The sequence below is a fragment of the Pristiophorus japonicus genome, unplaced genomic scaffold (genome assembly GCF_044704955.1).
Source record: "Pristiophorus japonicus isolate sPriJap1 unplaced genomic scaffold, sPriJap1.hap1 HAP1_SCAFFOLD_141, whole genome shotgun sequence".
Lineage (NCBI taxonomy): Eukaryota > Metazoa > Chordata > Chondrichthyes > Pristiophoridae > Pristiophorus > Pristiophorus japonicus.
Window position 1 is genome coordinate 1,565,045 of NW_027251082.1, and position 72,089 is coordinate 1,637,133.

At 50.1% G+C, this 72,089-nt stretch overlaps 1 protein-coding gene across 1 annotated transcript; it reads right to left on the bottom strand.

Moving 5' to 3' along the window:
* Positions 1-10,437: 10,437 nt before the first annotated feature.
* LOC139242650 (probable G-protein coupled receptor 139) lies at positions 10,438-51,600 on the bottom strand. Its single transcript, XM_070870454.1, has 3 exons — positions 51,527-51,600; positions 46,380-47,255; positions 10,438-10,718 (listed from the first exon to the last, which is right to left on the bottom strand). Exons 1-3 carry the CDS (start codon positions 51,594-51,596, stop codon positions 10,438-10,440), a joined length of 1,227 nt encoding a protein of 408 aa, XP_070726555.1. The 5' UTR covers positions 51,597-51,600.
* Positions 51,601-72,089: the final 20,489 nt, after the last annotated feature.

The window sequence follows — 72,089 nt, forward strand, 5'->3', positions numbered from 1 at the left end:
CATGCAAAGGGCGCTCAAAACAAGGCCCTCTCTCGTCCACCCTGATCTCCAGGATCATGTCGAGGGCAGGCGGTATCAACAAAGCATGTACCATGATCGCGCAAATTTGTCACGTGATACTGAAGTCAATGACCCTGTATTTGTATTCAACTATGGACATGGTCCCAAATGGCTTGCTGGCACTGTCGTAGCCAAAGAAGGGAGTAGGGTGTTTGATGTCAAACTTGTAAATGGACTAACTTGCAGAAAGCATTTGGACCGAACCAAACTGCGATTCACAGACAGCCACGAGCAACCTGAAGAGGACACCACCAATTTCGACCCTCCGACACACACACAAGTGGCAAGCGACATCACGGTTGACCATGAAGCTGAACTCATCATCCCCAGCAGCCCAGCGAAGACCAGCTGCACAGCAGCCCAGCGAAGGCCCAACCAACTCACCTGCATCTGTGTTTGTACCGAGACGATCGACTAGGGAGCGAAAGGCCCAGATCGTCTCACCCTGTAAATAAGTGTACTATTGACTTTGCGGGGGGACTAATGTTATGTATGCAACACTTTGTAACCAGCATTCTACCGCCACCAGAGGGCGCATCTGTTGGAGTCCCAAGGGATCCCAGCATCCCTTGGGAGCACTGTATATAAGCCGACCTCCCATGCTGTGCCGGCACTCTGGAGTCAGAATAAAGAGACTAAGGTCACACTTACTCAAGTCTACAGTACTCAATCACATTGCTTTATTTGAGACATAACAGGCAGCATATTCTGCAATCTCCTGGCCCTCAGGTCTGCGGCGAGTGTAGAACCTGTGCCTGGCCGTGAGGATGCTCTGCTTTGGTTTTAGTTGTAAGTTAGTTCAGTCAGCTCATCGTATGTCTTATCCTTGGCCTTCGTGGGTGCCAGCAAGTCCCTGATGAGGTGATAGACCTCGGGCCCACAACTGGTCAGCAGTAATGCCTTGTGCTTCTCCGCCAATGTGTCCATCTCCCCTGCCAGGGCGTTTGCCACAAAATATTGCTCCAGTCTTTCCGTGTAGGCATCTCAATCATCACCCTCTGTAAAGTCTTTTAGTGTACCAAAGGTAACCATAATCGCATGAAAGTCCGTATTCTCGTCGCCAGTTGTTATGTGTGTAATGCATTTATGAAAGACTCCACGAGGCAACGTGTTGTACACAAACTGTAGTGATCTTGGTCCTTTATTCATAACTCCAGAGTGAAGCACAAGCATGGTGGGCAGCCTTTTATACTGGGCCCTGCACACCTATACAGGTGACCCTCAGATCTCCCACCACAGTGCCCTCTGGTGGACAGCCTCTGCCTCAGGGGCAGGAAACCCCGGCCTCCACTAGTTGCACCCTCTAGTGGTGCCAGCATAGTATATACACAGTGTAAACCATAACTGATAGTACATCAGGTAACAAGTCTCCATCTTATGTAACTATACAGTCACTACACAGAGAGTATATCTATAGTCTGCATATATAACAGGTAACAAACCTATCGTGATGTCAGTGATCACGTGATGCACAGGGTAGGGGCAGGCTTGCCCTGTGATGTCACGGTTTGTCCCGTCCAGTGAAAGGTCCTCACCTTGATGTAACTGTGTTTGGCCAGAATCCCCTGGGCTTTCGATTACAAAGACTAGATGCACTAGAATACAATAACAGCTTTACACTTGGTTATGACCCAGAGAAGAGGGTGCTCGGGCGATGGACAATGATAAACTTGTTTGCCTTCTCCGTGCCCACATCTCTGGGTGGAGGATGACTCTAACACTCCAATGTCCTTCTGAAACAGCGTTTGTGTTTCTTGGGTTTGGAGTGCTGGATGCTCAGATCAACGGTGGTGCAGCAGTCATAAGAACATAAGATCATAAGAAATAGGAGCAGGAGTAGGCCATTCGGCCCCTCGAGCCTGCTCCGCCATTTAATACGATCATTGCTGATCCGATCATGGACTCAGCTCCATTTCCCTGCCCGCTCCCCATTACCCCTTAATCCCTTATCAGTTAAGAAACGGTCTATCTCTGTCTTAAATCCATTCAATGTCCCAGCATCCAAAGACTCTGAGGCAGTGAATTCCACAGATTTACAACCCTCTGAGAGAAAAAATTCCTCCTCATCTCAGTTTTAAATGGGTGGCCCCTTATTCTAAGATTATGCCCCTAGTTCTAGCTGGAATAAACAAACCTTCCACAGCAACACCCTTCCGACTGTCAGCTGGTTAGTGATGATTCCATTGTTCACGCTCCCTTCACCAGGTCTTCTAGCCGGCCACATTCACCCCTAGAGAGATCAGCCAGTTAGTCACAGTCAGTACAGCTCCCTTTCCTTCACTGAAACTGCTTGTGCAGCCTCTCTGCCTCATGTTGCCCCTGTTTACAAACCTATCGTGATGTCAGTGATCATGTGATGCTCAGGGTAGGGTCAGGCTTGCCCTGTGATGTCACAGTTTGACCCGTCCAGTGAAAGGGCCTCACCTTGATGCAATGGCCTTGGGCCTTAGACTGGATGTGCTGGAATACAATTACAGCTTTGCACTTGGTTATGACCCAGAGAGTCGGGTGTGTGGGCAATGGGCAGTGATGGGATTGTTTGCCTTCTCCGTGCCCCCTTCTCTCAGTGGGGCCCAGTTACATGTGTGACTGTTGCTCACCCTGCAGACTGTCCCCAGCAATGCCCCGGGAGATCTACCAATGATAAGTAGTTGTCTACATTTACAGAACACGGAGTGAGCACCAAACTCAAGGGCTGGGAGGGTCTGGTCAGTGAGGGAGCTGAGAGTGGGACTCAGTAACCATCTGCGAGCAGGCTGCAGGCTCCAGACTAACTATTAACAACCCCAAAGTAGATCGAATAACAACAAAATGAACTGTTCCAACAAGCTACTGTGCACCAGTATTACTGTATCTATTAAACTCATTATGTTGCTCATTCTGACTTTCACAAATGATGATACAAGATCAATAGGTTAATACCAACCTTTCAAAGCTCACAAACTTCTCTCTAATCTGCTGGTTGATGATGTTTTCATCGTGTTCTCTTCATAAAGCAAAGATGGTGAGATATTGTATCCGGCCACAGTCACTGCTGGAGAGATCAGCCAGTTAGTCCCAGTCAGTGCTTTCCTTCACTGAAACTGCTTGTGTCTCAGGTAGCCCCAGGTTACAAACCTATTGTGATGCCTGATCTCACTGTGATGCACAGGGTAGGGGCAGGCTTGCCCTGTGATGTCACGGTTTGTCCCGTCCAGTGAAAGGGCCTCACCTTGATGTAACTGTGTTTGGCCAGAATCCCCTGGGCTTTCGATTACAAAGACTAGATGCACTAGAATACAATAACAGCTTTACACTTGGTTATGACCCAGAGAAGAGGGTGCTCGGGCGATGGACAATGATAAACTTGTTTGCCTTCTCCGTGGCCACATCTCTGGGTGGAGGATGACTCTAACACTCCAATGTCCTTCTGAAACAGCGTTTGTGTTTCTTGGGTTTGGAGTGCTGGATGCTCAGATCAACGGTGGTGCAGCAGTCATAAGAACATAAGATCATAAGAAATAGGAGCAGGAGTAGGCCATTCGGCCCCTCGAGCCTGCTCCGCCATTTAATACGATCATTGCTGATCCGATCATGGACTCAGCTCCATTTCCCTGCCCGTTCCCCATTACCCCTTAATCCCTTATCAGTTAAGAAACGGTCTATCTCTGTCTTAAATCCATTCAATGTCCCAGCATCCAAAGACTCTGAGGCAGTGAATTCCACAGATTTACAACCCTCTGAGAGAAAAAATTCCTCCTCATCTCAGTTTTAAATGGGTGGCCCCTTATTCTAAGATTATGCCCCTAGTTCTAGCTGGAATAAACAAACCTTCCACAGCAACACCCTTCCGACTGTCAGCTGGTTAGTGATGATTCCATTGTTCACGCTCCCTTCACCAGGTCTTCTAGCCGGCCACATTCACCCCTAGAGAGATCAGCCAGTTAGTCACAGTCAGTACAGCTCCCTTTCCTTCACTGAAACTGCTTGTGCAGCCTCTCTGCCTCATGTTGCCCCTGTTTACAAACCTATCGTGATGTCAGTGATCATGTGATGCTCAGGGTAGGGTCAGGCTTGCCCTGTGATGTCACAGTTTGACCCGTCCAGTGAAAGGGCCTCACCTTGATGCAATGGCCTTGGGCCTTAGACTGGATGTGCTGGAATACAATAACAGCTTTGCACTTGGTTATGACCCAGAGAGTCGGGTGTGTGGGCAATGGGCAGTGATGGGATTGTTTGCCTTCTCCGTGCCCCCTTCTCTCAGTGGGGCCCAGTTACATGTGTGACTGTTGCTCACCCTGCAGACTGTCCCCAGCAATGCCCCGGGAGATCTACCAATGATAAGTAGTTGTCTACATTTACAGAACACGGAGTGAGCACCAAACTCAAGGGCTGGGAGGGTCTGGTCAGTGAGGGAGCTGAGAGTGGGACTCAGTAACCATCTGCGAGCAGGCTGCAGGCTCCAGACTAACTATTAACAACCCCAAAGTAGATCGAATAACAACAAAATGAACTGTTCCAACAAGCTACTGTGCACCAGTATTACTGTATCTATTAAACTCATTATGTTGCTCATTCTGACTTTCACAAATGATGATACAAGATCAATAGGTTAATACCAACCTTTCAAAGCTCACAACCTTCTCTCTAATCTGCTGGTTGATGATGTTTTCATCGTGTTCTCTTCATAAAGCAAAGATGGTGAGATATTGTATCCGGCCACAGTCACTGCTGGAGAGATCAGCCAGTTAGTCCCAGTCAGTGCTTTCCTTCACTGAAACTGCTTGTGTCTCAGGTAGCCCCAGGTTACAAACCTATTGTGATGCCTGATCTCACTGTGATGCACAGGGTAGGGGCAGGCTTGCCCTGTGATGTCACGGTTTGTCCCGTCCAGTGAAAGGGCCTCACCTTGATGTAACTGTGTTTGGCCAGAATCCCCTGGGCTTTAGATTACAAAGACTAGATGTGCTAGAATACAATAACAGCTTTACACTTGGTTATGATCCAGAGAAGAGGGTGCTCGGGCGATGGACAATGATAAACTTGTTTGCCTTCTCCGTGCCCACATCTCTGGGTGGAGGATGACTCTAACACTCCAATGTCCTTCTGAAACAGCGTTTGTGTTTCTTGGGTTTGGAGTGCTGGATGCTCAGATCAACGGTGGTGCAGCAGTCATAAGAACATAAGATCATAAGAAATAGGAGCAGGAGTAGGCCATTCGGCCCCTCGAGCCTGCTCCGCCATTTAATACGATCATTGCTGATCCGATCATGGACTCAGCTCCATTTCCCTGCCCGCTCCCCATTACCCCTTAATCCCTTATCAGTTAAGAAATGGTCTATCTCTGTCTTAAATCCATTCAATGTCCCAGCATCCAAAGACTCTGAGGCAGTGAATTCCACAGATTTACAACCCTCTGAGAGAAGAAATTCCTCCTCATCTCAGTTTTAAATGGGTGGCCCCTTATTCTAAGATTATGCCCCTAGTTCTAGCTGGAATAAACAAACCTTCCACAACAACACCCTTCCGACTGTCAGCTGGTTAGTGATGATTCCATTGTTCACGCTCCCTTCACCAGGTCTTCTAGCCGGCCACATTCACCCCTAGAGAGATCAGCCAGTTAGTCACAGTCAGTACAGCTCCCTTTCCTTCACTGAAACTGCTTGTGCAGCCTCTCTGCCTCATGTTGCCCCTATTTACAAACCTATCGTGATGTCAGTGATCATGTGATGCTCAGGGTAGGGTCAGGCTTGCCCTGTGATGTCACAGTTTGACCCGTCCAGTGAAAGGGCCTCACCTTGATGCAATGGCCTTGGGCCTTAGACTGGATGTGCTGGAATACAATTACAGCTTTGCACTTGGTTATGACCCAGAGAGTCGGGTGTGTGGGCAATGGGCAGTGATGGGATTGTTTGCCTTCTCCGTGCCCCCTTCTCTCAGTGGGGCCCAGTTACATGTGTGACTGTTGCTCACCCTGCAGACTGTCCCCAGCAATGCCCCGGGAGATCTACCAATGATAAGTAGTTGTCTACATTTACAGAACACGGAGTGAGCACCAAACTCAAGGGCTGGGAGGGTCTGGTCAGTGAGGGAGCTGAGAGTGGGACTCAGTAACCATCTGCGAGCAGGCTGCAGGCTCCAGACTAACTATTAACAACCCCAAAGTAGATCGAATAACAACAAAATGAACTGTTCCAACAAGCTACTGTGCACCAGTATTACTGTATCTATTAAACTCATTATGTTGCTCATTCTGACTTTCACAAATGATGATACAAGATCAATAGGTTAATACCAACCTTTCAAAGCTCACAACCTTCTCTCTAATCTGCTGGTTGATGATGTTTTCATCGTGTTCTCTTCATAAAGCAAAGATGGTGAGATATTGTATCCGGCCACAGTCACTGCTGGAGAGATCAGCCAGTTAGTCCCAGTCAGTGCTTTCCTTCACTGAAACTGCTTGTGTCTCAGGTAGCCCCAGGTTACAAACCTATTGTGATGCCTGATCTCACTGTGATGCACAGGGTAGGGGCAGGCTTGCCCTGTGATGTCACGGTTTGTCCCGTCCAGTGAAAGGGCCTCACCTTGATGTAACTGTGTTTGGCCAGAATCCCCTGGGCTTTAGATTACAAAGACTAGATGTGCTAGAATACAATAACAGCTTTACACTTGGTTATGACCCAGAGAAGAGGGTGCTCGGGCGATGGACAATGATAAACTTGTTTGCCTTCTCCGTGCCCACATCTCTGGGTGGAGGATGACTCTAACACTCCAATGTCCTTCTGAAACAGCGTTTGTGTTTCTTGGGTTTGGAGTGCTGGATGCTCAGATCAACGGTGGTGCAGCAGTCATAAGAACATAAGAACATAAGAAATAGGAGCAGGAGTAGGCCATTCGGCCCCTCGAGCCTGCTCCGCCATTCAATACAATCATTGCTGATCCGATCATGGACTCAGGTCCACTTCCCTGCCCGCTCCCTTAATCCCTTATCAGTTAAGAGACTGTCTATTTCTGTCTTAAATTTATTCAATGTCCCAGCCTCCATAGCTCTCTGCGGCAGTGAATTCCACAGATTTACAACCCTCTGAGAGAAGAAATTCCTCCTCATCTCAGTTTTAAATGGGCGGCCCCTTATTCTAAGACCATGCCCCCTAGTTCTAGTCTCCCCCATCAGTGGAAACATCCTCTCTGCATCCACCTTGTCAAGCCCCCTCATAATCTTAAACGCTTTGATAAGATCCCCTCTCATTCTTCTCAATTCCAATGAGTAGATGCCCAACATACTCAACCTTTCCTCATAAGTCAACTCCCTCATCCCCAGAATCAACCGAGTGAACCTTCTCTGAACTGCCTCCAAAGCAAGTATATCCTTTCGTAAATATGGAAGCCAAAATGCACGCAGTACTCCAGGTGTGACCTCACCAATACCCTGTATAACTGTAGCAAGACTTTCCTGCTTTTATACTCCATCCCCTTTGCAATAAAGGCCAAGATACCATTGGCCTTCCTGATCACTAGCTGTACCTGCATACTAACCTTTTGTGTTTCATGCACAAGTACCCCCAGGTCCTGCAGCATTTTGCAATCTTTCTCCATTTAAATAATAACTTGCTCTTTGATTTTTTTTCTGCCAAAGTGCATGACCTCACACTTTCCAACATTATACTTCATCGGCCAAATTTTTGCCCACTCACTTAGCCTTTTGCAGATTTTTTGTGTCCTCCTCACACATTGTTTTACCTCTCATCTTTGTATCATAGCAAACTTGGCTACGTTACACTCAGTCCTTTCTTCCAAGTCGTTAATATAGATTGTAAATAGTTGAGGTCCCAGCACTGATCCCTGGGGCACCCCACTAGTTACTGTTTGCCAACCAGAAAACGAACCATTTATCTCGACTCTCTGTTTTCTGTTAGTTAGCCAATCCTCTATCCATGCTAATATATTACCCCAACCCCGTGAACTTTTATCTTGTGCAGTAACCTTTTATGTGGCACCTTGTCAAATGCCTTCTGGAAATCCAAATACACCACATCCACTGGTTCCCCTTTATCCACCCTGTTCATTACATCCTCAAAAAATTCCAGCAAATTTATCAAACGTGACTTCCCCTTCATAAACCCATGCTGACTCTGCCTGACTGCATTATGTTTTTCCAAATGTCCTGCTACTGCTTCTTTAACAACATTTTCCCAACCCTGTCCTTTAACCAATCCTCAATCCATGCTAGTATATTACCCCTAATCCCATCAACCCTCATTTTGTTTAATAATCTCTGGTGTGGCACCTTATCGAATGCCTTCTGAATATCCAAACAGACAACATCCACTGATTCCCCCGATCTATTCTGCTAGTTACCACCTCAAAAAACTCAAAACAGATTTGTCAAACACGTTTTCCCTTTCATAAATCGATGTTGACTCTGCCCAATCCTATTGTTATTTTCTCAGTGCCCTTAATAATAGATTCTAGCATTTTCCCTCCTACTGATGTCAGGCGAACTGGTGTGTAGTTCCCCGTTTTCTCTCTCCCTCCTTTCTTAAATAGAGGCGTAACATTAGCAACATTCCAGTCCACGGGAACCGTTCTAGAATCTATGGGACTAGACTTTCGGCACATCATCAGTAAATGCAATTATCCAGGCAGCATCCATGGTGCGCACATCTTGCGTGAGAGCACTGTCTCTGACCTGTTTAAGAGTCAGCCACAAGGTCACGGTTGGATGCTGGGGGATAAAGGATATGACCTTGCCAGGTGGCTCATGACCCCCCTGCGTAAGCCCCGGACAGAAGCCGAGAAGTGCTACAATGAAAGCCATATAGCGACATGCGATGTCGTTAGAAAGACAATTGGAGTGCTTAAACAGTGCTTCAGATACCTGGACCACTCAGGAGATAACCTACAATACCACCCTGAGCAGGTCGCTGAGTTTATTGTGGTGTGCTGCATGTTGTAGAACCTAGCTATCAGGAGAGGACAACAATTGCAAATGGGATCGCCGGTCCACCTCAGGAGAGAGGGGAATCGGAAGAGGAGGATGAGGAGGAGGATGAGGAGGACCTCGGGGAGGACAATCAGCCTGGCGATGAACCCATGCTCCCCCCACAAGACTGGAAAAGCCCCATGGTAGTTACGTGGCTGTAAAACCCTTGTGTCAACAGCTGATAAATGAAGACTTTGTGTGAGCTTACATTGGTGACAGTTACAGTTGTGTTGTGTTCCATCCTTGCCCGGCCTGGGCTGACCATGGCCATTGTGTCCAACCCTTGTCCTGATGTTTCACCGTACGTTATTAGAAGGCACGTCAGGACAATTGTATAGTTAAATAAAAATATTTAATAGTTAAATTCACATCTGAGAATTTTTACAACAAACATATATAACACCCCCTCACCCCCACCCCAAACATTCAACAATATTTTTAACACAACAATAACATAACAGTGAACATTTAACAAAAATGTATTTTGAACAAGAAGTAGCAACAATATACAACACCCCTCCTCCCTACCTGCGGCCACTCTTCCCTCCTGAACCTTGACCCCCCCCTTCTAATAAGCCCCCGTTTCAATCCCCGAGTAACGGGACCAATACGTCTTGCAGCAGGGGACCTCAAGGCCTGCTGCTGTGGGGGGCAGTGGCTGGAGGAGAAGACGTTTTGGAAGAAACATTTTCCGGGTCAGAAGGAAGATCTGCCCGTCGCAGTGCGTGCCCAGCTCGCTGACCCAACCTCCGTGGGGTTGGCCTGGGCACTATACACCTTGGAGTGGCCTGCTGTAAGCCGCTTGGCCCGCTACTTCATCCACCCATGAAGACCGCAGGTACAACAGATGGCAATTGGTCATCTTCCTCCTCCTCAGTAGTCCCCTCTGGACCCGTGGTGATGACCACCTGCAATGGCACAGGTGTCCGTGGAGGGGCCTCCCTTCACACCTCGGGAGTCTCGGGACCTGCAAATCATCATTGAGGTTATTAGAACAGAAGGGTAGACAGGAGAATGCTTGCACTGTGCTGGTATATGTACGAGGAGCAACATTACTGCAATAAATGTGAACGAGAGACGTTAAATATGATTACATCATATGGTTGTAAGCGATGGAATTCTCTGCCCCAGAGAGCTGTGGAGGCTGGGTCATTGAATATAGTTAAGGTGGAGATAGACAGATTTTTGAGTGATAAGGGAGTAAAGGGTTATGGGGAGCGGGCAGGGAAGTGGAGCTGAGTCCGTGATCGGATCGAGGGGTGTATGGCCTACTCCTGCTCCTATTTCTTCTGTTCTTATGTTCTTGACCTGATAGTATTACAGAAGCTGCATGCATAACACGGCACCATTATTATATTATAATGAAATGCCATTAGATGACTTTAAATGACTCTGGTTTACCACTGCTTTACACATTAGTCACACGGTACAACAACGGGACCTGCACCACCGCCGGTGGCAGAGCGACTGTGACTGCCCACTGGTGCTACAGCACATTGTGCCAAGTCAGTCAGGGTCTGTATATCAGCAGGGCCTCCTCCGGTGTGCCTCTGGTCCGCCTGATTCTTGGATATCTTCCTCTGCAAACGTGACAAGAGCATGGCATAAATTAATTGACTCGGTACTATTACAGAAAGGCAACGGACGTTGTATGCTAATACGGTTTGTATCCACAATGGATGCATGGTTATAACATCTACGTTCAGAGAAAATATTTGGACTTTCAAAAGGCTTTTGACAAGGTCCCACACAAGAGATTGGTGCAAAATTAAAGCACATGGTATTGGGGGTAATGTACTGACGTGGATAGAGAACTGGTTGGCAGACAGGAAGCAGAGAGTCGGATAAACGGGTCCTTTTCAGAATGGCAGGCAGTGACCAGTGGGGTGAAAGGTCAAAATTCACTGGAACCCCACCTCACCCGCAACCTCCCCCCCCCGCCCCCCGCTCCCCCCACCTCACCCGCAACCCCCCCCAACCCCCGCCCCCCCCACCCCGCCAGTGTTTGGGCTCAGTGGAAAGGACATTTAATTTGGGACTATCTACCGGAAAGTTTGAAATCCTAAAGTACTTAAGGAAGAAACTACGAACTTTAATTGAATTTTTGACTTTTACAGGACAAATTCAAGTCTGTGGGTGGGCCTAAAGGAACTGCAGGAGCCAACGTGATTATTGGAACTGTCTGGGTGTTGGGGCTAAGGTAAAGTGTCTGGAGAAATGGATATTTGAAAACCCTTCTCCACAAGAGACATTAATATTACAACATTAACTCAGAGATGGCCAGCCATCCAACCGGACCGAGAAAAGCCATCTTCAGCACGAATAAAAACAAAAGGGCCCACTACAGCCTGTATGTAAAAACCAAGCACAAAAGGACATTTCGATTACCAAGCTGATATTTTCCATCAGGAAACAGATTTAGAAGGAGCAACCCACCCAAGACATATTAACTTTTATCGAGCCCGCCAAAATATTACAAAGTAATGTCAAGCCTGCCAAATTTAAACAACGAATTCTGGACTGATTTGGCACAAAGAATAGGACAGCTCAAACCATATAACTGGCCCCTGTTTTAACAGAGGCTAGGTTGCTACTACCTCAGGAGACACTGGGGATGCTATGCTTGTATGCCATACTAGACTATGTATCAAGAAGGGAGAGAGACCAACGCGACAGTTGAAAACTAACTTCTCCAGCCTCGAAGTCCTGAAGTCCTAAAGGGAAGGAAGAAGATCACCATCGTGGCAGCAACTGATCACAGCCAACGTGGTACCACCAAAATCCACCGCCATCGACCAAACTCCAAACAAAACTCCAACGGAAAGAAACCGAAGAATCGAAAGTTTCCAGCCTACAAGCTGTTCCTGAGCTACCAACAGGTAAAACATTACCTAAAGTACTGTAAAAACCTACTTCTAACGAAATAAAACGGGTACTTACCCCACAAATCCAAAACGCGCCTTTCCGCATCAGCGGACTCAACCCAACTGAAGATTGTGCAGTAAGAAGTCCTCTCCGATGTTTAGGGTATGGCAAGCAGAACCTACAGAAGTCAATGAACCCTGAAATCGCGAACTACTGCTAACTGACCAGAAAGGATTGGTGAGCATAGTCCCTACCTGCCCTGGAGTCTAACCTAGCTAGGATTAGGTACTGGGAGGTGGGAGGTGTAACTTTTACTGTAACCCCCTTTGAATGTGTAATGTATTGTTCTTTATTAGAGTGATTATAAGGCTGACCTTGTACTTTCTTGTCTGTAATAAAAACAAAGTTCTTTTGCACCAAACCAGTGTCCTTTGCACTTTGTCACATCCCCCAAATAAACCCAGAGTCCAGAACCCAAGGGAGTGGGAGCCATTCGAACCGCTCAAGTAGGTCAGAGGTGAACCTGAAGCCCGGGACCACCCCTTACAAATGGTGACCGCGGCAGGACTCTGGTCCAAGGGGTGTGATGCGGAGAGTGCTGGTTTGGGGGAAGAGAGGATTTCCTCCGATGTGTACAAGCAAGTGAATGTCACTGAGGAATGGGTGCTTGGTCTGTTGTGCGCTAAGCGTCCAGCCGATGCTGCAGCCCAGTGGACAGCAAGCAAGGGTCACAAAGAATCAGTAGAGAAGGCAATCTGGTCAGTCTGTCTACAGCAACAGGTCCAACTCCTCGACAAAACCAATGAGACACTACAGGCAGAGTTATGGGAATGTGCAGAGACCTATCAGGAAAGGGCTGTGGCAGAAGAAAGATTATCGGGAGAACTCCGTAAGCTAAAACAGGAAAGGACCCAAATAATGGAAAGGTTTAAAAACAGTCAGGACTATTTTCACTGTCAGGTTACCGAGGCCAAAAGTAATGAAAAGTCACTGAGGGAGGAAAGCACTCTCCTCACCCGACAAGTAAAAGAGCTCCAGGAAAGATTAAAAGATATGCAGGCAGTGTATAAAGTAACTAGCACTGATGGGTTTGAATCGGGAGACCACGGTCTCTGCCAGCAACAAATTAAAAGTTTAAACCTTGCTCTGTCCAAGGCAAAAGGCATGTTATGTTTAATAAGCCGGGTACGCCCCAGGTAAACCTGGAAGAGAAGGAAGGAACCACCTGGCCACTACCTGTGGTACCGGTGACTACACCGGTGAAGCAGCAGGAGAGGGGATCGAGTTGTGGTGCGGACAGGGATAGTGAACCACTACCTGTGGTACCGGTGACTACACCGGTGAAGCAGCAGGAGGGGGGATCGAGTTGTGGGACGGACAGGGACAGTGAACCACTACCTGTGGTACCGGTGACTACACCGGTGAAGCAGCAGGAGGGGGGATCGAGTTGTGGGACGGACAGGGATAGTGAACCACTACCTGTGGTACCGGTGACTACACCGGTGAAGCAGCAGGAGGGGGGATCGAGTTGTGGGACGGACAGGGATAGTGAACCACCTGGCCACTACCTGTGGTACCGGTGACTACACCGGTGAAGCAGCAGGAGAGGGGATCGAGTTGTGGGACGGACAGGGATAGTGAACCACTACCTGTGGTACCGGTGACTACACCGGTGAAGCAGCAGGAGGGGGGATCGAGTTGTGGGACGGACAGGGATAGTGAACCACCACTACCTGTGGTACCAAGTTTCAGCTCGGCTTGGCCGCAGGGAGGAGAGGGAGGGGAGCCAGAACAGGGAGAGCCAGAACCAGGGCCAATGTGCCCAGTCCGGCAACAGAGGTTTGGCCCACCCACCAGTGGCGGGGGTCCAGGGCCCCTGGAAAGTCAGTTTGTGGTCCCCCACACTCCCCACCAGCTTAGGGCTATGATAACCCACCTGGGAAAGCTCACTCCAAAGGGAGACCCCCCGGTTCACTTTGTGGAGGTGGAACAGGCCGGGGATATTAATGGGTGCGATGATGCAGAAATGGCAAAGATGCTTCTCCTATCCCTCGACAGCAAACTGTACCAGTCCCTCTCTACTGAGAGCAAAAGAGGACAGAAAACACTTGCTGCCACCCAGACAGACATTTAGAAACTATGGGCTGCAATGACGGAGTCCCTTCTCTAGAGTAAACGGTGCAGCTCACAGGAGAAACCCCACAGGCTTTCTCAGACCGACTGTGGCCTGTGTACCAGAGCGCCTGTAGTGGGGACATAGACAGAGATCACTGAAACCCGGCCGAGTTAGCCCACTGGCTCCGAAGCCTAGTCACTGACAGTTTACCCAGAATAAGAACCAAGGCTGAGGCCTGGTTCGACCCCAGAGAGCCCCAGGCCACAGAACAGGGAGTGTTTAGGCAACTGACCCGAGCTTACAGAAACAGCAGAGGGACAGAAGAGCCCCCACAAAAGGGAAGGGTTCACGAAATCCGACCTAACCAAGACAAGAGGGAATGGCACCATGAGGGGGGTAACCCCCCCAATACAAAACATACCTGCTTCGGGTACGGAAAGAGTGGGCACTGGAGAAAGGATTGTGGAAATCCTTGGGAGAATAGCGCAGGAAAGAATTCTCCAACCCCGGCCCAAAAGACCGGGACAGATAAGCCAGTCCCTCCCCACTCGTTTGAGACCGATTTACCTGCGCTCCGAGCCATGTTAGATGGCCCTGGGAGGGTAGCCACTGCCACCGGTACAGAGATCCCACCTGCCCCCTCCCAACCAAAACCGTGACTGGGACAGGCACAGCCCGTCCACCTGTGTGTCCTCGAGTATGATGTGTGGGGGAGACTGACCGTACAGATGGAAGTGGAAAAGGTGAAAGGGACTTACCTGCTGGACACCGGTACCTCAAGCACCCTTGTCTATACAGCGAACCCCACCACCTCACCTCTGTCTAACGGGGTCCCCTACAGCTTGGTAGGGTTCACAGGCACTGAACAGACTGGCTCATTCTCCGTTCCGCTCTCCATTCATTTCGGTACACTCCACACCAAGTGGACTTGTGTCCTGATGAAGTGGGAGCAGGAAGGGAGAGGGATCCCAGGCCACGGGATCCTAGTGGATTTAAGAAACCACTGTCTTTGGGGGTCAGTCTGTACGGGACAGGAGAGTGAGGTGATGGTTATCCCAGGAAAACAGGGAAAAGGGACAGTGTGCACCATGACACCAAAGGATGGTTACGACCTTGAATCACTGGTCAGTAACACCCCTGTAGAATATCAAGCGTATGTGAGGGAAAACCTTGCAGCTTTTGCTACTCACAAACACGACTGTGGGAGAATAAATGGGGTCGAGGTTAGTATAGATGGGGACCCCATGACCTGACCACAGAAACAGTGCAACTTCCCCAGGGAGGTGGAGACAGACATGGAAACAGCCTTGGGTTCTCTGGTTAAACAGCGGGTATTGAGACCAATAGCTACCCATGTGAACTCTCCATTGTGGCCGGTTAAGAAACCAGACAACTCCTGGAGAGCCACGGTGGACTATCGAGTACTCGACCGTAACATCCCCACCTGTGCACCCACTGTTGCTGCTGTCGCTGACCTCACTGGAAGTATCCCAGCCTCCGCGACCACCTTCACGGTGCTGGATATTTCCAACGGGTTCTGGTCCATACCTTTAAGAAGGGAAGATCAGAACAAGTTTGCTTTTACCTTTAAAGGGCAGCAATACACTTGGAACTGTCTCCCTCGGAGTTTCCACAACAGCCCCAGTGTTTTCCACCAGTGTATGGCCAACTGTTTAAAGGGCTTTAGCAGACCCCAGCAGTTGGTGCAGTATGTGGATGACCTGCTCCTGTTCACCGATCAGGGGGAGGAACATGGCCCACTGCTGGCTGAGCTACTGGAGCTGCTGAAAGAAGAGGGATTTAAAGTAAACCCCAAGAAGGCACAGATCGGCCTGAAGGAAGTCAAATTCCTGGGACTATGAGCGCGCTGGGGAGAGAGCCATTGACAAGGCTAGAAGGGAAGCAGTGCAGAAGTTACCCGCCCCCAACACAGTGACAGGAGTAAGATCTTTTCTCGGGCTAACCGGGTACTGCAGAGATTACATTGAGGATTATCAGCCACTGCAGCCCCTCTGCTCCGAGTCCTACACAAGGGAGTGGAGTGGGAATGGGACAAAGGTTGTGAGGCAGCATTTATCCAACTCAAGAAAGACCTACAGACCGTGCCAGCTCTAGGGGCCATCGATGGGGGTAAAGAGTTTTTCCTGGAGGTAGCAGCCAGTGGGGACAGTCTGAGTGCAGTACTGATCCAAGAGCAGCATGGCCGGCTGAGACCAGTGGTCTACTCCTCCAGGATACTCACGGACATGGAGAAGGGATACTCCAACTGTGAGTGGCACCTCCTAGCCACTCACTGGGCTGTGAAAAGATCACTGATAACATAGAAACATAGAAAATAGGTGCAGGAGTTGGCCATTCGGCCCTTCGAGCCTGCACCACCATTCAATAAGATCATGGCTGATCATTCCCTCAGTACCCCTTTCCTGCTCTCTCTCCATACTCCTTGATCCCTTTAGCCGTAAGGGCCATATCTAACTCCCTCTTGAATATATCCAATGAACTGGCATCAACAACTCTCTGCGGCAGGGAATTCCACAGGTTAACAACTCTCTGAGTGAAGAAGTTTCTCCTCATCTCAGTCCTAAATGGCTTACCCCTTATCCTTAGACTGTGTCTCCTGGTTCTGGACTTCCCCAACATCGGGAACATTCTACACACATCTAACCTGTCCAGTCCCGTCAGAATCTTATACATTTCTATGAGATCCCCTCTCATCCTTCTAAACTCCAGTGTATAAAGACCCAGTTGATCCAGTCTCTCCTCATATGTCAGTCCAGCCATCCCGGGAATCAGTCTGGTGAACCTTCGCTGCACTCCCTCAATAGCAAGAACGTCCTTCTTCAGATTAGGAGACCAAAACTGAACACAATATTCCAGGTGAGGCCTCACTAAGGCCCTGTACAACTGCAGTAAGACCTCCCTGCTCCTATACTCAAATCCCCGAGCTATGAAGGCCAACATGCCATTTGCCTTCTTCACCACCTGCTGTACCTGTATGCCCACTTTCAGTGACTGATGAACCCTGACACCCAGGTCTCGTTGCACCTCCCCTTTTCCTAATCTGTCACCATTCAGATAATATTCTGCCTTCGTGTTTTTGCCCCCAAAGTGGATAACCTCACATTTATCCACATTATACTGCATCTGCCATGTATTTGCCCACTCACCTAACCTGTCCAAGTCACCCTGCAGCCTCTTAGCATCCTCCTCACAGCTCACAGCGCCACCCAGCTTAGTGTCATCTGCAAACTTGAGAGGAGGGTCCCCTATCACACTCCTTACCCACCATACTCCCACCCAAGTGTTCCTGGACGGGAGAATCAAGGACGGGACAGTGAGCAGTGCCCACATTGCTCACTGGACCCTGCTCCTCTCCCAAATGGACCTAAGGGTAAAGGGTCTCTGCGAGCCAAGACTCACAGCCAACATGATTTATCCAGGGACAGCCCACTGGTGTTCTGTAGAAGGGGTATGGGAAATTAACATAGGCTTTCGGGCTGGGTTACACCCCACAGGCCGAGAGATCTATGTGGACAGTTCAAGCACAGTATCTGCAGGTGAGCGACTCACAGGCTGCGGAGTTTATGACCCCGAGGCAGGTATTGCCCTGGTGATTAAACTCCCCAGTACTATGAGCGCCCAGCACGCTGAACTGTCTGTGGTGGTGTATGTAGTCTGTAAGGGGTTTTCACAGGGTTGTTGTACCTTGGGTGTCTCTCTCTGGGCCTCTGCCCTCACAGCTTATGCCTGGCCTGTGAGGTACCCTGAGTGCTGCAAGAGCACCCCTGGAGAGATGTGTCCACAGCTTATGAAGGGGGTTTTGAGACTCGTGCGTCCCCACAGCTTATGCCTAGCCTGTGAGGCACCTGTGAGTGTCAAACACTCCTAACCCCTTCTTCCCTCGCCTGTGACACACAGTTGAGCGTTTTCGAGGCGCTCCTAGCTTCCCTTACACGGTTCTGACATAAGACTCACGATCAGGAGATGTAATACAATAGAACTGAGACAAGGTGATTCCAAGAGGAACTTTAGGCTTCCAATTTATTTGACAAGGTGTAACTCAACAAACAGCAAGACACCAACAAAACAATCCCCCTAAATCCCACTAAACGGACCCAACGAAAATCTTTACACCGTTGAGCAGTACAATGCCCAACCTCCCACCTTTCCTGGCCTAACTGAGTTGGGAGTTCTGGGGACCAGAGGTTATACTCACTACTGTGCCTTCTGCAGTCTGGTGGTTTGTTTCTTCTATCTTCAGTGTCTTCAGACACTGGTTTTCCTTCAGTGTCGAGAGGCTAGTGGTTGTGGTTGTTGAATCACGAGGGCACGGAAAATCATCACTTCTTTTTCACTACGTCAGAAACCCCTTTTTATATCCAGATTATCCAGTCCGCCTCTCCTGCTGAAATCGATTCTTCTCATTGGTGGACTTTTTGATTTTGAAAAATGCAGCAGTTTTAGATTGGTTTTTTTTTCCACTGATCTTAACCTACTCAAGGTTTGAGTGGGTGTTGATTGCATTGGCCTCCTGTAGCCATTGTGCTAGTCTGGCCTGAGCCAGATATTTCTATGCCTGATGAAAAAGGTGTTGGAATATGTATGTGGCATTGTTTAAATGCTAATGTTTTCAAGGGGCAAGTTTCGAGGGTATACAGTTCCCAGACAATTTGATTAGTTCCAATGTTCAAACTGGTCCTTTAGATATTGACCCCACCCCTTTTCTTGCAGACCCAACATACACCTTTTAAAAATCCCAAATTCGATTAAAGTTCGTAGTTTCTTCCATGTGCACTTTAGGATTTCAAACTTTCTGGTAGATAGTTCCAAATGAAATTCCCTTTCCTATGAGTCCAAACACTGCGGGGGGGGGGGGGGGTGTCCATGAATGCACCCCCTTTTATCCCCTGCAGGCCTTGTCTGCTCTTTTAAAATTCATTTGTGTCCCAAAGTTTTCCTTCCATTGGTTTCAATTCACAGCCCAGACTGATCCCACAGCCCTTTTCCTTCTGGGTAAAATGAGGGGTTTTTGTCCTCCCTACATAATCCCCCATCTGACACAGTCAGACACCACTCGAGTGTGTCAAAGTTCAGGGTGGTGAGAAAACCCTCGGTCTCTCAAATTGCCCAACTTTCCCCAGTTTAACTCTAAACTGATCCCGTCGATATATATCATAATTCCTTTTAACGCGGTACTAAACACAGAAATCCAACAGGTTACAATACACGACAGCAACATACATATATGTACTTAAGGTTACAGCAGCAATTGTACATTGAGTCTCATTTCAGTCTTAACCGTAAAACAAAGAAACCTGCCCTGCAAACTCCCCAGGGGCCATGTATGAAAAACGCAGTCATCCCTGGGAATAACAAAACCGCCTAAGTGTCGCGGTCAAGCTTTGTTTACACACCTTGAGTGTTCAGCAACGGCTCTCCTGGCTGTGTAGTAGCCTGAGGAACTGCGTTCTTTTTCTTTTTCTCCTGAGCTTACAGCTTGTAACCAGCAGATAAGCTACAATCAGGAGTTGGCTGATTACTAAGGCATGCGATCCCACCCGGATCCATGCAGGTATGTCTGCCCGTATTCCCAAATCCCACCATGCTGTGGGTTTAATCTGGGCAATCTCCCCTGCTAGAATTTCAGTTTTCTGCTCCATGGTGTAAAACTGTTTTTGAGACAAATCCACTGCCTGGAGGAGGGCTGAAAGTTTCTCAGGTAGTGGGGCAATGGGATAGCCAAACTGGGCGACATATTGTTGTAGGTGGCTGAGGTTGTTTTGTACCGTAAGGTGAATCGTGGAAGGTTCAGGGATGGGTGTGATTCTGGTGTGTGCCACTTGAACCTCTGCCCCGGGTTTAAAGCAAAAGCTGCTGTACAGTATTGGACACCACCTTCCCGGTCCGTGTTCATACCGATGGGCACTTGTGGTGACACAATATGTCCCACCGCCTACATATGCTACCTGTGGAGGCATGTGGTTAGGGGCCATTACCTCCATTGTGCAATTGATAGGCTCTGCCCCAGCGGTGCTGAACCCACATTGTGGCCTTGCAAAAGCGTTCAAGTGCTGGTGGCACAGGATTACCTGTGCTCCCCTGCTCCGACAACCCGAGAGGTCTGTACCTGTCACAGTGTGCTCCCACATTGTGACATAAGGTGGGACCTCTTGGAATCGAACATGCACCCCTCCACGAATGATTCCCACATTCTCCACTCGGTACAGGGGTGCTGGTCGTGGGGACGCCCCCATCTTCACCAGGATTTTTGCAGGCCCCACCGCGGGAGCTGTTCGGCAAGGGAAGGCTTCCACCCACTTGGAAAACACATCCACCAGGACGAGGCAGTATTTATAACCTCCCTGGGCGGCCGGTAGGGGTCCGATGTAATCGATCTGGATCGACTGCCATGGTCCCTCTACCCGCCTGACGTGTCCCATAGACACCTTCCTTTTCTGAGGGTCTGGGTTGTTTGCAGCACAAACCAGACAGCCCGCACAGAAGTCGCGGACGTCTTCCCGGAGACCTGGCCACCACCCTGCCTTTTCTACCCGTTGCCAGGTAGATTCCGGCCCAGGGTGTCCCGCACCTGGACCCTCATGGGCCAGCTGAAGGAATTCCCTCCGGTGTTGTGGGGGCACTACCCATTTGGCCCCTTTAAACAACATGCCTTCCCGCACAGCAATATCTGCAGCACTGTATGGGCCCTCCGCCTTTTCCCCTTTTAATAGCAGCCAAGGCAGCCTTCAGGATCGGATCCTGCATCTGGACTACTTTAAGGTCCGGGCCACAGCTGCCCCTACGCTCCCTTGTGTCCCTGGCTTGCTTCTTGCTGCTGCTATCCTGCCTGCCTCGTATGGGTCCCATGGGCGACCTGTGCGAGCACCTTCCCTTGCCAGCAGGCCTGCCTGCTGGTTACCTTCCCCCCGTGGCTCAGTTTTGGAGTGGGCCTTTACCTTATGGATATATACATCCCCGGTTTCTCCCACTGCAGCCACGATCTTTTCTAGCAGGGGTTTGGTCACAAGGGGCTTCCCATCCACAGAGGTGTACCCCCGGCATGACCAAATCGCCAGATACTCTGTACACCAATTGCAAGTGAACATGCTGTCTGAGCAAACCGTGTATGGGGGAGGGAATTCCTCGGGGTGTGTGACCACATACATCACCGCCGAGAGTTCCGCCTGCTGGGCGCTCAGGGTGCATGGGAGTTTAAGAGCCAAGGCAATCCCTGCCTTGGGATCCCAAACTCCGCAGCCCGTGAGTCTTGTACCCGCGGACACTGAACTGGAGCCACCAACGTAGATCTCGCGGCCTGTGGGGTGTATCCTTGCCCGAAATCCAAAGTTAATGTCCCATACTCCCTCCACAGAGCATCGATGCGGCTGCTCTGGATAGATTAAATTTGCTGAGAGCCTGGGCTCGCAGAGGCCCTTGACCTTTAAAGTCATTTGGGAGAGGAGGAGGGTCCAGCGAGTGATTCTAGCACTGCTCACTGTCCCATCCTTAATCCTCCCGTCCAACAGCATCTGTGTCGGGGTATGATGGGTGAGGAGTGTAATGGGGGATATTCCGGTAAAGATCTGAGCTCTCTTTACTGCCCAGTGGGTGGCAAGCAAGTGCCTCTCACAATTGGAGTATCCCTTTTCTACCTCCGTGAGGACCCTGGAGGAGTACACCACTGGTCTCAGCTGACCGTTTCACCCCTGGAGCAACACTGCACTTAAGCTGTCACCACTGGCTGCCACCTCCAGGAAGAATTCCTCCCCCCCATCAATTGCCCCTAGGGCTGGTGCTACCTGCAGGTCTCTCTTAAGACGGACAAATGCTGCCTCACAGCCCTCGTCCCATTCCCACTCGACCCCCTTATGTAGGGGTCTGAGCAGAGGGGCGGCAGTGGCTGCATAGTCCTCGATGAAGTCCCTACAGTAGCCAGTGATTCCCAGGACAGACCTTACCCCCGACACATCCCTAGGGACAGGGAGTTCCTGCACTGCCTTTCTTCTAGCCTCATCAATGGCCCTTTCTCCTGCCCTTATCGTCAGGCCCAGGAACTTTACCTCTCCTAGACCTATCTGGGCTTTCTTGGGGTTAACTTTAAAACCCCCTTCCTTCAGTAAGACCAGCAGTTCGGCCAGCAGTGGACCGTGTTCCTCACTGCTGTCTGTGAACAACAACAGGTCGTCCACATACTGGACCAGCTGGTGTGGCTGGCTGAACCTGTTAAGCAGTTCGCCATGCATTGGTGAAAGGTGCTGTGACTATTATGAAAGCCCTGTGGGAGGCAGCTCCATGTATACTGCTGTTCCCGGAAGGTGAAGGCAAACTTGTACTGGTCTTCCCTCCATACAGGGATAGACCAGAACCCGTTGGATATGTCCAACACTGAACGTGGTTGTGGATGCAGGGATTTCCCCGATCAGATCCACAACCGCCGCTACTGTGGGGGCACAAGCTGGGATGTTTTTATTGAGCACCCTATAATCCACCGTAGCCCTCCAAGAATTGTCCGGTTTCCTAACCGGCCAAAGCGGGGAGTTAACATGGGTGGCTATGGGTCTCAAAACACCCTGCTCGACAAGCGAGCTTAACGCTGTCTCCAAGTCTGCTTCTGCCTCTCGGGGAAAGCCATACTGCTTTTGCGGGCGGGACATGGGATCCCCATCTATTCTAACCTCCACTCCTGTGACTCTCCCACAGTCGTGTTTATGGGTGGCAAATGCTGCAAGATTTGCTTGTACATAGGCCCGGTACTCGGCCGGGGTGTTACTGACCAGAACCTCCAGGTCGTAACCCCCTTTTGGCTTCATTGTACACAGAGTCCCTTTTCCCTGTTTCTTATCAATAACCATGACTTCTCCCTCTGCTCCCGTGCCCACTGTGCCCCATAGACAGTGATTCCTCAAGTCTACCAGGATCTGGCGAGCGATGATAAAATCAGCCCCCAAAATCCCTTTTCCCACCTGATCCCAGTTCATCAGGACGCACTTCCATTGTGTTTGGAGTGCTCCTAAACGAACTGTGAGCAGGACTGAGAAAAACCCAGCCTTCTCATTACCTGTGAACCCAACTAGTTGATACGGCACCCCGTTTGATAGAGGTGAGGTTGTGGGGTCCTCCGAATGGACTATGGTGCTGGAAGCACCAGTGCCCAAAAGGTAGGTCCCCAATACACCCTCAACCTCCATCTTGACCCAGGGTCGTCCCCAGGGGTCGTATTCTAGTGGACACAGGTATACAGGCTGGGTCTGGGCTAGTCACGGCCTCTGTACTGGCAGGGTTGCTGGTGCTTCCCTGCCTGTTGCCGTGGCTACCTTCCCAGTCCCCTCCAGCACTGTCCTCACTGCAGCTACTATCTGGTCAAGGGATGGTGAGGAGCTCGCTCCACTTCCCCCACTCTGGGCAGCTCCTGAAGGACTTCACCCCCCATATCTCTTTGCTGGGCTCCTGCAATCCCTTTTAAAATGCCCAGCTTTCCCGCACCCGTAGCACACTCCCTCCTCATCAGACGAGCAGCCACCCTCCTGGTCCCATTCCCTTTTGGGAATCGAGTTGGGTTTTACCTCATTTACCCGACCTTTGGAGGTTTTCTCCTCCTCCCCTCCTCCATTCCATTGGACCAGTGCCAGTTGCCTGACCACTGCTCCCTCGGTGAGGTTGGGGTCCCGGGAATCGAACCACAGTTCTGCCCTGGCCTTGAGCCGGGGCAAGCAGTTTGCCCCCAGCATCCTCAGCCAGCGGCCAGTCTGTACCGCGGAAAGATTCGCCCGGTCGAGGAGCTCCCCAAAGGCTGCGTGGTATACCACCCACAGCCTGTTCGCAAACGCCTGCGGGGTTTCCCCTGCGAGCTGCCTTGTCCTTTCGACCCGTTCGAAAGGACTGCCGTCATCGAAGCCCATAGCCTCAAGGACGGCCCTCTGGACCTCAGTAAATGTACGCTGTCCCCTCCGGCATTCTGCCAGTAGGGCCTGGTACAATTTTCTGTCCAGAGAGAAGAGCAGCAGCTTGGCTGTCTCTCCCTCGTCGCACCCATTAATTTCCCCGGCCTGCATCACCTCCATGAAGTGGATAGACGGGTCCCCGCTGCGAGTGAGTTTGGCCAAATGGGCCACCATGGCCCTGAGTGATTGAACTCCATGGGGAATAATAAAGTCTCTCTCCAGCGCTCCCTGACCTTGGCCACCTCCCTGTGGAGGACCGTACTTGTGCTGCCTGACCGGGCACATCCGCCCTGGTTCAGGATCTTTCTGCGCTGGTCCCTCTACCTCCGGCTGTCCCACCATACCCGGTGCAGCAGACAGTGCCTGGTCTCCTGATCCAGCCCTTAACTGAACCTCGGCTGGAGCCTCACATCCCTGCTGCCGAGCGGGACACATTGGTCCTGCCCCCAGCCCTGGGTATGCTACTACCTGCGTGCCCCACTCCTCCTGGTACCCCACCGGACAAACCACCGGTGCCTCAGGAGGTGGTCGGGCGCCTCTTGCCTTTGGGTTCTCCTCTACCCCCCAATACTCTCCTTTGTCCCCTGTGGACCCTCCGGGTCCTATCAGGGCGACCATCCCCTTTGCCTGGGATAGAGTGTGGCTGAGAGTTTTAATCCTCTCCTGGCAGGGACCGTGATCTGCAAACTCACTGCTACTGGCCACTTTATAGGCTGCCTGTACGTCTTTTAATTTATTCTCCAGTTCCCACATTTTCTGGGTGTACCGAGAGTTCTGTTCCCGGAGGGACCCCTCACTACCCTTGGCCTCAGTGACCTGACACTGAAGATAGTCCCGGCTATTTCGGAAGGTCTCCTCCAACTGCCGGTTCCTTTGCTGCTCCCCAGCTAATTCGGTCAGCAGGTTGTCCCCAACCACAGCCCGGATAGCAGAGAGCTCCTCTGATTTCTGAAGACTCTGTTCCAAGTCCTTCACCCGCTGGTCGAGCTTTCGGACTTGGCGGGTGAGGCAGATAAGCCAGATGGCCTTTTCCACCCTGTGGTTGTGGTCCTTCCCTGCTGTCCACTGAGCAGCAGCATCCACTGGGCGCTCTGCCCGAGTGAGGGCTTGTACCCAAGGTTTGGTGAGGTTCACCTTGCCACAAATGTATGAGGAAATTCTCTCCTCCATTTTAGTTTCCTCTCTTATCACCTCATCTGTTATATTAACATCTCCTGTTTGCTTATGTCCTGCCATGGTCGCCATGTTCTGTAAAGGGTTTTCACAGGGTTATTGTGCCTTGGGTGTCTCTCTCTGGCCTTCTGCCCTCACAGCTTATGCCTGGCCTGTGAGGTACCCTGAGTGCTGCAAGAGCACCCCTGGAGAGACTGTGTCCACAGCTTATGCCTGGCCTGTGAGGTACCCTGAGTGCTGCAAGAGCACCCCTGGAGAGACTGTGTCCACAGCTTATGCCTGGCCTGTGAGGCACCTGTGAGTGTCAAACACTCCTAACCCCTTCTTCCCTAGCCTGTGACACACAGTTGAGCGTTTTCGAGGCGCTCCTAGCTTCCCTTACACGGTTCTGACATAAGACTCACGATCAGGAGATGTAATACAATAGAACTGAGACAAGGTGATTCCAAGAGGAACTTTAGGCTTCCAATTTATTTGACAAGGTGTAACTCAACAAACGGAAATACACCAACAAAACAATCCCCCTAAATCCCACTAAACGGACACAACGAAAATCTTTACACCAGTTTAGCAGTACAATGCCCAACCTCCCACCTTTCCTGGCCTAACTGAGTTGGGAGTTCTGGGGACCAGAGGTTATACTCACTACTGTGCCTTCCGCAGTCTGGTGGTTTGTTGCTTCTATCTTCGGTGTCTTCGGACACTGGTTTTCCTTCAGTGTTGAGAGGCTTGTGGTTGTTTTTATAGCCAGATTATCCAGTCCACCTCTCCTGCTGAAATCGATTCTTCCCACTGGTGGGCTTTGTGATTTTGAAAAATGCAGCAGTTTCAGATAATTGCGGGTTTTTTCCACTGATGTTAACCCACTCAAGGTTTGAGTAGGTGTTGATTGCGTTGGCCTCCTGTAGCCATTGTGTAGGCCCTTGGGTTGGTTTGGGTTCCCTGGTTTTCTGAAGGTCTGCATAATTTCCCTCCATAGTGTAAACATGGGGAAGACAATAGTCCGATAATGGCTGTGGGTCAGTCCCACAGTTTGAGCAAGTGCTCTCCCATTGGCTTGAGAGCCCCATGCTTCGGGCTGACTCTGTCTCACCATTGGCCCTCCGGTGTCCTCCCCCGTCAAATCACTGCTCTGCCAAGGTCAAACTGTATCGGTTTCAATCCACAGCACAGACTGATCCCACAGCCCTTTTCCTTCTGGGTAAAATGAGGGGGTTTTTGTCCTCCCCTACAACTGACTCGTGTCTCTCAGTCCCTCTTCCTCAGGGAGATATCTGTACACTGACTGGTGTCTCTCAGTCCCTCTTCCTCAGGGAAATATCTGTACACTGACTGGTGTCTCTCAGTCCCTCTCTCCCTCAGAGAGATATCTGTACACTGACTGGTATCTCTCAGTCCCTCCCCCTCAGGGAGATATCTGTACACTGACTGCTGTCTCTCAGTCCATCTCCCTCAGGGAAATATCTGTACAATGACTGGTGTCTCTCAGTCTCTCTCCCTCAGGGAAATATCTGTACACTGACTGGTGTCTCTCAGTCCATCTCCCTCAGAGAGATATCTGTACACTGACTGGTGTCTCTCAGTTCCTCTCCCTCAGGGAAATATCTGTACACTGACTGGTGTCTCTCAGTCCATCTCCCTCAGGGAAATATCTGTACATTGACTGGTGTCTCTCAGTCCCTCTTCCTCAGGGAGATATCTGTACAATGACAGTTGTCTCTCAGTCCCTCTCCCTCAGGGAAATATCTGCACACTGACTGGTGTCTCTCAGTCCCCTCTCCCTCTGGGAAATATCTGTATACTGACTGGTGTCTCTCAGTCCCCTCTCCCTCAGGGAGATATCTGTACACTGACTGGTGTCTCTCAGTCCCTATCCCTCAGGGAGATATCTGTACACTGACTGGTGTCTCCCAGTCCCTCTCCCTCAGGGAGATATCTGTACACTGACTGGTGCCTTTCAGTCCCTCTCCCTCAGGGAGATATCTGTACACTGACTGATATCTCTCAGTCCCCTCTCCCTCAGGGAGATATCTGTGCACTGACTGGGATCGCTCAGTCCCTCTCCCTCAGGGAGATATCTGTACACTGATTGGTGTCTCTCAGTCTCTCTCCCTCAGGGAGATATCTGTACACTGACTGGTGTCTCTCAGTCCCCTCTCCCTCAGGGAGATATCTGTGCAGTGACACTGTCTCTCAGTCCCTCTCCCTCAGGGAGATATCTGTACACTGACTGGTGTTTCTGAGTCCCCTCTCACTCAGGGAGATATCTGTACACTGACTGGTATCTCTCAGTCCCTCCCCCTCAGGGAGATATCTGTACACTGACTGCTGTCTCTCAGTCCCTCTCTCTCGGGGAGATATCTGTACACTGACTGGTATCTCTCAGTCCCTCTCCCTCAAGGAGATACCTGTACACTGACTGCTGTCTCTCAGTCCCCTCTCCCTCAGGGAGATGTTTGTACACTGACTGGTGTCTCTCAGTCCCTCTCTCTCGGGGAGATATCTGTACACTGACAGGTGTCTCTCAGTCCCTCTCCCTCAGGGAGATACCTGTGCACTGACTGCTGTCTCTCAGTCCCTCTCCCTCAGGGAGATATCTGTACACTGACTGGTGTCTCTCAGTCCCCTCTCCCTCAGGGAGATATCTGTACACTGACTGGTATCTCTCAGTCCCTCTCCCTCAGGGAGATACCTGTACACTGACTGGTGTCTCTCAGTCCCCTCTCCCTCAGGGAGATATCTGTACACTGACTGGTGTCTCTCAGTCCCTCTCCCTCAGGGAGATATCTGGACACTGACTGGTGTCTCTCAGTCCCTCTCCCTCAGCGAGATATCTGTACACTGACCGGTGTCTCTCAGTCCCTCTCACTCAGGGAGATATCTGTACACTGACTGGTGTCTCTCAGTCCCTCTCCCTCACGGTGATATCTGTACACTGACTGGTGTCTCTCAGTCCCTCTCACTCAGGGAGATATCTGTACACTGATAGGTGTCTCTCAGTCCCTCTCACTCAGGGAGATACCTGTACACTGACTGCTGTCTCTCAGTCCCTCTCCCTCGGGGAGATATCTGTACACTGACTGCTGTCTCTCAGTCCCTCTCCCTCAGGGAGATACCTGTACACTGTCTGCTGTCTCTCAGTCCCTCTCTCTCGGGGACATAGAAACATAGAAAATAGGTGCAGGTTTCGGACATTCGGCCCTTCGATCCTGCACCACCATTCAATATGATCATGGCTGATCTTTCATCTTCAGTACCCAATTGCTGCTTTCTCAGCATCCCCCTCGATCCCTTTAGACATTAGGGCCACATTCACCTCCCTTTTGAATCTATCTAATGAACTGACCTCACCAACATTCTGTGGTAGAGAACTTAGTGAAGAAGGGATTTCGGATTACGGAGACGTGGCTCCAGGATGATCAGGGCTGGGAACTCAACATCCATGGGTATTCAACATTCAACATTCAGGAAGGATAGAATATAAGGAAAAGGAGGTGGGGTAGCATTGCTGGTTAAGGAGAAGATCAATGCAATAGTTCGGAAAGACATTAGCTTGGATGATGTGGAATCTATATGGGGAGAGCTGCAGAATACCAAAGGGCAAAAAACGTTAGTAGGAGTTGTGTACAGACCTCCAAACAGTAGTAGGGATGTTGGGGAAGGCATCAAACAGGAAATTAGGGGTGCATGCAATAAAGGTGCAGCAGTTATAATAGATGACTTTAATATGCACATAGATTGGGTTAACCAAACTGGAAGCAATACGGTGGAGGAGGATTTCCTGGAGTGCATAAGGGATGGTTTTCTAGACCAATATGTTGAGGAACCAACTAGGGGGGAGGCCATCTTAGACTGGGTGTTGTCTAATGAGAGAGGATTAATTAGCAATCTCGTTGTGCGAGGCCCCTTGGGGAAGAGTGACCATAATATGGTGGAATTCTGCATTAGGATGGAGAATGAAACAGTTAATTCAGAGACCATGGTCCAGAACTATTAGAAGGGTAACTTTGAAGGTATGAGGTGTGAATTGGCTAGGATAGATTGGCGAATGATACTTAGGGGGTTGACTGTGGATGGGCAATGGCAGACATTTAGAGACCGCATGGATGAATTACAACAATTGTACATCCCTGTCTGGCGTAAAAATAAAAAAGGGAAGGTGGCTCAACCGTGGCTATCAAGGGAAATCAGGGATAGCATTAAAGCCAAGGAAGTGGCATACAAATTGGCCAGAAATAGCAGCGAACCCAGGGACTGGGAGAAATTTAGAACTCAGCAGAGGAGGACAAAGGGTTTGATTAGGGCAGGGAAAATGGAGTACGAGAAGAAGCTTGCAGGGAACATTAAGACGGATTGCAAAAGTTTCTATAGGTATGTAAAGAGAAAAAGGTTAGCAAAGACAAACGTAGGTCCCCTGCAGTCAGAATCAGGGGAAGTCATAACGGGGAATAAAGAAATGGCGGACCAATTGAACAAGTACTTTGGTTCGGTATTCACTAAGGAGGATACAAACAACCTTCCGGATATAAAAGGGGTCAGAGGGTCTAGTAAGGAGGAGGAACTGAGGGAAATCTTTATTAGTCGGGAAATTGTGTTGGGGAAATTGATGGGATTGAAGGCCGATAAATCTCCAGGGCCTGATGGACTGCATCCCAGAGTACTTAAGGAGGTGGCCTTGGAAATAGCGGATGCATTGACAGTCATTTTCCAACATTCCATTTACTCTGGATCAGTTCCTATGGAGTGGAGGGTAGCCAATGTAACCCCACTTTTTAAAAAAGGAGGGAGAGAGAAAACAGGGAATTATAGACCGGTCAGCCTGACCTCAGTAGTGGGTAAAATGATGGAATCAATCATTAAGGATGTCATAGCAGCGCATTTGGAAAATGGTGACATGATAGGTCCAAGTCAGCATGGATTTGTGAAAGGGAAATCATGCTTGACAAATCTTCTGGAATTTTTTGAGGATGTTTCCAGTAAAGTGGACAAAGGAGAACCAGTTGATGTGGTATATTTGGACTTTCAGAAGGCTTTCGACAAGGTCCCACACAAGAGATTAATGTGCAAAGTTAAAGCACATGGGATTGGGGGTAGTGTGCTGACGTGGATTGAGAACTGGTTGTCAGACAGGAATCAAAGAGTAGGAGTAAATGAGTACTTTTCAGAATGGCAGGCAGTGACTAGTGGGGTACCGCAAGGTTCTGTGCTGGGGCCCCAGCTGTTTACACTGTACATTAATGATTTAGACGAGGGGATTAAATGTAGTATCTCCAAATTTGCGGATGACACTAAGTTGGGTGGCAGTGTGAGCTGCGAGGAGGATGCTATGAGGCTGCAGAGTGACTTGGATAGGTTAGGTGAGTGGGCAAATGCGTGGCAGATGAAGTATAATGTGGATAAATGTGAGGTTATCCACTTTGGTGGTAAAAACAGAGAGACAGACTATTATCTGAATGGTGACAGATTAGGAAAAGGGGAGGTGCAACGAGACCTGGGTGTCATGGTACATCAGTCATTGAAGGTTGGCATGCAGGTACAGCAGGCGGTTAAGAAAGCAAATGGCATGTTGGCCTTCATAGTGAGGGGATTTGAGTACAGGGGCAGGGAGGTGTTGCTACAGTTGTACAGGGCCTTGGTGAGGCCACACCTGGAGTATTGTGTACAGTTTTGGTCTCCTATCTTGAGGAAGGACATTCTTGCTATTGAGGGAGTGCAGCGAAGGTTCACCAGACTGATTCCCGGGATGGCGGGACTGACCTATCAAGAAAGACTGGATCAACTGGGCTTGTATTCACTGGAGTTAAGAAGAATGAGAGGGGATCTCAGAGAAATATTTAAAATTCTGACGGGTTTAGACAGGTTAGATACAGGAAGAATGTTCCCAATGTTGGGGAAGTCCAGAACCAGGGGTCACAGTCTAAGGATAAGGGGTAAGCCATTTAGGACCGAGATGAGGAGAAACTTCTTCACCCAGAGAGTGGTGAACCTGTGGAATTCTCTACCACAGAAAGTTGTTGAGGCCAATTCACTAAATATATTCAAAAAGGAGTTAGATATAGTCCTTGCTACTCGGGGGATCAAGGGTTATGACGAGAAAGCAGGAATGGGGTACTGAAGTTGCATGTTCAGCCATGAACTCATTGAATGGTGGTGCAGGCTCGAAGGGCCGAATGGCCTACTCCTGCACCTATTTTCTATGTTTCGATGTTTCGAATAGCAAGCATGTCCTTCCTCAGATTAGGAGAGCAAAGCTGTACACAGTATTCAAGGTGAGGCCTCACCAAGGTTCTGTACAACTGCAGTATGACCGCCCTGATCCTATACTCAAATCCTCTCGCTATGAAGGCCAATATGCCAATAAGCCTTCTTCACAGCCTGCTGTACCTGCATGCCAACTTTCAATGACTGATGTACCATGACACCCAGGTCTCGTTGCACCTCCACTTTTCCTAATCTGTCAACGTGAGATAATATTCTGCCTTCCTGTTTTTGCAACCAAAGTGGATAACCTCACATTTATCCACAAAATAGTGCATCTGTACACTGACTGGTGTCTCGAAGACCCATCTCACTCAGAGTATCTGTGAAACGACAGAGGGCTATGGGGAGAGAGCAGGGCAGTGGGATTAGTTTGGGATTGATACAAGGCTATGGGGAGAGAGTGGGGCAGTGAGATTAGTTTGGGATTAATACAGGGCTATGGGGAGAGAGCGGGGCAGTGGGATTAGTTTGGGATTGATACAGGGCTATGGGGAGAGAGCAGGGCAGTGGGATTATTTTGGGATTGATACAGGGCTATGGGGAAAGAGCAGGGCAGTGGGATTATTTGGGATTGATACAGGGCTATGGGGAGAGAGCAGGGCAGTGGGATTAGTTTGGGATTGATACAGGGCTATGGGGAGAGAGCAGGGCAGTGGGATTAGTTTGGGATTGATACAGGGCTATGGGCAGAGAGCGGGGCAGTGGGATTAGTTTGGGATTGATACAGGGCTATGGGGAGAGAGCAGGGCAGTGGGGTTATTTTGGGATTGATACAGGGCTATGGGGAGAGAGCGGGGCAGTGGGATTAGTTTGGGATTGATACAGGGCTATGGGGAGAGAGTGGGGCAGTGGGATTAGTTTGGGATTGATACAGGGCAATGGGCAGAGAGTGGGGCAGTGGGATTAGTTTGGGATTGATACAGGGCAATGGGGAGAGAGCGGGGCAGTGGGATTAGTTTGGGATTGATACAGGGCTATGGGGAGAGAGCAGGGCAGTGGGGTTATTTTGGGATTGATACAGGGCTATGGGGAGAGAGCAGGGCAGTGGGGTTATTTTGGGATTGATACAGGGCTATGGGGAGAGAGCAGGGCAGTGGGATTAGTTTGGGATTGATACAGGGCTATGGGCAGAGAGCGGGGCAGTGGGATTAGTTTGGGATTGATACAGGGCTATGGGGAGAGAGCAGGGCAGTGGGGTTATTTTGGGATTGATACAGGGCTATGGGGAGAGAGCGGGGCAGTGGGATTAGTTTGGGATTGATACAGGGCGATGGGGAGAGAGTGGGGCAGTGGGATTAGTTTGGGATTGATACAGGGCAATGGGCAGAGAGTGGGGCAGTGGGATTAGTTTGGGATTGATACAGGGCAATGGGGAGAGAGCGGGGCAGTGGGATTAGTTTGGGATTGATACAGGGCTATGGGGAGAGAGCAGGGCAGTGGGGTTATTTTGGGATTGATACAGGGCTATGGGGAGAGAGCAGGGCAGTGGGATTAGTTTGGGATTGATACAGGGCTATGGGGAGAGAGCAGGGCAGTGGGATTAGTTTGGGATTGATACAGGGCTATGGGGAGAGAGTGGGGCAGTGGGATTAGTTTGGGTTTGATACAGGGCAATGGGGAGAGAGCGGGGCAGTGGGATTAGTTTGGGATTGATACAGGGCTATGGAGAGAGGGTGGGGCAGTGGGATTAGTTTGGGATTGATGCAGGGCTATGGGGAGAGAGCAGGGCAGTGGGATTAGTTTGGGATTGATACAGAGTTATGGGGAGAGAGTGGGGCAGTGCGATTCGTTGGGGATTGATACAGGGCTATGGGGAGAGAGCGGAGCAATGGGAATAGTTTGGGATTGATACAGGGCGATGGGGAGAGAGCGGGGCAGTGGGATTAGTTTGGGATTGATACAGGGCTATGGGGAGAGAGTGGGGCAGTGGGATTAGTTTGAGATTGATACAGTGCTATGGGGAGAAAGTGGGGCAGTGGGATTAGTTTGGGATTGATACAGGGCTATGGGGAGAGTGTGGGGCAGTGGGTTTAGTTTGTGATTCATACAGGGCTATGGGGAGAGTGTGGGGCAGTGGAATTAGTTTGGGATTGATACAGGGCTATGGGGAGAGAGTGGGGCAGTGGGATTAGTTTGGGATTGATACAGGGCTATGGGGAGAGTGTGGGGCAGTGGGATTAGTTTGGGATTGATACAGGGCTATGTGGAGAGAGTGGGGCAGTGGGATTAGTTTGGGATTGATACAGGGCTATGTGGAGAGAGCGGGGCAGTGGGATTAGTTTGGGATTGATACAGGGCTATGTGGAGAGAGCGGGGCAGTGGGATGAGGGTTGTACCAGCACCCAGGTCTCGTTGCACCTCCACTTTTCCTAATCTGTCAACGTGAGATAATATTCTGCCTTCCTGTTTTTGCAACCAAAGTGGATAACCTCACATTTATCTACAATATACTGCATCTGTACACTGACTGGTGACTCGAAGACCCATCTCACTCTGAGAGTATCTGTGAAACGACAGAGGGCTATGGGGAGAGAGCAGGGCAGTGGGATTAGTTTGGGATTGATACAAGGCTATGGGGAGAGAGTGGGGCAGTGAGATTAGTTTGGGATTAATACAGGGCTATGGGGAGAGAGCGGGGCAGTGGGATTAGTTTGGGATTGATACAGGGCTATGGGGAGAGAGCAGGGCAGTGGGATTATTTTGGGATTGATACAGGGCTATGGGGAAAGAGCAGGGCAGTGGGATTATTTGGGATTGATACAGGGCTATGGGGAGAGAGCAGGGCAGTGGGATTAGTTTGGGATTGATACAGGGCTATGGGGAGAGAGCAGGGCAGTGGGATTAGTTTGGGATTGATACAGGGCTATGGGCAGAGAGCGGGGCAGTGGGATTAGTTTGGGATTGATACAGGGCTATGGGGAGAGAGCAGGGCAGTGGGGTTATTTTGGGATTGATACAGGGCTATGGGGAGAGAGCGGGGCAGTGGGATTAGTTTGGGATTGATACAGGGCTATGGGGAGAGAGTGGGGCAGTGGGATTAGTTTGGGATTGATACAGGGCAATGGGCAGAGAGTGGGGCAGTGGGATTAGTTTGGGATTGATACAGGGCAATGGGGAGAGAGCGGGGCAGTGGGATTAGTTTGGGATTGATACAGGGCTATGGGGAGAGAGCAGGGCAGTGGGGTTATTTTGGGATTGATACAGGGCTATGGGGAGAGAGCAGGGCAGTGGGATTAGTTTGGGATTGATACAGGGCTATGGGGAGAGAGTGGGGCAGTGGGATTAGTTTGGGTTTGATACAGGGCAATGGGGAGAGAGCGGGGCAGTGGGATTAGTTTGGGATTGATACAGGGCTATGGAGAGAGGGTGGGGCAGTGGGATTAGTTTGGGATTGATGCAGGGCTATGGGGAGAGAGCAGGGCAGTGGGATTAGTTTGGGATTGATACAGAGTTATGGGGAGAGAGTGGGGCAGTGCGATTCGTTGGGGATTGATACAGGGCTATGGGGAGAGAGCGGAGCAATGGGAATAGTTTGGGATTGATACAGGGCAATGGGGAGAGAGCGGGGCAGTGGGATTAGTTTGGGATTGATACAGGGCTATGGGGAGAGAGTGGGGCAGTGGGATTAGTTTGAGATTGATACAGTGCTATGGGGAGAAAGTGGGGCAGTGGGATTAGTTTGGGATTGATACAGGGCTATGGGGAGAGTGTGGGGCAGTGGGTTTAGTTTGGGATTCATACAGGGCTATGGGGAGAGTGTGGGGCAGTGGAATTAGTTTGGGATTGATACAGGGCTATGGGGAGAGAGTGGGGCAGTGGGATTAGTTTGGGATTGATACAGGGCTATGGGGAGAGTGTGGGGCAGTGGGATTAGTTTGGGATTGATACAGGGCTATGTGGAGAGAGTGGGGCAGTGGGATTAGTTTGGGATTGATACAGGGCTATGTGGAGAGAGCGGGGCAGTGGGATTAGTTTGGGATTGATACAGGGCTATGTGGAGAGAGCGGGGCAGTGGGATGAGGGTTGTACCAGCACCCAGGTCTCGTTGCACCTCCACTTTTCCTAATCTGTCAACGTGAGATAATATTCTGCCTTCCTGTTTTTGCAACCAAAGTGGATAACCTCACATTTATCTACAATATACTGCATCTGTACACTGACTGGTGACTCGAAGACCCATCTCACTCTGAGAGTATCTGTGAAACGACAGAGGGCTATGGGGAGAGAGCAGGGCAGTGGGATTAGTTTGGGATTGATACAGGGCTATGGGGAGAGAGTGGGGCAGTGAGATTAGTTTGGGATTGATACAGGGCTATGGGGAGAGAGCAGGGGCAGTGGGATTAGTTTGGGATTGATACAGGGCTATGGGGAGAGAGCGGGGCAGTGGGATGAGGGTTGTACCAGGGGTAAGAGCAAGCATTGGAAAGCGTATTATTTTTAATAGGGACTAGGGAATGAAAGGTGGTGGTGAGGGTCTGGTTGAGCAGATCGGTGACTGCAGAAATGCCATTGTTAAAAGAGGGCGAAAGGTTGGACCGTTTTGAGTTGATAAGTGCAGTTGTAAGAGAGTTTGGGGAGAGTTTTATTCCAGGGGCAGATACAGAAAGGAGTAGGTTTGTCTTGGGGAAAGGGGCATGTGGGTCTAGAGCGATACAAGGAAATGGTCAGAGATGGTCCCATCTGTAATTGACACTGTTGGAGTAACAAGGCAACGAGAGATTGCAAGGACAAGGAGGTGTCTGTGAATATGGGTTGAGGAATTTACATGGAGGGAGTGATTGAGGGAGGACAGGAGGGTCATGAACTCAGAGTGAGTGTGAGCTCATATGGTGAGTGTGGGCTCACTACAGACCTTTAAAAGGGGAAGTTGAAACGTTTCTGAGAGGACATTGCCAGTTACAGGGAGTGAGTGGACACTTTAGATTGTGATGTTACTGGAGCAACAGTGCTCTCCCTGGAGCCTCAGGCAATTGGAGAGCAATTGCCCGGAGGCTTTTCCTGAATTGGCCACGTTTCTTTGTATGTTCCGAGAGATAGTGTTACTGGGAGGTGGGACAGGAACATGCCAGGTTATTCTGTCTGACAGACTTTATCTACTGACAGTCTTTGTGTACATTTGTATGTGCAGACTGGGGATTGTCTCTGGGACCTGCCTGGTGTGTGGCTCAGAGATTTCACCCAGTCAATAGCTGAGTCCAACGGCAATCCCCAGTCAGAAGCTGGCAAGATGGTTCACTTTATTGACTGGATCTGGCGCTGGCTCCCATGGGTAACACTCACTTTGATTAATTTGTCCTGGGAGCCAGAGAGTCTGTTCCCTTGCAGGGTCCACCCTTCTCACCCTAAATTCCATAGCAACATAGAAACATAGAAATTTACAGCACAGAAGGAGGCCATTCCATCCCATCGTGTCCTCACCGGCCGACAAAGAGCCACACGGCCCTCGGTCAGCAGCCCTGAAGGTTATATATAAACCTATGAACAATGACGGAAAGGCAAAGAGCACCCAGCCCAACCAGTCCGCCTCACACAACTGTGACATCTCTTATACTGAAACATTCTACACTCCACCCCAACCGGAGCCATGTGATCTCCTGGGAGAGGCAAAAGCCAGATAAAAACCCAGGCCAATTTAGGGAGAAAAAATCTGGGAAAATTCCTCTCCAACACATCCAGGCGATCGACACTAGTCCAAGAGATCACCCTGGCCGTATTCTATTCCCTGCAGTACTTACCATTATATCTGCACCGTCCAACAAAAGGTCATCCAGTCTAATCCCAATTACCAGCTCTAGGTCCGTAACCCTGCAGGTTACTACACTTTAAGTGCCCATCCAACCATCTCTTAAAAGTGGTGAGGGTTTCTGCATCCACCAATCTTCCAGGCAGCGAGTTCCAGATCCCCACAACCCTCTGCGTAAAGAACCCCCCCTCAAATCCCCTCTAAACCTTCCACCTACCACCTTAAAACTATGCCCCCTTGTAATAGACCCCTCCACCAATGGAAATAGACCCTTACTATCCACTATGTCCAGGCCTCTAAATATTTTGTTGACATCGATGAGGTCTCCCCTTAACCTCCTTGTTCCAATGAGAACAAACCCAGCCTATCCAATCTGTCCTCATAACTAAGATTCTCCATTCCAGGTAGCATCCTAGTAAATCTCCTCTGCACCCTCTCAGGTACAATCAAATCCTTCCTGCAATATGGCAACCAGAACTGCACGCAGTACTCCAGCTGTGGCCTAACCAAAGTACTTTACAATTTAAGCATAACCTCCCTGCTCTTATATTCTATGTCTCGGCCAATAAAGGCAAGCATTCCATATGCCTTCTTAACCACCTTATCCTCCTGGCCTGCTACTTTCAGGGATCTGTGGACAAGCACTCCAAGGTCCCTTTGTTCATCTGCACTATTAAGTGGCCTACCACTTAATGTGTTTACCCTTTCCTTATTAGCATTCACAAAATGCATCAAAAGGGGATAGAAAGGTGTTTCTGCGGTTGCAACCGAGACTCGAGGATGGTATGATGCCTCCCTGGTGCAAGGGTCAAGGATGTCTCGGAGCAGCTGTCGGCATACTGGAGGGGGAGTGTGAACAGCCAGTTGTCGTGGTACATACAGGTACCAACGATAAAGGTAAAAAGTGGGATGAGGTCCTACAAGCTGAATTTAGGGAGCCAGGAGTTAAATTAAAAAGTAGGACCTCAAAGGTGGTAATCTCAGGATTGCTACCAGTGCCACGTGCTAGTCAGAGTAGGAATCGCAGGATAGCTCAGATGAATACGTGGCTTGAGCAGTGGTGCAGCAGGGAGGGATTCAAATTCCTGGGGCATTGGAACCGGTTCTGGGGGAGGTGGGACCAGTACAAACCGGACTGTCTGCACCTGGGCAGGACCGGAACCAATATCCGAGGGGGAGTGTTGGCTGGTGCTGTTGGGGAGGAGTTAAACTAATATGGCAGGGGGATGGGAACCAATGCAGGAAGACAGAGGGAAATAAAATGGGGGCAGAAGCAAAAGATGGAAAGGAGAATAGTAAAAGTGGAGGGCAGAGAAACCCAAGGCAAAAATCTAAAGCGGTGACATTGCAGAAATAGTCTAAAGGGACAAAGGGTGTTAAAAAGACAAGCCTGAAGGCTCTGTGCCTCAATGCGAGGAGTAGTTGTAATAAGGTGGATGAATTAACTGCGCACGCAGCTATTAACGATTATGATATAATTGGGATTACAGAGACATGGCTCCAGGGTGACCAAGGCTGGGAACTCAACATCCAGGGGTATTCAGCATTCAGGAAGGTTAGACAGAAATTAAAAGTAGGCAGGGTAGCGTTGCTGGTTAAAGAGGAAATTAACGCAATAGTAAGAAGGGACATTAGCCTGGATGATGTGGAATCGGTATGGGTGGAGCTGCGGAATACCAAAGGGCAGAAAATGCTCGTGGCAGTTATGTACAGACCACCAAACAATAGTAGTGAGCTTGGGGATGGCATCAAACAGGAAATTAGGGATGCATGCAATAAAGGTACAGCAGTTATCATGCGACTTTAATCTACATCTTGATTGAGCTAACTAAACTGGTAGCAATGCGATGGAGGAGGATTTCCTGGAGTGTATTAGGGATGGTTTTCTAGAACAATATGTCGAGGAACCAACGAGAGAGCTGGCCATCCTAGACTGGGTGATGTGTAATGAGAGAGGATTAATTAGCAATCTTGTTGTGCGAGGCCTCTTGGGGAAGAGTGACCATAATATGGTAGAATTCTTTATTAAGATGGAGAGTGACATAGCTGATTCAGAGACTAGGGTCCTGAACTTAAGGAAAGGTAACTTCGATGATTGGCTTGGATAGACTGGCAAATTATACTTAAAGGGTTGACAGTGGATAGGCAATGCCAGACATTTATAGATTACATGGATGAACTTCAACAATTGCACATCGCTGTCTGGAGTAAAAATAAAACGGGAAAGGTGGATCAACCGTGGCTAACACGGGAAATTAAGGACAGTGTTAAATCTAAGGAAGAGGCATAGAAATTGGCCAGAAAAAGCAGCAAACCTGAGGACTGGGAGAAATTTAGAATTCAGCAGAGGAGGACAAAGGGTTTAATTAAGAGGGATGAAAATAGAGTATGAGAAGAGGCTTGCCGGGAACATAAAATCTGACTGCAAAAGCTTCTATAGATATGTGAAGAGAAAAAGATTAGTGAAGACAAACGTAGGTCCCTTGCGGTCGGAGTCAGGTGAATGTATAATTGCAAGTTGGCTCCAAAATTGGCTTGGAGGTAGGAAGCAAAGGGTAATGATTGATGGATGTTTTTGTGACTGGAAGGATGTTTCCAGCGGGGTTCTGCAGGGCTCAGTACTGGGTCCCTTGCTTTTTGCGGTATATATCAACAATTTAGATTTGAATATAGGGAGGCCGGCTTGAAAGGCGCTGTCCGGACGTGCTTGATCCCATTGCCCGACATAAACTCCTGGAACTCATGGCTGGTAAAACACGGGCCATTGTCGCTGACCAGGATATCCGGCAAACCGTGGGTCGCGAAAACCATACGCAGACTCTCCACGGTGGTGGATGTCGTGCACGAGTTTAATATGATGCACTCGATCCACTTCGAGTACGCATTGACAACGATCAGGAACATTTTCCCCATGAACGGGCCCACATAGTCGATGTGAATACGTGACCATGGGCTGGTGGGTCAGGGCCACGGGCTGAGTGGGGCCTTCCTGGGGGCATTGCCCAGCTGAGCACACGTCGTGCATCTGTGAACTCAGTGTTCCAGGTCTGAGTCAATCCCTGGCCACCATACATGTGACCGGGCAATGGCCTTCATTAACACGATGCCAGGGTGCTCGCTGTGGAGTTCCCTGATGAACGCTTCCCTTCCTTTCTGGGGCATGACTACCCGGCTGCCCCATAACAGGCAGTTGGATTGGATGGAGAGCTCATCCATCCGTCTGTGAAACGGTCTGATCTCCTCGGGGCACACCCTGTGTGCGGGCACCCAGTCCCCAGTCAGGACACATTTCTTTATCATGGATAGGAGGGGGTCCCTGTTGGTCCAGAGTTTGATCTGGCGGGCTGTGATGGGGGAGCCCGCAGTGTGAAAAGCCTCAACGGCCATGACCATCTCAGCGCTCTGCTCCGACGCTCCCTCGGTGGTGGCCAGTGGGAGCCCGCTGAGTGCGTCAGCGCAATTTACGGTGCCTGGCCGGTGACGTATGGTGTAGTCATACGCAGCCAGTGTGAGGGCCCAGCGCTGTATGTGAGCTGATGCATTAGCATTGACAGCCTTACTGTCGGACAACAGGGATGTTAACGGCTTGTGGTCCGTCTCTAGCTCGAACCGTCTACCGAAGAGGTACTGGTGCATCTTTTTCACACCGTACACACACGCGAGTGCCTCCTTCTCAACTGCGCCGTATCCACGCTCTGCCTGGGAGAGCGACCTGGAGGTGTAAGCCACTGGTTGGAGTTGGCCGTCATCGTTACCCTGCAACACACACCCAACCCCGTAGGATGACGCATCGCATGTTAAAACCAGTTTTTTACAGGCGTCATACAAAGTCAACAGTTAGTTGGAACACAGCAGTTCCTCGCCTTATTGAAAGCCCGTTCTTGACAGTCCCCACAAAACCATTCACAACCTTTACGCAGGAACATGTGTAACGGCTCCAACAATGTGCTTCAGTTCGGCAGAAAGTTCCCGAAATAGTTCAAAAGTCCCAGGAATGATCACAGCTCCGACGTGTTTCCAGGCCTGGGTGCCCGGTGAATCACCTCAGTTTTTGATTCAGTGGGCCTGATCCCATGTACAGCAACCCTCCTGCCCAAAAACTCGACCTCTGGGGTCAAAAACACACACTTGGCCTTTTTCAGCCGCAAGCCTACCCGGTCCAATCGGCGTAGCATCTCCTCCAGGTTGTGGAGGTGTTCCTCGGTGTCTCGACCCGTTATGGGAATGTCGTCTTGGAACACAATCGTTCCAGGGATGGACTTGAGCAAACTTTCCATGTTTCTCTGAAAGATAGCTGCTGCCGAACGAATGCCAAACGGACACCTGTTGTAGATAAATAATCCCTTGTGTGTCGTGATGGTCAGAAGCTTGGATTCTTCAGTCTGTTCCTGAGTCATGTCGGCCAAAGTGAGGTCCAGCTTCGTGAACAGCTTACCACCTGCCAGTGTGGCAAAAAGGTCCTCTGCTCTCGGGAGCGGGTATTGGTCTTGCAGCGACACTCGGTTGATGGTGGCTTTGTAGTCGCCACAAATCCTGACCGAGCCGTCTGCTTTAAACACAGGAACGATGGGACTGGCCCAGTCGCTGAATTCAACGGCCGAAATTATGCCCTCTCTGAGCAGCCTGTCCAATTCACAATCAATATTTTTATGCATCACATACGGCACCGCTCTGGCCTTGTGGTGCACTGGTCTGGTGCCCGGAGTGATGTGTATCACTACTTTAGTGCCCTTGAACGTTCCGACACCGGGTTGAAACAGTGACCTGAATTTTTGCAGGACCTGTGAGCATGAATTTCGCTCCACAGATGAAATGACGTGCACATCCCCCCATTTCCATTTCATCCCAGCTAGCCAACTCCTCCCCAAAAGCACGGAGCCATTTCCAGGAACGACCCAGAGTGGCAGCCGGTTCTGTGATCCATTATATGTTACCACCAAGTTTGCACTGCCCAGCACTGGGATGAGCTCTTTGGTGTAAGTCCGTAGCTGCATGTCAATGCGTTCCAGTTTGGGCCTGCTAGCTCTGTGTGGCCATAGTCTCTTAAATTGTTGGGCACTCATGAGTGACTGGCTCACTCCCGTATCCAGCTCCATGTGCACCGGGATGCCATTCAGTAAGACTTGCATCATCATGGGTGACGTTTAGTGTATGAGCTGTGGACGTCAGCCACGTGAACCCGCTGAACTTCAGCATCCATGGCTTTACCCCAGGCATCATCCTGCATTGCAGATCCCTCATCTGGTTCCTCTGTCTCACAGATTAGCCTCGCTACTGCCTTTTTGCACATCCTGGCCAAGTGTCCACTGATATTACAAATCCTACAGGTATATTGCTGGAATCTGCAGCTTCTTGCAGTGTGTCTACCCCCCACATCTCCAGCATGAGCTGAGATTGAGATTGCGGTTAACAAAGGGACTATTACCCAGCATTCCCCTCTGATTGCCCATTTGGCTGTTTCTAAGCACTCTGATGGTGGGTGTTAATGGTCCTATCGCGGGACGCATTGTTCCTCGAGATGGCGTGAATTGCCAATCCCCTCTCCATTGTCCTTGTTGCAGGCCCACCCTAGAGCCTGTTGCTGCCTGGGTGGTTTCGAAATGCCCTTGCCTGCCTGTGGGGTCCCGAGCAGTTTTCACCATGTTAACTCCCTGGTCCATCGCCACGTTGGGACCAGGGTTGCGTGCGTAAATTTGCTTGGTCTCCTCTTCCCCTGCCATAAAGGTCTGAGCTTTCAACGCCGCCCCTTCTAAAGTCAAGTCCTTGGTCTCTATGAGCTTCCTGGAAATGCTGGCATGATTAATGCCCTCGATGGCAAAAGTCCCTTAATATCTCCCGCTGCAGGCATCAGAGAACTTACAGAAACTGGCCAAGCACTGCAGGTCCGCCACGAAGTCCGAGATGTTTTGTCCCTCCCGGTGCCGGTGAGAGTAGAACCGGTGTAGGCCATGTGTACACTACTTGCCGGCTTGAGATGCTCACTGATCAGTTGGCTGAGCTCTTCAAAAGACTTGTCTGCCGGCTTTTGGGGTGCGAGCAGGTCTTTCATCAGCGCATACGTCTGTGGTCCACAGCTGGTCAGTAGGTGCATACGTCTGTGGACCACAGCTGGTCAGTAGATGCATACGTCTGTGGACCACAGCTGGTCAGTAGATGCATATGTCTGTGGACCACAGCTGGTCAGTAGATGCATACGTCTGTGGACCACAGCTGGTCAGTAGATGCATACGTCTGTGGACCACAGCTGGTCAGTAGATGCATACGTCTGTGGACCACAGCTGGTCAGTAGGTGCATACGTCTGTGGACCACAGCTGGTCAGTAGATGCATACGTCTGTGGACCACAGCTGGTCAGTAGATGCATACGTCTGTGAACCACAGCTGGTCAGTAGATGCATACGTCTGTGAACCACAGCTGGTCAGTAGATGCATACGTCTGTGGACCACAGCTGGTCAGTAGATGCATACGTCTGTGGACCACAGCTGGTCAGTAGATGCACCCTCCGCTTGTCAGCCGCTGTCTCTTCCAGCCAGTCCTTTGTGACAAAGCTCTGCTGGAGTCTTTCCACAAAGTCATCCCAGTCCTCACCCACACAGTAACGTTCCTCTGTGCCACCGGTGGCCATCCTCGTGGTTCGGTGATTCCCGTTTCTCGTCCCCAAATGTAGTGTCTCTGCACCTTACTACAAACTCACACGAGGCATGGATATATCAGACACGGTCACTCTGTGACCTTCACCTTTATTGGCAGGACTAAGGAGTACTGACCCTGGGTGGGACCTGCCCTTTTATACCTGGAAACCCAGGTGAGGAGTGTCTCCCGCAAGTTCACCCCCTGTGGTCAGGGTGTGCATTTCTAGGGTACAGGTACAGTGTGCATGAGTTACAGTTACATGACCAAATCATTACAAGATGGTTAAATACATGACACAGGGGACTTGTACGCCTTTAGTCCCATTATTTTACTGAGTACTACTTCATTAGCGATAGTGATTGTATGAAGTTCCAACCTCCCTACAGCCCCTTGCTTATCCACTATTGGGGTGTTTCAGTGGCTTCTACAGTGAAGACGGATACAATATATTTGTTCAATGTCTCGACCATTCCCCAGTCTCATCCTCCAGGGGAGGAACATTTACTTTAGCCACTGTTTTCCTTGTTATGTACCTGTAGAAACTCTTACTGTGTTTTTATATTTCGTGCTTGTTTCCTTTCATACTCTATCTTCCCTCTCTTTGTCAATTTTGTATTTGTTCTTTGCTGGCTTTTAAACGTTTCCCAATCCTCTGGTCTCCCACTGATCTTGGCCCATTGCAGGCCCTTGTTTTCAATGTGATGCCGACCCTTATTTCCTCAGTTAGGCACGGATGGTTATCCGTTCTCTTACAGTCTTTCCATCTCATTGGGATATATTTTAGTTGCGAGTTAAGAAATATCTCCTTAAATGTCTGCCACTGATCATCAACCGTCCCGTACTTTAATCTATTTTCCCAGTCCACTTTAGCCAACTCTGCCCCCATACCTTTGTTTTCTCAATAATTTAAGCTTAGGACACTGGTTTGAGAACTAACTTACTCACCGCCCAACAGAATTTCAAATTGAACCATGTTATGGTCATTCATTTCACTGTACCAGATCTAAGATAGCCTGCTCGCTGGTTGGATCCGCAATATGCTGTTCAAGGAAACCATCCAGGATACACTCTATGAACTCTTCCTCGGGGCTACGCTGGCCAATTTGCTTTGTCCAATCAATATGTAGGTTAAAATCGCCCAGGATTCTTTCGGTGCATTTATTACAAGCCTCCATCTGCCATGATCTTGCATGGCAGAGCAGGCTCGAGGGGCTCAATGGACTAATCGTGCTCCTATTTACTGCAAAAGCTTCCACAGATATGTGAAGAGAAAACGATTAGTGAAGACAGACGTAGGTCTCTTGCAGTCAGATTCAGGCACTGATGGAAAGCCTGGCCGACAGGAGCTGCCATCGTACCTGGTGTTGGACCTCCTCCTTACCATGCTGGGTTGTGGGGATTGGTGCAGGGCCGGGCCGAGTGGCTCCCCCTAGCCACTCACTCACTGCTTTGGTGAACAAACCTCTATCTGCTGCTGACCTCGACTCTCGCTGTAACTCACCTGGCCTCACTTCTGGGAAGGGGAAGGTCAGTGACATCAACCAGCCAATGGGAATAGATCCTGCCACCAGCTTTGTGCTGGGTACCAGAGCTGTATATGCTGTGCCGAGCGCGAGTGAGAACATCCATATGTGAGGCAGGGAGTGGTCCTGAGGAACACTACCCCATTGTCTAGGCAACGGATGTTGCCACCTTAGTGCAGGCGGGAGACCAGCTACTTTAGGTGGTACTTTAGGGGGTGCCATCCTTTTGCAGGTCACTGCTGACCTTGCAGAGGATCCTGACAGATTGTCACTCCCCGCCCAGGGAGCCCTGTGTAGACAGTGTGTGAGTGAGTGTGATAATATTCACCATGAGGGAGAGTGGCTCGGACACAATGGGCCTTAAATTCCGGCCTCACCAGGTCAGGCCCAAGTGTACATGCCCCGGAAACCGGCTTTTCCGATCTGTCAAAGATTTCTCCATATGGATTCTCCAAATCCCGGGGAGAAGACCATTTGTGTGGGTGAGATTGGGTCATTTGCCCAAATCATGCCCAGAGAATGTCCTTCAAACTCTTAAACCAGGTAAAAGCAGGTCGATACATTACTTTTACCAGTGTAAGAGTTCGAAAACATATCAAAAATAAACTTAAATACATATTTTTACAGTAAAAACCCTTTCCACCAAGGATCATTTATTTTAAACCTTATTGAAACATGTTAAAAAAATTCCAAAACATTTTTTTAACAAAACATTTAATTGACTTTAATTTCAATTAATTTTAAATATGTGATGTGTTTTTAATTTATTCTGTTGCTTTTCAATATTGAGGTGTTTATTCACATTGATAATATTGGGAACTCTGAAAAAGCGAGTTGCCATTATTATCACTGAGAATACTGCAGCGTGATTGGTGCTTCAGGCCCATGTGACTCCAGCTTTACTGTACGTATGGGGAAGGCCATTTCCCTAACGCTACACATGGAATGAAGGTCTCGGATGGGAATCGAAGGTTTACATAAAATATCCTCCGGTCGGAGGCATTTGTCCGAAGGAAGCCCCCAACCGGGATTTCCCCCCCATTATCTGGTGGCATTGAGTTCTGAGGCTGTAAAGTCTCTGCTGCTTCTTATCGTTTAATGCATTTTACAATTACAACAAAGGGATATTTCAGCACATTCTTCCACTGCTCCCGGAACTTAGTCTGTGTCACGGCGTAAATCCCAGTGTTTGTACAGCAACTCAGCTGCTGCAGCATGTAACCCAGTTCAGTTACTAACGCAGGTATAAATACAAGATGTGAAATCCAAACAAGCCGGTTTGCCACAAGAACCACCATATACATTGCCCATAGCAGGATGAAATTCCCCGAGATAACAAACAATAAAATCATGGATTTTCTGCGACTCTCCATCTCGGGGTCTCTGGGACTCTCCCCACTGCTGTGACCCCGGAGTCTCCTGCGAGCTCTGCTGGCCAGTAAAATGTGTCTGACAGTGAGAGCATTGAGCAGCAGGATCAGAATAAATGGGACACACGGGGTTAGAATATAATGAAGTAGTTCGAATACTGCCCAGCCCAGTGATGCATAATTAGTGTAACAAAACCAGGGGTTGTTATAAAGCACATACCTACTTGTGAACATAAAATACCAGGGTATGTTCTTTAAACAGCTCAGCACAGTCACTGTTCCCAGAACCACAGCCGCCGTTCTCTCGGTGCAATATTTAGTTTTCAGCTTCTGGCAACAAATGGCCACAAATCGATCGAAGGTGAAAGTGACGGTGAACCAGACAGAACAGTCTGTGGCTGCATAGAGCAGGACGGCGTGGATATTACACAGGGGGATGGAATACACGAAAATAAACTGTTCCTCATAACGAATCGGAATGTGCCTCAGTATCAGATCCAGGATCACCACCAGTAGATCCGTTGTTGCCATGGCCACCAGGTAACGAGTGACACATTTGGAGAGTCCACACTTTCCCCGGGACAGGATCATTATCGTCACTAAGTTCACTGTGAGGAAAGGAAATAACCAGTTAAATTAAACATCAGGCTGGGAGCAAGAGCAGAAGATTGATGGGATTCGGTCTGCAATCTGCAAATCATTAGTGACATGAAATGATATAATCTAATTCTCGTACCTGAGGAAATGAATGCAGGGTTTATTGCAAAAATAATAAGGAATCAATAAATGAAATGGGGATAAAGACAACATGAAATGAACAGATGTTTGATCAATGAGACATTAAATGATAGATCTACCTTTAGCTCAGCAGGCAACAACACTGCCCAAGGTAACAGGGACACACGGGTCAAGAACCTCTCAGGAAGCCTTCGTGTCCCGGGATCAGTCAGCACCGAGAGCGGTGAGATTCACTTCTGTGCCGCTGTGTTGGTGGGAGGGGGCGGTGATAGGGGGAGAGGGAGGGAGACCCTCATTGTATTCTTGCTCCTGCTGAGGATATGGATTCTAATTCGAACTGAAAGTGAGTGTAACAGAAATAAACATCGACTGCAATTGTGGCGTGCAATAATTACAGGTGGTTCTACTTAAAATGTATGAAGCTAATATGACGATGTTAGGTTATTAAATACAAATGTACAGCAGTTAGAAAGATAACTGGGCTGCAGGAAGTGTATTGAACAATGAGCTTTACACCTTTTTGTTGAAATTGTCGCTCATTGAAAGAAAGAATTTCCGAATAACATGGCAAAGAATGGACTCTGAATAAAATAAATGGTTATCATTGACCAGGGAATGTCCAACTAAATTCTTTGTTTTAGCATCGAAATCGGACGACTTATTCCACAGGTAAAGTGCTGCCCAATGTTTCTGTAAAGTATCTGAACACAAATGGATATGAGTTATTCTTGTTTTCTTTCACATGCTGGTTTCCAACTTGTGCATCGTATATTAGATGGAAAAATATCAAAGGATTGTTTGATCATTAATACTTCAGTTACAATCAGCTGACATTCTTTATGCTGAATGAAAGCAGGGTACAATAGAGAATTACTCCGATTCTCACTGAGAGACCCACTGAGCTGTGGCAGACATACATGAGAGGCAATTGTAAACTCAAAACAAAGATTGCAAATAAATGTCTGGAAATCTGACTGAATGAGCATTTAGTGAGAATGAAAATGACCCGGATAAATCTGTTCCAACCATCAGAAGCAGTGGCAGTAATGCAGAACTGGAGAATGTGGAACATGAGGCACTGGCTGGAACTGAATGATTCGAAACATAGAAACATAGAAAATAGGAGAAACATAGAAAATAGGAGATATTTCAGTGATTTAAGAAGGTGTGTATGATCTGTCAGGATTTGTTCTTCGCACTGTGTGTAAGTAAACATGGCGAGCATTCGGTGAACACAACAGTAAAATACTGTGGATGATGAACGTCTGAAATAAAAATAGAAAATCCGAGAGATAATCAACAGGTCAGGCAGCATCAGAGAGAGAGAAACACAGTGACTGTTTCAGGTCAATCACCTGTCGTCATTTGGTGGCAAGTTCCCGAAACTTAGAAAACCTGCTTCTGATCTGATACAAATGTGCAGTGTAGCGAGGATTCTCAAATTCAGGAAATAAAGTGTCTCTTCCAATATCTTTGCTTGAGTTCAATACAGAACATTTGAATCTTGATGGAGCAATATCATTTAAAGAATCAATAGCCGACAGCACGGTGAGGTACCAGATACACTAACAGCGAGGTACCAGATACACTAACAGCGAGGTACCAGATACACTAACAGTGAGGTACCAGATACACTAACAGTGAGGTACCAGATACACTAACAGCGAGGTACCAGATACACTAACAGTGAGGTACCAGATACACTAACAGCGAGGTACCAGATACACTAACAGCGAGGTACCAGATACACTAACAGCGAGGTACCAGATACATTAACAGCGAGGTACCAGATACATTAACAGTGAGGTACCAGATACACGAACAGTGAGGTACCAGATACACTAACAGTGAGGTACCAGATACACTAACAGGGAGGTACCAGATACACGAACAGTGAGGTACCAGATACACTAACAGTGAGGTACCAGATACACTAACAGTGAGGTACCAGATACACTAACATTGAGGTACCAGATACACTAACAGTGAGGTACCAGATACACTAACACTGAGGTACCAGATACACTTACAGCGAAGTAACATATACACTAACAGCGAGGTACCAGATACACTAACAGCGAGGTACCAGATACACTAACAGTGAGGTACCAGATACACTAACAGCGAGGTACCAGATACATTAACAGCGAGGTACCAGATACACTTACAGCGAGGTACCAGATACAGTAACAGTGAGGTACCAGATACACTAACAGCGAGGTACCAGATACACTAACAGCGAGGTACCAGATACACTAACAGTGAGGTACCAGATACACTAACAGTGAGGTACCAGTTACACTAACAGTGAGGTACCAGATACACTAACAGCGAGGTACCAGATACACTAACAGTGAGGTACCAGATACACTAACAGTGAGGTACCAGATACACTAACAGTGAGGTACCAGATACACTAACAGCGAGGTACCAGATACACTAACAGTGAGGTACCAGATACACTAACAGTGAGGTACCAGATACACGAACAGTGAGGTACCAGATACACTAACAGCGAGGTACCAGATACACTAACAGCGAGGTACCAGATACACTAACAGTGAGGTACCAGATACACGAACAGTGAGGTACCAGATACACTAACAGCGAGGTACCAGATACACTAACAGTGAGGTACCAGATACACTAACAGTGAGGTACCAGTTACACTAACAGTGAGGTACCAGATACACTAACAGCGAGGTACCAGATACACTAACAGTGAGGTACCAGATACACGAACAGTGAGGTACCAGATACACTAACAGCGAGGTACCAGATACACTAACAGCGAGGTACCAGATACACTAACAGCGAGGTACCAGATGCACTAACAGCGAGGTACCAGATACACTAACAGCGAGGTACCAGATACACTAACAGCGAGGTACCAGATACACTAACAGTGAGGGACCAGATACACTAACAGTGAGGTACCAGATACACTAACAGTGAGGTACTAGATACACTAACAGTGAGGTACCAGATACACTAACAGTGAGGTACCAGATACACTAACAGTGAGGTACCAGATACACTAACAGTGAGGTACCAGATACACTAACAGTGAGGTACCAGATACACTAATAGTGAGGTACCAGATACACTAACAGCGAGGTACCAGATACACTAACAGCGAGGTACTAGATACACTAACAGCGAGGTACCAGATACACTAACAGCGAGGTACCAAATACACTAACAGTGAGGTACCAGATACACTAACAGTGAGGTACCAGATACACTAACAGTGAGGTACCAGATACACTAACAGTGAGGTCCAGATACACTAGCAGTGAGGTACCAGATACACTAACAGCGAGGTACCAGATACACTAACAGCGAGGTACCAGATACACTAACAGTGAGGTACCAGATACACTAACAGCGAGGTACCAAATACACTAACAGTGAGGTACCAGATACACTAACAGTGACGTACCAGATAAACTAACAGAGAGGTACCAGATACACTAACAGCGAGGTACCAGATACACTAACAGCGAGGTACCAGATACACTAACAGTGAGGTACCAGATACACTAACAGCGAGGTACCAGATACACTAACAGCGAGGTACCAGATACACTAACAGTGAGGTACCAGATACACTAACAGCGAGGTACCAGATACACTAACAGCGAGGTACCAGATACACTAACCGTGAGGTACCAGATACACTAACAGTGAGGTACCAAATACACTAACAGTGAGGTACCAGATACACTAACCGTGAGGTACCAGATACACTAACCGTGAGGTACCAGATACACTAACAGTGAGGTACCAGGGACACTAACAGTGAGGTACCAGGGACACTAACAGTGAGGTACCAGATACACTAACAGTGAGGTACCAGATACACTTACAGCGAGGTACCAGATACACTTACAGCGAGGTACCAGATACACTAACAGTGAGGTACCAGATACACTAACAGCGAGGTACCAGATACACTAACAGCGAGGTACCAGATACACTAACAGCAGTGAGGATGTCCCATTATTTTTAAACAACAACACGTGCATAAACAAAATGCAATAGAATACCATTAATAACTGATTATCCCTTGGTACAGAGCAAGAATGATATTACAGTGAAACATGATTTATATATTTAATAATTGAACATAGATACTTACTCGGAACACCAAAAGCAGCGAGTAGAGGATAGTAAATATGTTGTATGTCGATCAATAATTTTCTTATCATGCCTTCTAGAGCCCATCTATCAAACATGGCTAGAAATTCATCAGACATGGGAGGCGCTGGTGGGATGCGAGACACAACCATGACTTCCCTTCTGTGACTCACTTCTGGTATCTGTGCTGGAGGAGACCTGCTGATTGTGTGAGGTGAAACATTGAAGGGAGCTCCTTACATTGAGCAGAGGGAAATCCCAGATGACATCATTAGGCATCACTGTAACTGACATTAATCACAGACATTGAACAAACAGACTCATTGAACCAATGTCATCACAAAATTTCACTGCAACTTAATCCAGCTCACCGTATTGTACACAGTTTTAAATTAAAAGTGAGATAATGTGCGATTTTTTATACACCTATAAAATACCGAGGACAAAGATAACATAGTTTATATTCCTGTCTTGAATTAAAATTGAGAACAAAAGATGCGAAAGTGACAGAAACAAAGGAGGGATAAAAGATGAAAAGTCAGATTGCAGCAACCTTGTTCTCTGATGCATTGGATCCCAGGCCAGCAGGGTCAAAACATTCCCAATCAATAAATGTTCCCAAACGGCAGTATCTGAGCGATGGTCGCTGTAATGGATCAATCGGACTCGCGTACGTGACACAACTCCAGCCTCAATCCAGGAATTCCATTCCAAGCCCTCTAGATTACAGTCCTTCCACTTCAGTCCAGGAATTCCATTCCAAGCCCTCTAGATTACAGTCCTTCCACTTCAGTCCAGGAATTCCATTCCAAGCCCTCTAGATTATAGTCCTTCCACTTCAGTCCAGGAATTCCATTCCAAGCCTTCTAGATTACAGTCCTTCCACTTCAGTCCAGGAATTCCATTCCAAGCCCTCTAGATTACAGTCCTTCCACTTCAGTCCAGGAATTCCATTCCAAGCCCTCTAGATTACAGTCCTTCCACTTCAGTCCAGGAATTCCATTCCTAGGCCCTCTAGATTACAGTCCTTCCATTTCAGTCCAGGAATTCCATTCCAAGCCCTCTAGATTACAGTCCTTCCACTTCAGTCCAGGAATTCCATTCCTAGCCCTCTAGATTACAGTCCTTCCACTTCAGTCCAGGAATTCCATTCCCGGGACGGTCTATATTATCTGACACTCGAACAGGAACAACAGGTTATTTGTAAAGAATGACCTTACCCAATCAAGCATCTCCTTTATCGAGGGGAGGAATAATAAAAGAAGCAAAGGTTTGATCCCAAGGAACCAAAGGAAATTGCTTAAATATTAACCATTGAGATAAGTACTCTGTAAATATCTCAATACACCATGAAATGCTCTCGAAACATTGAAGTCTTGTATAATCATAATCTTATTCAGAGATCCATCCCTAGCAGTCAACATTGTGGATTCTCCCAACACCATCCCAGTGTTGGTCCACTTCCTCCAGCAGCACAGCCCCAGTGGAGTTGGGGCACATTTGTGTAACAGTCGGAAAGGATTGGCTCTGAGATTCCTAACATTGACTCTCGATCATATGAGTTCTTGTGGAATTAGGTCAAACAGTTAGTACAGGGAAAGCACATGCTGTTTACCAGATATCGCCCGCCCTCAGTTGAGGAACCCTCCATGTTGAACAACACTTGGAAGGAGCATTGAGAGTAGCAACGTCAGAGAATGTACCCTGAGTTGGAGATTTCAATGTCCATCACCAAGAGTGGCTCGGTAGATCCACTACTGACAGAGCCAGCCGAGTCATGAAGGACAAAGCTGCCAGACTGGGCATGTGGCAAATGGTGAGAGAACCAACACCAGGGAAACAGACCTGAACTCGTCCTCCCCAATCTACCTCTCACAGACATTACTGGTAGCAGTGACCACAACACAGTCAATGTGGGGACAAAGTTCTGTCTTCACACGAACAACACCCTCCATCGTGCTGTGTGGCATTACCACTGTGATCAATGGGATAGAGACATAGAAACATAGAAAATAGGTGCAGGTGTAGGCATTCGGCCCTTCGAGCCTGCACCACCATTCAATAAGATCATGGCTGATCATTCCCTCAGTACCCCTTTCCTGCTTTCTCTCCATACCCCTTGATCCCTTTAGCCATAAGGGCCATACCTAACTCCCTCTTGAATATATCTAACGAACTGGCATCAACAACTTTCTGCGGAAGAGAATTCCACAGGTTAACAACTCTCTGAGTTTCTCCTCACCTCAGTCCTAAATGGCCTACCCCTTATCCTTAAACTGTTGTCCCCTGGTTCTGGACTTCCCCAACATCGGGAACATTCATCCTGCATCTAACCTGTCCCGTCCCGTCAGAATTTTATATGTTTCTATGAGATCCCCTCTCATCTTTCTAAACTTCAGTGAATACAAACCCAGTCGATCCAGTCTCTCCTCATATGTCAGTCCTGCCATCCCAGGAATCAGTCTGGTGAACCTTCGCTGTATTCCCTCAATAGCAAAAACATCCTTCCTCAGATGAGGAGACCAAAACTGAACACAATATTCCAGGTGAGGCCTCACCAAGGCCCTGTACAACTGCAGTAAGACCTCCCTGCTCCTATATTCAAATCCCCTCGCTATGAAGGCCAACATACCATTTGCCTTCTTCACCGCCTGCTGTACCTGCATGCCAACTTTCAATGACTCATGTACCATGACACTCAGGTCTCGTTGCACCTCTCCATTTCCTAATTTGCTGCCATTCAGATAATATTCTGCCTTCATGTTTTTGCCAGCAAAGTGGATAGCCTCACATTTATCCACATTATACTGCATCTGCCATGCATTTGCCTACTCACCTAACCTGTCCAAGTCACCCTGCAGCCTCTTAGCGTCCCCCTCACAGCTCACACCGCCACCCAGCTTCATGTTATCTGCAAACTTGGAGATATTACACTCAATTCCTTCATCTAAATCATTGATGTAGATTCAGCACAGAAATAGCCGTTTAAAAGTGGGCATCCATGATGCACCATCAGCAGGAGAGGACAATCTGTAAACTCATGGCCCAGAATACCCCTCACACTCCCATTGCTATCAGAGACTACACAGGGGGAATCACAGAGTGGGTCAGTACTTACAGAGACTACACAGGGGGAGTCACAGACTGGGTCAGTACTTACAGAGGCTACACAGGGGGAGTCACAGAGTGGGTCAGTACTTACAGAGACTACACAGGGGGAATCACAGAGTGGGTCAGTACTTACAGAGACTACACAGGGGAATCACAGAGTGGGTCAGTACTGACAGAGACTACACAGGGGGGAATCACAGAGTGGGTCAGTACTTACAGAGACTACACAGGGGGAGTCACAGAGAGGGTCAGTACTTAGAGACTACACAGAGGGAATCACAGAGTGGGTCAGCACTTCGAGACTACACAGGGAGAGTCAGAGTGGGTCAGTACTTACAGAGACGACACAGGAATCACAGAGTGGGTCAGTACTGACAGAGACTACACAGGGGGAATCACAGAGTGGGTCAGTACTTACAGAGACTACACAGGGGGAATCACAGAGTGGGTCAGTACTTACAGAGACGACATAGGGGGAATCACAGAGTGGGTCAGTACTTACAGAGACTACACAGGGGGAATCACAGAGTGGGTCTGTACTTACAGAGACTACACAGGGGGAGTCACAGAGTGGGTCAGTACTTACAGGGAGTAAACAGGGAGTCACCGAGTGGGTCTGTACTTACAGCGAGTAAACAGGGAGTCACAGAGTGGGTCTGTACTTACAGAGACTACACAGGCGGAGTCACAGATTGGGTCAATACTTACAGAGACGACACAGGGGGAATCACAGAGTGGGTCAGTACTTAAAGAGACTACTCAGCGAGAGTCACACAGTGGGTCAGTACTTACAGGGAGTAAACAGGGAGTTACAGAGTGTGTCTGTACTTACAGCGAGTACAAAGGGGTCACATAAGAACATAACATCAGAATTAGGAACAGGAGTAGGCCATCTAGCCCCTTGAGCCTGCTCCGCCATTCAACAAGATCATGGCTGATCTGGCCGTGGACTCAGCACCACTTACCCGCCCTCTCTCGGTAACCCTTAATTCCCTTATTGGTTAAAAATCTATCTATCTGTGATTTGAATACATTCAATGAGCTAGCCTCAACTGCTTCCTTGGGCAGAGAATTCCACAGATTCACAACCCTCTGGGAGAAGAAATTCCTTCTCAACTCGGTTTTAAATTGGCTCCCCTGTATTTTGAGGCTGTGCCCCCTAGTTCTAGTCTCCCCGACCAGTAGAAACAACCTCTCTGCCTCTATCTTGTCTATCCCTTTTATTATTTTAAATGTTTCGAAAAGATCACCCCTCATCCTTCTGAACTCCAACGAGTAAAGACCCAGTCTACTCAATCTATCATCATAAGGTAACCCCCTCATCTCCGGAATCAGCCTCGTGAATTGTCTCTGTACCCCCTCCAAAGCCAGTATATCCTTCCTTAAGTAAGGTGACCAAAACTGCATGCAGTACTCCAGGTGCGACCTCACCAATACCCTATACAGTTGCAGCAGGACCTCCCTGCTTTTGTACTCCATCCCTCTCGCAATGAAGGCCAACATCCCATTTGCCTTCCTGATTACCTGCTGCACCTGCAAACTAACTTTTTGGGATTTTTAGAGTTTAATTTGTTTTAATTGCCGGTGCTTTTAGTGTCCCCCTCTCCTTTTATAGGGGGCACTTGGAAAAATGTGATTTTAGCGATCAAAAAAAAACAAAGAAAAAAAAAACACAAAAAAAGGAAAAAAAAAGGGACCTTGAAAATGTCTGCTGTGTCACCCAGGCGGGTGGCACGGTTTAATGTTTATGTTTTTCAGGTAAACTCAAAAGAGTTTTCTAAAAGAGTTTCATGCACAAGGACCAATTGTGGAGCAGTGGAGGCGTGTCCTGCTCAGTTGGAGCTGAGCTGCAGTGAGGAGAGGAGCTACCAACCTTAGCTCCTGTTTGGAAGGCCTGGAGTGAGCCCTGAGACCAGCCCAGGAAGAGGAGGAAAGGGCTAGCTTGCTACCCATTCAACATCCGGAGGGAGAGGAGGAGCACAGAAACATTTTAACATTTATTACAACTACAGAGAGTTGGAGAGAGGGGGAAAAAACAACAACCTGTTTGGAAGGAGGGAGAGTCTACAACATTCTACAGGTGGGTGTTGGTGCATTTCCCCGGAAAGACTTTGCTGTATCGGTGGGGGGAGGAAAGAAGACCACTGAGGGCCGGAACATCGCGGGGGGTGTGTGTGGGTGGAAGTGTGTGTGGGGGCCTTGCTTACAACTAGGCCCCACACACAATTGACCCCCCCCCAATTGCCTAGGATAGCTGGAGCTACCAGGCTGAAGATTTTATTTACCACCTCTTTAAACATCGTTAGGAGTGTGTGCCTGGTGGCTCTAGCTGCCCCAGGTGAAGACATCTTCTCCCCTCACCCGAAGACCACCCCAAAGACTATTGTGTGTTTTGACATCTGGGGAGTGCACCCACCCACAGCTGCGAGGGGAGACCTGCCCCCCCCCTTCCCACCCCCCTCTCTCTTTCTCTGTTACTCTCTGTTTCTCCCCTCTCTCTCTGAGAGCCCTTTTTCTCCCAAATTAATTGAGAAAAAACAATTGAGACAACTGAGCAAAGGGAGCAAGGCCCCTCCCCAATTGCCAACTAGGGGAGAGGTGCCTCGTTAAGAGCTCCTCTGCTCAGTCTTACTATAAGAGGCCAATTAAGACCATTAAGGCCTGTGACTTTGCGGTTCGTGTAGCCCTTAAAGGGACCCCGTGATGGCGACCCCATCCACGCCGGTGGCAGGGCCAGCGAAGACATATGCGCAGGTGGCAACCGCTTCCACGGCACCTCCTGCGCCACCCGCTGCCCTGCCACCATTCAGACTTATAACAAAGAAACACGGGGTCAAGAGCTACACTCACCCCACAATGACCATCGAGGAGTGCGTGCGGGCGATGGCTGGGGTAGTCGGCCCCTCGGCCATTGTCGCAGCCTCCAAGATGTCTGGGAAGGCCGTGTTCTTCCTGGGGTCGGAGCGGGCGGTGTCCCTGGCCCTCGAAAGGGGGCTCACGGTGGGCGGGACGTTCCTGCCGGTGGACCCTCTCGAGGCCACCGCGCAGAGGGTCATCATTTCAAACGTCCCGCCCTTTGTTCCCGCTGAGCTCCTCCTCCCTCACCTACACCAACTGGGGGAGGTAAGGTCGGGGATCAACCCCATACCGCTCGGCCTCAGGGAGAGCAGCCTGCGCCACGTGTTCTCCTTCCGCCGCCAGCTCTTTGTCCGGCTGGCGCGGGAGGACACGACGGAGGGGAACTTTAATGTGGTGCACGAGGGGACTGCCTACCGCGTCTTCTGGACGTCGGACGGCGTGCGGTGCCATGCCTGCAGGGAGGTGGGGCACGTTCGTAAGAACTGCCCCGCCTCCAAGGCCGCCAAACCACCGAAGGCGGCCAAGGCTGGCGCCGCCGCCACCCCTCCCCCTAGTTGCGTCCGCGTGCCGGGAGCCGTAGGTGCGCGGGCATCGTCGGGGGCCTTTGTTTTCACGGCCTCCGGCGGGGGGGAGGAAGAGCGTCCGACCGGAAGGAAGGCGCGGAACAAGGAGAAACATCTCGAGGCGGGTCCCCTCAGTGCGCCAGAAAGTTTGACCACCGCGCTCAGCCCAACCCCGTCACCGGCGAGCGCGGGGTGCCCCGAGCCCGTGCCCGAGCCCTTGACCAATACCGCAGAGGGGCCCGGGCGCGGGAAAGGAAAGGAAAAGGGGGGGGCGGAGCGGGAGGCCTCGGCAGACATGGGGGTCTCCCTGCCTCCGCGCGCCCCCAGGAACAAAAGGAGGCGCGGCTCCGATGAGGCGGAGGGGGAACAACATCCCTCCGCGGAGGAGTCGGTGCCCGCCGCGTGTCCCGCGTCCCCCACCAGCGCCCCCAAGCAGCGCCGTAGGCGCGAAGAGTCTGTCCCCGGGGAGGGTGAGGCAGTCGAGGCTGCCCAGCCGCTGCCTCCTGGGGATGGAGTGGAAGATCTGCCTGTCGTGGGGGGCGTGGGGACCGCGGAGGAATGCATTGCCGCCGGGCCGGGCGTCCCGGGGACTGAGGCGGGCGAGGCCGAAAAGGCCGAACCTGAGCCCGCCCAGCCAATACCCAACTTCCCCCGGGAGTCGCTCGACCCGGCAGAAACACAAACTGATTTTAATGAAACTGTAGATGCTGGGCCGGGGGGTGGCAGCGGGGAGGGGGAGGAACACCCACCCTCGCCCCTTACTTTGGAGCTGGAGCACTTGGGGAGCCTGGGGATTTCCTATGGCCGGGTCTCTCCGTGTTCTCCGGTTCCTGGGGCGGAGGGGGAACCCCTTCCGCTGTCATTTCCCGACCCAGCACCATTTTTAAAAGAGCCCAGTGGGGACTCCTCTGCCGACGATCCTGGGGGTGGGATCGGGGCAGAGCCAGGGCCGGTTGGAGCGGCCGGTTCATTTGCCGTACCTTGTGCGGTCGATGGGCCGGCTGCTGGTGGCCACCTCCCGGAGGAGGACGGGGACTCGGTGGGGGACGCGGGTGAAGACCTAGAGACCACCGCCAGTGAGGCGGTGGATCTGCTCGCGGCCGCCGCTGAGGCCCTCCTCATTCCTGCAAAGGAACTCCGGGACTTTTTGGCCCAGAGCCGGGGTCGCCGCGACCAAGCCCGACTGGCCCTGGAAAAATGGTCCGAGCCGGAGCTGATCAAGGGGTCCGTCCGCGCCGCCGTTAAAACCTTGGCCGCGGGCGGGCCCTTGACAAAGGAGCAACACCTTGAGCTGCGCGAGCTCGAGGGACTCCTCGCTGGGCTGCGGAGGGAGCGGACTTCAACAAAAGACTCCGCTCCCTCCCCCACAATAGGTTAAGGTAGAGGTTGCACTATGCTTTTACCATGAAGATAACCATAGCCAGCCTCAACATCAACGGCGGCAGAGGGGCACGCCGTAGATGTGACAATTTTTCGCTCCTGCGGGAGGGGAAATATGCGGTGTGCTTCCTGCAAGAAACCCACACCGTTCCGGGAGACGAAGCCACGTGGCTCCTGGAATGGCAAGGAGAGGTCCGCATGAGCCACCTCACCGCCATTTCTAGTGGAGTGGCCATCTTGCTGGGCCCGCATTTTCAGCCGGAGATCTTGGGGGTCGAGGAGCCCATGCCAGGCCGCTTGCTGCACGTAACGGTTCGCCTGGGGGACGTGCCGCTCCATCTCGTGAACGTGTACGCCCCTCATCCCGGCCCGCAGCAAACACGCTTCTTTGAAGAGGTGTCCGCTCTTCTTGGCTCCGTCGACGTCGGCGACTGCATTGTCCTCGGGGGGGATTTTAACTGCACCCTCGAGGCGAGGGACCGCTCCGGTGCCCCGCAGTGCATGACGGCGATGGAGAAGTTGAGGGACCTGGTCGGGTCCTTCGACTTGGTGGACGTCTGGCGAAATCTCCACCCCGACTCCAGCGCCTTTACTTGGGTGAGGCCTGGAGTTGGATGGTCCAGAGTCGACCGCCTTTACGTGTCTCGGGCGTACGTTTCCTGCGTCCCGGCGGCCTCCATGCGGCCGGTGCCGTGTTCGGACCACCACCTGGTGTGGGCGGAGCTCGCTTCGCTCCGCGCGAGGACGGGGTCCGCGTACTGGCACTTTAACAACCGGCTGCTGGAGGACGTGCGGTTCCAGGACTCGTTCCGTCGATTCTGGTCCGACTGGAGAAGGAAGCAGGGGGGCTTCCCCTCCTTGAGGCTATGGTGGGACGTGGGCAAGGCTCACGTCCGCGTCTTCTGTCAAGAGTACGCGAGGGGGTCGACCAAGAGGCGGGCGGCCAGAGTCGGGCGCCTAGAAAAAGAGGTGCTCGACCTGGAGTCTCGTCTCGGTCAAGTCGTCCAGGACCGGGCCCTGCGGATGGTGTACGAAGCGAAGAAGGCCGCGCTGAAGGACCTGCAGCTCGTCGGGTCCCGAGGCGCGTTCGTGAGGTCACGGATCCGGTTCCTGCGGGATCTGGACCGCGGCTCCCCCTTCTTCTACTCGCTGGAAAAAAGGCAGAGTGTCCGTAAGCAGCTCTTGACGCTGCTGGCCGACGACGGCTCTCTCGTCTCGGATCCGGAGGGCGTCAACAACAGGGTCCGTGAATATTACGGGGCTCTGTTCTCTCCGGATCCGTCCAGCGAGGAAGCGCGTAGAGTTTTGTGGGAGGACCTGCCGAAGGTCAGCCCGGAGGGCGCCGAAAATCTGGAAGCTCCGCTAAGCCTGGCGGAGCTGACCGGTGCCCTCGCCCGGCTCTCGAGGGGAAAATCCCCGGGGCTGGACGGGCTGACCATGGAGTTCCACAGGGCGTTCTGGGACGTCCTGGGGAGCGACTACGCGCGGGTCCTGGGGGAAAGTCTGGCGACCGGGGAGATGCCCCTCTCTTGGCGCAGGGCAGTCATCGTCCTGCTGCCTAAGAAGGGCGATCTCCGCCTCCTTAAGAACTGGCGCCCGGTCTCCCTCCTCAGCACGGACTACAAAATCTTCGCCAGGGCGATGTCTGCTCGCCTTGGCGCCGTGCTGGACCACATGATCCACCCCGACCAGTCCTACACGGTCCCGGGCCGGACAATCCACGATAACATCCATCTGGTCCGGGACCTCATCCATTGTTCCCAGGAGGCTGGTCTGTCGGTCGCCTTCCTATCCCTCGACCAAGAGAAGGCGTTCGACAGGGTGGATCACGACTATCTGCTCGGAACGCTGCGCGCTTTCGGGTTCAGGACGCATTTCGTCGCCCGGATCCGACTTTTGTACGCCACCGCGGAGTGTCTGATTAAGGTTAATGGGTCCTTGACGGCGCCCCTTCGCTTTAGGAGAGGGGTGCGCCAGGGATGCCCCATGTCCGGCCAGTTATACGCCGTTTGCGTGGAGCCTTTCCTGCGCCTCTTGCGGACGAGGTTGAAGGGACTGGCTCTGCAAGGGCCGGGCGTGGAGGTCGATGACGTGCTCCTCGCGGTAGAGGATCCTGCTGACCTGCGGAGAATGCGTGAGTGCCAGGAGATTTACTCGGCCGCGTCCTCCGCCAGGATCAACTGGGAGAAATGTTCCGGACTCCTGGTGGGTCAGTGGCGGGTGGACTCCCTGCCGGAGGAGCTCAGGCCTTTTGCCTGGAGCACGACCCATCTCCTCTATCTGGGAGTCTACCTTAGCCCCGACGAGGGAGCCTGGCCGGCGAACTGGCAGGAGCTGGAGGCCAAGGTCGCCGCTCGCCTAGGGCGCTGGACAGGACTGCTCCGAGTGCTGTCCTACAGGGGTCGAGCGCTAGTCATAAACCAGCTGGTGGCCGCAATTTTGTGGTACCGGCTGGTCACTTTGACCCCTCCCCCTGCGTTTGTCGCCAAGATACAGAAGAAGCTGGTGGACTTCTTCTGGAACAACAGGAAGCACTGGGTCTCTGCTGCGGTCTTGAGTCTCCCGCTTGAGGAGGGCGGTCAGTCGTTGGTGTGCGTCAGCGCCCAGCTCGCGACTTTCCGTCTTCAGACCCTGCAGAGATACTTTTACGTCGAGCCCCCTCCTAGGTGGTGTGCTCTGGCGACGTATTTCTTCCGCCAGCAGCTCGACCTCAATTATGACACGCAGCTCCTGTTTGTGAACTTGGGGGGTGCCAGGACCGCCCTCCGGGAGCTGCCTGTCTTTTACAGGGACCTCATCAGGGTCTGGAACAAAGTCTCCACCAAGCGCAGCTCTCCACCGGCTGGAGTGGCGGCCGTCCTGCAGGAGCCGCTGCTCGGGAATCTGTACCTCCACGACCGAGGTTTTATGTGGCGGTCGGAAGAGAGGGCTGTGGCTGGTGAGGTGACCAGGGTCAGGGACCTGCTCGATGGCGGAGGAGCGGGCTGGATGGCGCCAGACACACTGGCGCGGCGCCTAAATTATGCCGACATCCGCCACGCGGCCGATGCCATCGAGTCGCTAAAAACAGCTCTGGGCCCTGACCCCGTTAGGTGCATCGAGGAGGCTCAAGCATGTGGGGAGATCCCGTCCGAACTGACCCCCGTCCGGACGGAATTCCTCATCGGCGCCAAACCCCGGAACCTCCCTCGGGGGCCGGCGCCTCACAACTTGAGCCGCCTCGGGGAAATCCCCTCCGTGCCTTTCAGTTCCGCGCGGAGGGGTTTCCTGTACGGGCTGCTCCTGCACACCCTCAACTTTGCCATCCTCGCCGGCCGTCCGGACACGCCATGGCGTACCATCTTGCCGTCCGGAGGAGGCGGGGGTCCCCGATGGAGGGCACTCTACGCAGGGGTCCTCCCACTATTCGTCGGGGACTTGGCCTGGAGGGTGGTGCACGGAGCAGTGCCGTGCAACAAATTTCTAAGCCGGTTCACGGACTCCCAGGCCGCCTGCAATTTCTGCGGTCTGGAGGAGTCCGTGTTCCATGTTTTTATGGAGTGCACAAGGTTGCAGCCCCTGTTCCATTATTTGAAGGGGCTGCTCCTGAAATTCTGGCTGCACTTCAGTCCCACTCTCCTGATCTTTGGGCACCCTGTGCGGAGGGGAGCGGGTAGGTCCGAGGGCCTCCTCGTAGGACTGCTCCTGGGCACGGCCAAGGGTGCCATCAGCCGGTCCAGGCAGCGGGCGGTCGAGGGGGTCGTTCAACCTGACTGCCTGCCTCTCTTCCACTCTTACATCCGGTCCAGGGTGTCCTTGGAGATGGAGCACGCGGTGTCCACCGGTACGCTTGCGGCCTTCCGCGAGAGGTGGGCACCGGAGGGACTGGAGTGCATCATCACGCCCGGCAACCAAATTTTAATTTGATTTTACGTTTTAAAGTTTAATTTGTTTTAATTGTCGGTGTTTTTAGTGTCCCCCTTCCCTTTTATAGGGGGCACTGGGGAAAAAAGGTGATTTTAGTGCCCAAAAAAAACCCCAAAAAAACGAAAAACACAAAAAAAAAAGAAAAAAAAGGGCCTTGTAATTATCTGGTGTGTGATCCAGGTCGGGTGGCACGGTTTAATGTTTTATGTTTTATAGGTAGACTCTAAAAGAGTTTCATGCACAAGGACCCCCAGGTCCCTCTGCACCGCAGCATGTTGTAATTTCTCCCCATTCAAATAATATTCCCTTTTACTGTTTTTTTTTTCCAAGGTGGATGACATTTTCCGACATTGTATTCCATCTGCCAAACCTTAGCCCATTCACTTAACCTATCTAAATCTCTTTGCAGCCTCTCTGTGTCCTCTACACAACCCGCTTTCCCACTAATCTTTGTGTCATCTGCAAATTTTGTTACACTACACTCTGTCCCCTCTTCCAGCTCATCTATGTATATTGTAAACAGTTGTGGTCCCAGCACCAATCCCTGTGGCACACCACTAACCAGCGATTTCCAACCCGAAAAGGACCCATTTATCCCGACTCTCTGCTTTCTGTTCGCCAGCCAATTCTCTATCCATGCTAATACATTTCCTCTGACTCCGCGCACCTTTATCTTCTGCAGTAACCTTTTGTGTGGCACCTTATCGAATGCCTTTTGGAAATCTAAATACACCACATCCATCGGTACACCTCTATCCACCATGCTCGTTATATCCTCAAAGAATTCCAGTAAATTAGTTAAACATGATTTCCCCTTCATGAATCCATGTTGCGTCTGCTTGATTGCACTATTCCTATCTAGATGTCCCGCTATTTCTTCCTTAATGATAGTTTCAAGCATTTTCCCCACTACAGATGTTAAACTAACCGGCCTATAGTTACCTGCCTTTTGTCTGCCCCCTTTTTTAAACAGAGGCGTTACATTAGCTGCTTTCCAATCCGCTGGTACCTCCCCAGAGGCCAGAGAATTTTGGTAGATTATAACGAATGCATCTGCTATAACTTCCGCCATCTCTTTTAATACCCTGGGATGCATTTCATCTGGACCAGGGGACTTGTTTACCTTGAGTCCCATTAGCCTGTCCAGCACTACCCCGCTAGTGATAGTGATTGTCTCAAGGTCCTCCCTTCCCACATTCCCGTGACCAGCAATTTTTGGCATGGTTTTTGTGTCTTCCACTGTGAAGACCGAAGCAAAATAATTGTTTAAGGTCTCAGCCATTTCCACATTTCCCATTATTAAATCCCCCTTCTCATCTTCTCGTCACTCTTTTCCGTTTTATATATCGGTAAAAGCTTTTATTATCTGTTTTTATGTTTTGCACAAGTTTACTTTTGCAATCTATCTTTCCTTTCTTTATTGCTTTCTTAGTCATTCTTTGCTGTCCTTTAAAATTTTCCCAATCTTCTATTTTCCCACTAACCTTGGCCACCTTATACGCATTGATTTTTAATTTGATACTCTCCTTTATTTCCTTGGTTATACATGGCTGGTTATCCCTTCTCTTACCGCCCTTCTTTTTGACTGGAATATATTTTTGTTGAGCACTATGAAAGAGCTCCTTAAAAGTCCTCCACTGTTCCTCAATTGTGCCACCGTTTAGTCTGTGTTTCCAGTCTACTTTAGCCAACTCTGCTCTCATCCCACTGTAGTCCCCTTTGTTTAAGCATAGTACGCTCGTTTGAGACACTACTTCCTCACCCTCAATCTGTATTACAAATTCAACCATACTGTGATCACTCATTCCGAGAGGATCTTTTACCAGGAGATTGTTTATTATTCCTGTCTCATTACAGAGGACCAGATCTAAGATAGCTTGCTCCCTTGTAGGTTCTGTAACATACTGTTTTAAGAAACAATCCCGTATGCATTCTATGAATTCCTCCTCAAGGCTATCCCGTGCGATTTGGTTTGACCAATCGATATGTAGGTTAAAATCCCCCATGATTACTGCCGTTCCTGTTTCACATGCCTCCATTATTCCCTTGATTATTGCCCGCCCCACCGTGAAGTTATTATTTGGGGTCGATAAACTATACCCACCAGTGACTTTTTCCCCTTACTATCTCTAATCTCCACCCACAATGATTCAACATTTTGTTCATTGGAGCCAATATCGTCTCTCTCAACTGTCCTGATATCATCCTTTATTAACAGAGCTACCCCACCTCCTTTCCCTTCTTGTCTATCTTTCCGAATCATCAGATACCCCTGTATGTTTAATTTCCAGTCCTGGCCACCCTGCAACCACGTTTCTGTAATGGCCACCAAATCATATCCATTTGTAATGATTTGTGCCGTCAACTCATTTACTTTATTTCGAATGCTGCGTGCGTTTAGGTCGAGTGTTTTAATCCTAGTTTTTAAACCATGATTTTTAGTTTTGACCCCTCCGGCAGCCCCTTTATATTCATACATATTGTCCCTTCCTGTCACCTTGTGGTTTACACTTACCCCAGTGCTACTCTGCTCTGTTGCCTCCTGCCTTTTGCATTCTTTCTTGGGGTCCTGTTCATCTGAGCTCTCACCCATTCTAACTAGCTCAGAGCCCTCTCCTGGGTTCCGAATACTCCTCGCATTGAGGCACCGAGCTTTCATGCTTGCCTTTTTATTACACTTTGACCCTTTAGAATTTTGCTGTACATTGGCCCTTTTTGTTCTTTACCTTGGGTTTCTCTGCCCTCCACTTTTCCTCATCTCCTTTCAGTCTTTTGCTTCTGTCTCCATTTTGTTTCCCTCTGTCTCCCTGCATTGGAGGGAGAGAGAGAGAGAGAGAGAGAGAGAGAGAGAGAGACATGGAGAGGGATATGTAAGGTCCTGTCCCCTCAGTACAGATTCACACGAGGCATGTAGTGAAGTCAAGGTCACTCTGGACCTGCACCTTTATTTCACAGCTCTGGAATGCTGCACTTGCCTGAGACCTGTCCTTATATACCTGTCTCTTGCAAGTGCACCCCTGGTGGTAAGTTATGCTGGTGGTTACAGGTCATATCTTATTACAGTCATATATAGCATGTTAGGATACAGTTATATATAATAATGTAAGATACCTGACATCACCCAAGGTATATTTTCTTTATAGGTTCAGTCTCTCAGGTGGTTTACACTCTCGCGTGGAGCATCTGAGTTATGGTTCAGTTGTTTGCCTTGGTGTCTGTTTTTCTTTGGGTGTGGTTGCTGGTATCTCGCCTGCGCTGTCTGTTTCGATTGGTGTGATTGTTGTCGACTTGCCTGGGCTGTCTGTTGGGATTGCCCTTTCCTCAGATTGTTCCCTCTGTCTGTCCACCAGGTGTGGTGCGAGTTCCACATTGTCGTCTGCCTCTGGTTCCGCAGTGTTGTTGGTAAGTCTGCTTTTGACTTGGTCTACATGCCTCCGGCAGGTTTTGCCATTGTCCATTTGTACTACCAGTAGCCTGTTTCCTTCCTTGCCCGTTACTGTCCCTGCAAGCCATTTGGGACCCCTGTCATAGTTTAGTGCAAACACTTTGTCCCCTATCTCATTCCATCTCCCCCTCAAATTTCTGTCATGGTACTCAGTCAGCTTATGGCGCTTTGCCTCAACGATTTCGTGCATGTCTGGGAGGATTAATGGGAGCCTTGTTTTTAAATTCCTTTTCATCAACAGTTGCGCGGAGGAGGGGGGGGGACGAGATCTGTATGCCAACAGCCGTCGCGGCAGGCGGCCCTGCAGCGTGGGACCTTGGATTTTAAGCATGCCTTGTTTAATGATTTGCACTGCTCTCTCCACCTGGCCATTGGAGGCCGGCTTGAACGGTGCCGTCTTGACGTGATTTATGCCGTGGTCAATTATAAAGTCTTGGAATTCTGTGCTGGTGAAGCACGGACCATTGTCACTGACCAATATGTCAGGGATTCCGTGCATTGCAAACATGGTTGCGAGGCTCTCCACAGTGGTGGAGGTTGTGCTCGTGTTTAAAATGGTACATTCGATCCACTCTGAAAATGCATCTACAACTACGAGGAACATTTTGCCCATGAATGGGCCCACATAGTCTACGTGCACCCGCGACCACGGTTTGGTAGGCCAGGGCCAGGGGCTCAGTGGAGCCTCCCTGGGGGCATTGCTGAGTTGGGCACAAATGGTGCACCTTCAGACGCAGAGCTCCAAGTCCACGTAAATACCAGGCCACCAGACGTGGGATCTGCCTATGGCCTTCATGAGAACGATCCCCGGGTGCTCGCGGTGGAGCTCCCGGACAAATGCCTCTCTGCCTCGCAGAGGCATGAACTACTCGGCTGCCCCACATCAGGCAGTCTGCTTGTAGTGACAGCTCATGCATGCGCCTATGAAAGGGTTTTAATTCCTCGGGGCAGGCATCGCGAGCCTCTGCCCAGTCACCGGTTAGGACACATCATTTTACTAAGGATAATGTGGGGTCGCTGGCTGTCCAGGCTCTGATTTGGCGAGCCGTCATGGGCGAACCTGTGGACTCAAAGGCATTGATTGCCATGACTATCTCACAGTCCTGTTCATCAGACCCTTCCATGGTCGTCAGGGGTAGTCTGCTGAGTGCGTCGGCACAGTTGTCTGTGCCTGGTCTGTGCCTTATGGTATAGTCGTAGGACGCCAGCATAAGTGCCCACCGTTGAATTCGCGCCGAGGCGTTGGCGTTTATTGCCTTGGTCTCAGATAGGAGGGACGTGAGGGGCTTGTGGTCAGTTTCTAACGCGAACTTGGCCCCGAAAAGGTATTGGTGCATCTTTTTGACACCGTACACGCATGCGAGCGCCTCCTTCTCTACCATTCCGTACCCGCGCTCCGCCCGCGAAAGTGACCTGGAGGCATAAGCTATGGGTTATAACTTGCCCGCACTATTGACATGTTGCAAAACGCACCCGATCCCATACGCTGATGCATCACATGTGAGAACTAGCTTTTTACCTGGGTCAAAGAAAGTCAAAACACTGTTGGAACACAGAAGGTTGCGTGCCTTATTGAAGGCGTGTTCCTGGGCGTCCCCCCAAAACCAATCGCACCCCTTCCTGAGTAGCACGTGGAGAGGTTCCAGCAACGTGCTTAAGTTCTGCATAAAGTTCCCAAAGTAATTGAGTAGCCCGAGAAAGGCGTGCAGTTCTGAGACATTCCGGGGCCTGGGTGCCAGGCGAATTGCTTCTGTTTTGGACTCTGTTGGGCGGATTCCATCAGCGGCAATCCTTCTCCCCAAAAATTCAACCTCGGGAGCGAGAAGCAGGCACTTGGATTTCTTGACTCGTAGGCCTACCCGATCCAACCGCTTTAGTACTTCCTCCAAATTACGGAGATGGGAGTCGGTGTCCCTGCCCGTGATAAGTATGTCGTCTTGAAACACAACTGTCCCCGGGATGGACTTGAGCAGACTCTCCATGTTGCGCTGGAATATGGCAGCTGCCGACCTGATGCCGAATGGGCATCGATTGTACATGAAAAGGCCTCGATGTGTGTTGATGGTGGTGAGTAGCTTGGATTCCTCGGTCAATTCTTGCGTCATATACGCAGATGTGAGGTCTAGTTTTGAGAAAAGTTTACCTCCAGCCAATGTGGCAAATAAGTCCTCCGCTCTGGGCAGAGGGTACTGGTCCTGTCGGGAGACTCTGTTTATGGTAGATTTATAGTCCCCACAGATTCGTACAGATCCATCAGGCTTCATGACTGGGACGATGGGACTTGCCCAGTCGCTAAATTCCACAGGTGATATAATGCCTTCCCGCAGAAGCCTGTCTAGTTCGTGTTCAATCTTTTCCCTCATCACATAGGGTACAGCTCTGGCCTTGTGATGGACCGGTCTAGCATCCTGTGTGATGTAGATTTTGACTTTGGCCCCTTTGAAAGTGCCCACCCCTGGCTGAAAGAGATGTTCAAATCGCTTTATAACTGTTGAGCAGGAGGTCCGTTCCTCTAATGACATGGCATGGACATCATCCCATTTCCAGTTTAGTTTTGCCAGCCAGCTTCTCCCCAGCAGTGCTGGGGGGTCTCCGGGGACAATCCACAGGGGAAGTCGGTTCACTGTCCCTTTGTGTGTGACCGAGAGCATGGCGCTGCCGAGGACTGGTACGATTTCTTTGGTATAGATCCTTAGTTTGGTATTCACCCTTGTGAGTTTTGGTCTGTCTCTTTTATGCGGCCACAGTTGTTCAAATTGTTGAGTGCCCATGAGAGATTGACTCGCTCCCGTATCCAGCTCCATGTTGACAGGTATCCCATTGAGTAGGACCCTCATCATTATAGGAGGTGTTCTGTTGTAGGAGCAGCGGCCATTGATCGTGTTGACCCGCTGTACATCGGTGTCCTGGGTACTATCCCCACCATCTTCTGGTCCGCTTTCCGACCCATCTGATTCGTATACCAGCCGAGCTGCCATTTTTTTGCAGGTGCGGGCCAAATGCCCTGTATATTCACAGTTCCTGCAAACAGCCTGCTGAAATCGACATCCCCTTGCCGAGTGCCCACCCCCACACCTCCAGCACAGACTGCTTCTGGCTGATCTCTCATAAGCTTCTCTCAGTTTGTCGTTGATTGCTCGCATTGTGGGTTGATGAGGTGTGAACGGCCGTTCCTGTGGCCCTTGATGGCTTCTGCCTGCTGTCGAGAGCCTGTTCTCCCGGTTTTGTCTGTGTGTGGGGGTAGCAGCTTGTTTAATGCTGTGAACTTCTTGTTCCGATATTTCGTTAGTTGTCGTACCTGCATTGTAAATCAACCTCGTTTCTTCTTCCCCTGCCAAGAATGTCTGTGCAACCAGTGCTGCTGCCTCTAAGGTCAGGTTCTTGGTCTCTATGAGCTTTCGGAATATGCCTGCGTGGCCTATTCCTTCAATGAAAAAGTCTCTCAGCATTTCTCTCCTCAGTTCATCGGAGAACTCACATAAACTAGCCAACCTCTGAAGTTCCGCCATGAAGTCGGGTATGCTCTGGCCCACACAGCGTCTGTAGTTGTAGAACTTGTGTCTGGCCATGTGTAGGCTGCTCGCTGGCTTCAGGTGGTCTCTTACCAGTGTGCTCAATTCTTCAAACAACTTGCTTGCTGGTTTCTCGGGTGGCAACAGATCCTTCATTAAAGCGTATGTTTTCGAGCCACAGCTGGTCAAGAGATGGGCTCTTCTCTTGTCTGCCTTATCGTCGCCTAACCAGTCTTTGGTTACAAAGCTTTGCTGGAGCCTTTCTATAAAGTCCTCCCAATTGTCTCCCGCATTGTACTTTTCATCTGATCTGTTGTTCGCCATTCTGTGGATTCTGTAATCCCGTAACTCGTCGCCACTGTAAAGTCCTGTCCCCTCAGTACAGATTCACACGAGGCATGTAGTGAAGTCAAGGTCACTCTGGACCTGCACCTTTATTTCACAGCTCTGGAATGCTGCACTTGCCTGAGACCTGTCCTTATCTACCTGTCTCTTGCAAGTGCACCCCTGGTGGTAAGGTATGCTGGTGGTTACAGGTCATATCTTATTACAGTCATGTATAGCATGTTAGGTACAGTTATATATAATAATGTAAGATACATGACAGGGGAGAGAGAGAGAGAGAGAGACAGGGGGAGAGACGGGGGCGGGCGGGGGGGGGTGGGGGGGAGAGAGAGAGACAGCGGGAGAGAGAGAGAGACTGGGGGAGAGACGGGTGGCGGGGGAGAGAGAGAGAGAGAGACAGGGGGAGAGACGGGTGGCGGGCGGGGGGGGGGTGGGGGGGAGAGACAGAGACAGCGGGAGAGAGAGAGAGACTGGGGGACAGGAAGAGAGACAGGAGGAGAGAGAGAGAGAGACAGTGGGAGAGACGGGTGGCGGGGGAGAGAGACGGCGGTGGTGAGAGAGAGAGAGAAACAGTAAAAGGGAATATTATTTGAATGGGGAGAAATTACAACATGCTGAGGTGCAGAGGGACCTGGGGGTCCTTGTGCATGAATCCCAAAAAGTTAGTTTGCAGGTGCAGCAGGTAATCAGGAAGGCGAATGGAATGTTGGCCTTCATTGCGAGAGGGATGGAGTACAAAAGCAGGGAGGTCCTGCTGCAACTGTACAGGGTATTGGTGAGGCCGCACCTGGAGTACTGCGTGCAGTTTTGGTCACCTTACTTAACATAGAAAACATAGAACATAGAAAATAGATGCAGGAGTAGGCCATTCGGCCCTTCTAGCCTGCACCGCCATTCAATGAGTTCATGGCTGAACATTCAACTTCAGTACCCCATTCCTGCTTTCTCGCCATACCCCTTGATCCCCCTAGCAGTAAGGACCTCATCTAACTCCTTTTTGAATATATTTAGTGAATTGGCCTCAACAACTTTCTGTGGTAGAGAATTCCACAGGTTCACCACTCTCTGGGTGAAGAAGTTCCTCCGCATCTCGGTCCTAAATGGCTTACCCCTTATCCTTAGACTGTGACCCCTGGTTCTGGACTTCCCCAACATTGGGAACATTCTTCCTGCATCTAACCTGTCTAACCCCGTCAGAATTTTATATGTTTCTATGAGGTCCCCTCTCATTCTTCTGAACTCCAGTGAATACAAGCCCAGTTGATCCAGTCTTTCTTGATAGGTCAGTCCCGCCATCCCGGGAATCAGTCTGGTGAACCTTCGCTGCACTCCCTCAATAGCAAGAATGTCCTTCCTCAGGTTAGGAGACCAAAACTGTACACAATACTCCAGGTGTGGCCTCACCAATGCCCTGTACAACTGTAGCAACACCTCCCTGCCCCT

Bases quoted from the DNA above. Each gene is read 5' to 3' on its own strand.
- LOC139242650 (XM_070870454.1), bottom strand. From the start codon at position 51,596: ATGATAAGAAAATTATTGATCGACATACAACATATTTACTATCCTCTA. The intron at 47,256-51,526 runs GTAAGTATCTAT...CTTTCCTCACAG, and splicing joins CGCTGCTTTTGGTGTTCCGA to TGAACTTAGTGACGATAATG. The intron at 10,719-46,379 runs GCATTAAACGAT...CTCTGAACGTAG, and splicing joins CTTTGTTGTAATTGTAAAAT to ATGTTATAACCATGCATCCA.